Source organism: Biomphalaria glabrata, chromosome 1 (assembly GCF_947242115.1).
Source record: "Biomphalaria glabrata chromosome 1, xgBioGlab47.1, whole genome shotgun sequence".
Lineage (NCBI taxonomy): Eukaryota > Metazoa > Mollusca > Gastropoda > Planorbidae > Biomphalaria > Biomphalaria glabrata.
In genome coordinates, this window is record NC_074711.1 from 24,727,481 (window position 1) to 24,788,762 (window position 61,282).

The 61,282-nt window shown below is 33.5% G+C and overlaps 5 protein-coding genes across 16 annotated transcripts; 3 read left to right on the top strand and 2 right to left on the bottom strand.

Moving 5' to 3' along the window:
* The first annotated feature begins 11,247 nt into the window (after positions 1–11,247).
* On the top strand, positions 11,248–23,550 carry LOC106060046 (NAD-dependent protein deacylase sirtuin-6-like). 5 transcript variants are annotated; one of them, XM_013217787.2, is made up of 7 exons: positions 11,248–11,361; positions 14,084–14,297; positions 16,925–17,032; positions 17,320–17,447; positions 17,550–17,635; positions 20,904–20,984; positions 21,502–23,550. In XM_013217787.2, the coding sequence occupies exons 2-7, from the start codon at positions 14,093–14,095 to the stop codon at positions 22,208–22,210; spliced, it is 1,317 nt and encodes a 438-aa protein (XP_013073241.1). In that variant the 5' UTR covers positions 11,248–11,361; positions 14,084–14,092; the 3' UTR covers positions 22,211–23,550. The 5 variants fall into 5 exon arrangements, with proteins under 5 accessions (XP_013073241.1, XP_013073239.1, XP_013073240.1 ...); XM_013217785.2 differs by having other exon boundaries at positions 11,268–11,397; XM_013217786.2 differs by having other exon boundaries at positions 11,268–11,385.
* A 3,452-nt stretch (positions 23,551–27,002) lies between these two features.
* On the top strand, positions 27,003–39,379 carry LOC106060045 (charged multivesicular body protein 7-like). 4 transcript variants are annotated; one of them, XM_056029648.1, is made up of 11 exons: positions 27,003–27,158; positions 30,395–30,720; positions 31,314–31,476; positions 32,212–32,403; positions 33,173–33,243; positions 33,905–33,967; positions 34,376–34,424; positions 35,838–35,957; positions 36,128–36,226; positions 36,496–36,646; positions 37,834–39,379. In XM_056029648.1, the coding sequence occupies exons 2-11, from the start codon at positions 30,464–30,466 to the stop codon at positions 37,926–37,928; spliced, it is 1,260 nt and encodes a 419-aa protein (XP_055885623.1). In that variant the 5' UTR covers positions 27,003–27,158; positions 30,395–30,463; the 3' UTR covers positions 37,929–39,379. The 4 variants fall into 4 exon arrangements, with proteins under 4 accessions (XP_055885623.1, XP_055885635.1, XP_055885629.1 ...); XM_056029660.1 differs by having other exon boundaries at positions 27,023–27,074; XM_056029654.1 differs by lacking the exon at positions 27,003–27,158 and adding an exon at positions 28,435–28,506.
* Positions 39,380–39,892: 513 nt separating this feature from the next.
* LOC106060040 (protein FAM184A-like) lies at positions 39,893–48,380 on the bottom strand. 5 transcript variants are annotated; one of them, XM_056029633.1, is made up of 5 exons: positions 48,217–48,357; positions 44,612–44,627; positions 44,004–44,581; positions 41,481–42,110; positions 39,893–40,041 (listed from the first exon to the last, which is right to left on the bottom strand). In XM_056029633.1, exons 3-5 carry the CDS (start codon positions 44,532–44,534, stop codon positions 39,910–39,912), a joined length of 1,293 nt encoding a protein of 430 aa, XP_055885608.1. In that variant the 5' UTR covers positions 44,535–44,581; positions 44,612–44,627; positions 48,217–48,357; the 3' UTR covers positions 39,893–39,909. The 5 variants fall into 5 exon arrangements, with proteins under 5 accessions (XP_055885608.1, XP_055885595.1, XP_055885587.1 ...); XM_056029620.1 differs by lacking the exon at positions 48,217–48,357 and adding an exon at positions 45,517–46,066; XM_056029612.1 differs by having other exon boundaries at positions 44,004–44,627; positions 48,217–48,380.
* Positions 48,381–48,433: 53 nt separating this feature from the next.
* LOC106060044 (sperm-associated antigen 8-like) lies at positions 48,434–53,633 on the top strand. Its single transcript, XM_013217781.2, has 6 exons — positions 48,434–48,659; positions 50,485–50,665; positions 52,070–52,115; positions 52,813–52,933; positions 53,179–53,241; positions 53,349–53,633. The coding sequence occupies exons 1-6, from the start codon at positions 48,549–48,551 to the stop codon at positions 53,469–53,471; spliced, it is 645 nt and encodes a 214-aa protein (XP_013073235.2). The 5' UTR covers positions 48,434–48,548; the 3' UTR covers positions 53,472–53,633.
* Positions 53,634–55,466: 1,833 nt separating this feature from the next.
* Positions 55,467–60,131, bottom strand: LOC106060043 (RNA-binding protein 8A-like). Its single transcript, XM_056029679.1, has 6 exons — positions 60,006–60,131; positions 59,038–59,097; positions 57,943–58,026; positions 56,988–57,124; positions 56,600–56,730; positions 55,467–55,645 (listed from the first exon to the last, which is right to left on the bottom strand). Exons 1-6 carry the CDS (start codon positions 60,070–60,072, stop codon positions 55,612–55,614), a joined length of 513 nt encoding a protein of 170 aa, XP_055885654.1. The 5' UTR covers positions 60,073–60,131; the 3' UTR covers positions 55,467–55,611.
* Between the last annotated feature and the right edge of the window lie 1,151 nt (positions 60,132–61,282).

A 61,282-nucleotide genomic window follows, 5' to 3' on the forward strand; every position in this document is an offset into this window, starting at 1 on the left:
CTGTCTGTATTATGGAACCATAAATAAAAAAACCACAGGCATTATGATCATAAAATCATTGCCAAGTGACAAGAACCGCATAATTCTAACATATTCTAGAAAAATATATGACAAAGACTGATGGTGTAAATATGTTAACAAATATACAGAATATGTTATTTAGCTTAATTCTATGTTAACCTTTAGGATTACTGCATTTCATGTAGGCCTATGTTAAGTGCTCTAATGATTTTAGTATTTCCTGAGTATATTAATAATATGTATTAAGGTTATGAACTTGAACTACCGATTCATCAGTTTCAGGGGCGTAGCTAGGGATTTTGCGGCCCGGGGATTTACCTTTTTAGGAGCCCCTTGTATTTTGACATTCGACATCGTGACACGAGATAATGTACTTAATAAATATATAAGCCTACATTCAAATTTGTACAGTATATCAGTAAAATTAACAAGAAATATTCATTAAGAATCTTTTAATTAATAATACCGTTGTTTATTGGCAAAATAATACATAAGTGACAAATCTCAATTCATATCGCTTCACGTCGTGCTTTCTGTGCAGCAAAGGCATCTATAACATCATCTACATCGATACTGTCTAGTATTTGTGACACCACTGACATTAAAGCCATGTTAAGCCTTTATTGCGCCATTGTGCTCAGGGGCGTAGCTAAGGATTTGGGGGCCCGGGGGGATTGACCTCTTTGGGGGCCCCTTGCATTTTGACATTCGACATATGACATGAGATAATGTACGAAAAAAATATATAAGCCCAAAATCAAATTGGTTCGGTATATCAGTAAACTTAACAAAAAAATAATCCTCATTACTCTTTTAATGAATAATACCGTTGTTTATTAGTTAAATAATGCACAAGTGACAAATCTCAATTCATATCGCTTCACGTCGTGCATTCTGTGCAGCAAAGACATCTATAACATCATCTACATCGATACTTTCTAGTATTTGTGACTTCACTGGCATTAAAGCCATGATTAGCCTTTTTTGCGTCATTGTGCTCCTGAGAACAAGCGATTTGCCATTTATTTCATCATACAAACAGGAAAAAGTAACACAGTTTGTCATAAGCGTGTCATCATCCAACAGATGTCTTGGTTCAAGAAGAAACCCAAAGGTATCCATTTTCTTTCCAGCCTTTGTAATCTGCCCTTCATCTCCATATGAAATCTGTCCGGCATTTCTGTCGCAACACGTTTGAATTGCAAATCTATTGACAGTCCTGCATTAGAACTCAACTCTTTTCTTTCTTCTGGTTGTTTTGATTACAGGGAATCCATAGTATTCACCATCTTCTTTTGCTTTTTCGATGGATTGGGTTTTTGTCAGTTTCTCATCATTTTGCAGAAAGCATGAAAGGGTACTAATTTCTTCAGCAGCTTCCCGTATGTGCAGTCCAGACTTTTGTAGTTTCTTCTGAACTATATTAATTGGGCGCAGGAGCTTTGACCAGAATTCCAGATAGGCAAAAATTCTTAATTTTTCACTGCATGAAGGAGATTCTGTGCTAATATTATATGATATTACGTCATTGTTGGTTGTTTATGTTTTGTGCGAAAGCAAAAGGATACAAAGCATACAAAAGTGGGAAAGATCCAGTGGCGGACTGGCTATCTGGGCATTTGGGCAAATGCCGGTGGGCCGATACCTAAATGGGCCGGTGGGCCACCGAAAGAGCCGCATGGATGCCACTATGAATTAAATTGTCAAAGGTTTTATAATATTATCTTATAAAAGCGGCATCGTGTTTAAAAGAAATCTCTCTACAGTGAGCACTAATCTGATCTAACACATTTTCCGAAATAATGTAATAGTCTACATCCATAGACAGTGTTACTAGTAGGCTTCATCCTTTTAAGGCCTACACACTTAGCTATTGAAAAGCAACATAAGGCCTATATTTCTGATAAAAATATAGAGCTCATTTTATGCATGTGTACAGTTATCGTTAAAGACAAACGATGAAAAAACATACAGAAGAAATCAAACGTTTTTTGACAAGAGTTTCGATGAAGACATCTCTGGGTATTATGATACCGATGAAGACAATGAACAGCAACCTGTTGGAACAAACGAAACAGACAGTTATAGACCAACGTCTAGAGAACTTGTGCTTGTCAAGACAACCAGAAGTGTTCGAATTGTTAAAGGGAAATTTCCTCTGACGGAAAGACATACATTTAGTTTTTTTTTTACTCATTTTCCCACCTTTGCGATTCACTCTTTTATCACTATATAAAAACGTTTTTTTTTTTTGTTGTTGTTGTTTTTTTATTTATAAAACCATGTTTCCATTGGATTGAGGAAAGATGAATAGAGGGGTAATAACTCGAGTGTGAAGTTTAATTCTGAAACTATAGAAGCCTAACCCCTATATATATATAGTTCGTCCATCGTAGTTCGATTATGACCACTTTGTCATCCAGGGGGCTGATGGCTTTGCACTGGGGTTTTATGTCTCCTCGTGTGGCTGGTGAAACCTATGTGAGCCCGGAATGTTCGGCCGCACGCTAGGCAGGTTATTCCAGCTGGAGCTAGTGTCATTGGCCTTGCTTTTCTTCTCTGGCGTTTTTCTTCTGCCAGCTTGGTTCTCTTTTCCTCAGCAACCTTAGCCAGTTTTCACAGCGCGACCCCATGATGCTCTGTCATGTGCCTCTGTCTCCCAGGTGGCTGGATCTATGCTGAACATCTTTAGAGAAGCTTTGAGGGTGTCCCTGAAGCGCTTTCTTTGACCACCTTGTGAGCGATTTCCTTCGCTTAGTTGGCCATACAAGAGTCGTTTAGGGATGCGGTGGTCTTCCATTCTGCTGACGTGTCCTGCCCATCGCAGCTGGAACTGCATCAGGATTGTGTGGATGCTTTGCAGACCCGCTCTTTGAAGGACTTCAGTATCTGGTATTTTGTCTTGCCATTTGACATTCAGTATTTTTCACAGACATGCCGTGGTAGTGATTCAGTTTCTTTGCATGTTAACTGTACACTATCCATGTTTCTGAGTCATAGAGCAATGTAGGAAGGACGACGGCTCGATAGACCCCTAGTTTTGTATTTGTGGTGATACCACTTTAAAGGAATGGGTTGCCTGAGTCAGCCAGGAAAACCAATGACTTAGCATATTTTAAGTCACAGATCAACATGCATGACTAGATTGACACGTGAAATGCGTAGGACCTAATTATTATTTTTTTTTGAAGAAACGTCTTTAATCTATAAGTAATACCAAAAAGTTTGAAACTCATTAAGGCTGCTATTGTAGTGTTTATAGTTTTCAGACTACATACATATATAAATAGAATACATTATGTAAGCCTACGAAAGCATACATCCAGTTTTCGATGCGTTATCAAACTTTATATATTTTGAATAGAATTAGGCTTACACCTATGATAAAACACACGGGCGTAGCCGAGAGGGGAGGAGTTCAAACCATCACCGGCCTCAGATCTCATTGTCTGAAAGAGAAACTTTACTTACTTCCCAAGTGCAGCCAACTTAAGCAAACTACAGTCACCAAATTTCTTGAGCGTAGCCAAACGGGGTTTTGTGGTTTCCCTCCCCCCCCCCTCCACCTACCTCCAATACAAAAACTAAAGCATTTTACCTTTTTCTACCAGTCGCTGGACTCCACAGAATAGAAGATTTCGTTTTTTGATGTTTTTAGCGGAAGAGTAGCAGGCTAATTGCACTGTAGATACCTAAAAATATGCATTTTTAAAGCTTAATATAACAAAAATAATGCTTGGATTCCGGACCCCACTGGGGGAGCTTACAGCGCCCCCCGCCAGACTCCCTAGCTGTCCCTTGGGGCTGTATACTTTCTTTTACTAATTATAGGAAGAGAGTATTCTAGGGTAGAAAAAACGTTTGAAAGAAAGAAAGATAAGAATGTAATGAAGATTAATTACATATAGACACACACTAATATATATATATATATATATATATATATATATATCGTGGGCGTAGCCAGGGGGGGTTCTTGGGGTTCAACCCCCCCCCGAAATGAAATACCCCCCCCCCCCCCGCAGGGGGGTGGGACGGAATTGCTTTCATTTTGTTTATTTTAGGTGAGATTTTAATACTAAATCATCACTTACCACAGCACAGCCGAGGCAGTTTTGAGTTGAAAACCCTCTACCAGGGGGTTTTGAGTTTAAATCCCCCTACCAGGGGGTTTTGAGATTTTAAAAAAACCCTATCAGGGGGGTTTGAGATACAAATCCCTCTACCAGGGGGCTTTGAGTTTAAATCCCCCTACCAGGGGGTTTTGAGATTTAAAAAAAACCCTATCAGGGGGGTTTGAGATACAAATCCCTCTACCAGGGGGCTTTGAAATAAAACCCCCTACAGGGGTTTTGAATTTTAAACCCCCTACCAGAGGTTTTTGCAGTTAAATCCCCCTCTTCTATAAACAAAACAAAAAAAAAATGCAAACAACAATCCCCAAATTCCAACAACACAGTTGAAGACGATTTTGATTTTAAAACCCCATCCAAAATTTACGATAAACTCCATCTTCAATATAAAAAAGCAAATTACACACTCAAAATTCTATGAGCGTAGCCAAAGGGGTTTTGGGGTTTCCCCCCCCCCCCTTCCAGTTGGGGTTTGAAGCTAAAAAGTATCTCTTCAATATAAAACAAAAAGCAAATTACACACTATAAAATCTATGAACGTAGCCAAAGGGGTTTTGAGTTTAAATCTCCCTCCTCCAGATGGCTTTTTCTTTTAAGTTTAAAACCCCTCCAGATGGTTTTGAGTTTAAAATTCCCCTACAGAGCGTTTAGAGTTGAAAACCTCTCTCTTCAATATAATTTTAAAGCAAACTACAGTCACGAAATTCTATGATCGAAGCTAAATGGGGTTTTGAATTAAAAAAAAAACCCAGAGATTTTTTAGTTTAAAACCCCTCAACAGATGATTTGACGAAAAAACTTTCCTTTTCGATATCCTATACTCTTAAGCGAGCAATTCTTGTATGTATGTATGTATGTATATATATTTATATATATATAAATTTTATTTCAAAAACGGCTCTAACGATTTTCTTTAAAATTTCAAGGTATGTGCATATTAGTGAGAAAAAAATTCTCAACTCATTGGCCACATCGGGAAAACTCGAGGTCGACCGTTATATCGGTTTGAAAATGCCTCATTATCGAAAAATTAATTTTGGCTAGAATGTTTTATGAATGAAAATTGTCCATGACGTAAACGGGAAAAACGCTGCTTACGTCACTAGGCTTATCGCAGTACACTAAAATATTTCTTTGCAAACAAGAACGAGTTTTAAAGAACCATTAGACCTAATTAAACATTTGCGCACCATCTTACTGTAGATTGATTTATTATAGAACTATGAAAGAAAAGTAATGAAATTAAATGTGCCGATGTATGATTAGTTATTTTGTGTTTTAAGTGCTTAATAAGTTGTTTACTCTTTAATTGTGTAGAGTGGTGTAGATACCTTTTACATTGTTGTTTATTTTGCTGGTGACCTCCAGCTGTCTCGTTCTGTGCTATCTTCTGTCAGCTAAGGCAAGTTGGCGCCTAAACTGGTCTTTTAAGCGTTACGGTGTTACGTCGACCACTTTTTAGCTCACCAAAAAAGACTGCCTTTGGCATACATTCGTCTGAGATTCGTCTCCCATACAGGATACTGCTCTGTCCTGCGTAACTGTCGGACTTAAAGAATTCCATCTATACAAAGGACGCGGATACACATTTGAGACCAAACTAAAATCTGCTGCCGAGGACAGACGCAGACGCTAAAAGAAAATCTTAATCGATCACCGCGGACAATGGTTATGCTTGCCCTGTCTGTGGCAAAATATGTAGGTCACAGCTGGGGCTGCGTACCCACGGGAAACACTGCAATCCTCATTGATTTTCGGACTCGAAGACAAGCCTTATTATTATTTTGCTGGTGAGTTATTACCATGTGCTCATGCTGCGGTGTCTACTGTCCTGTACCAAAACAAAGGAAATGGTCATAACACAGCTTCTCTGCGCCTTACTTGCTCACACTAAACATGATATCCATCTAGCGGTCAACGAGTTTGCGTAAGCTGCAGCCTCTTTTGATTTAATTATAAACCTGGGTAAAAAGCTTGGAGTTAGGGCGTGTTGACGGAAGGCCCAGGAGAGATCTGAATGGAGAGATCTGTAAAAGCAGGCCATATCCCTCCACGGGCTGTAGCACCACTGGGATGGATGGATGGATGACAAAAGCCGGTATGAACTTCTTATAGTCCGACAGTCAGGCTGGGCAGGGTACGTATCCCGTATGGGGGACGAACATATTTTTCGGCGTAACAGAGGTGCCCCACGGAAACGTTTCTTTAGAAAACTAATGCAATGATTTAAGTCTATTAAGAAAAAATTTGCCATTTTACTTTGTCACAAAGTGCCTGTTTTACCCTATAACGTAGAGATTTGCGTCACTTGATGTTTCGTACTAAAGCCATAATGAATATATACTAATTCCATAATTAAATGTCTGAACGTTACCATCTGAGAAGTAACACTACAAAGACTTTCTTCCAAGCCAATAATAGTAGGCCTACAATAGTTTTACGCAAAAGATGGATTGTAAAACTATAAGACGGATGTGAGATGTGGTTGGTCTAGACTATAGGAGGACTTAAGAGACTTTATATTTAATCGCCATGTGGAATTACATTTAGAACTAACAGAACAACTCTTCAGATTAGTAGTCTTTATCTGATCGTTCATTTTCGTAATTACAACAATAGCCCAATAGTTTTACGCGAAAGAAGCAATGTAAAACGTTAAGACGTAAGCTGTGGTTTTCTATAGGCCTACTGTTGGGGAGACTTTCTATTCAAATCGCCATGTACAATTACATTGAGAACTGACAGAACGAAAAAGCAACTCTTTGGATTGAGTCTTTACCCGATCGTTCATTTTCGTAATTACAACAATATTCCCAAAATTACTTCGGGTATATATCCTTCCTTCACAAATTATTCATCCGAGCGAGGCTCGGTCACCTGATATTAAAATCTAAAGCGAAATACAGGCATGTAATTCCAAGAGCGTAGTCAAGAAAGGTTACAAATTTCTACCAGTGGCTTGGGCTCCATTAATTAAGTGTGAATAGTATTCTGCCGAAATTGAAAATCATTAAATGTGTCTCAACAAAGATGGCTAAGACAGATTTTAGGAGTCAGTCATAGAGATCGGGTCTCAATCAAAGAAATCATATGCCGAAGCGGGAGTCGAATCCTTAGTAAGGTTGTGACAGAGCGTCGCATGAGGTTTTGCGGGACATGTTTTCCGACCAAATGAATTACGCAAAATAAGAGTTGCGGAAACAGCTTGCCGGAAAATGCGCCGAACGGTGCGAGAGGGTCTAAGTCAGTAAGAATAGCACATTAGGTTTTTGAAATAAAACTTTTTAATAGCAAGATAATGCACTGTAGATACCTCAGAATATGCATTTTGTTGGCTTTCAATACCAGAAATAGTGCTCGGCGGCGGGGCTTCGCCCCGCGCTGGGGGAGCGCTGCGAACTCCCCCAGACCCCCTTGCTAGCAAGGGCGGGGAGTCTACAATAAACGTCTTCCGAAAAGGTCAGAATGTAATAAAGATTAATTATGTACACACACACACACACATAGATATATATATATATAAATTTTTCCGCGGTTGGGGGGGGGGAATCCCCCCCAAAACCCTCCCCGAAAAAAAAATCCTGGCTACGCCCATGATATATATATATATATATATATATGTATATATGTATATATATATAAATTGCGGAGAGGTTTAAAATCCCCCACACACACCGAAAATATATGACATGACATTTGTGGGCCGGTTTATATGGTAATGCCCGGGCCGATTTTGATACCCAGACTGTCCGCCCCTGGTGTTGTCTTTTATGTTTCCCTACATTTTGGCCCTTGCACATTGTAAGACTAAGACAGTAGATTAAAAATTGACAGGCAATTTTTTTTAGCGGGAGGGGGAGGAGTTGTTATGACATGATTAGGAATTAGTTATTTGTTTCGGGAATAGGGTAAAGTTTTACTTAGCGACGATGACGTAAAGTTGGTTAAAAACCAAGAACGCTCTAAGTGACGCTACAAAGAAGACGCTTCGTGTAGAGCAGTACAATAGATATACGGATTTACGGACATAGCTGACAACGGACGATCCCTTCTTGATTATTAAATATATTTGTAGAACAACATCAGCGTCTACTACATATTTTGATTGTTTCGGCCTTTCGCCGGTGTTATTGAAGTAGTTCGAGTTCAGTGTTACTTCCGTAGATCTACACTAGTTATATTTCAAAGAATCAACACCGCGCGGAAGCCTTAACACATGCAATGGGGGCACAGAAGAGGGGATTGGAAATATAGTGACAATAACTTGAATTTAAATTAACTCAAACATACAGTGCAGACACAAATGGATCTCGTACAGTAGCATAGCAAGTTTAGGGTGCGTGCGCAATTAATACTAAGCAACATGGGCGTAGCCAGGATTTTTTCGGGGGGGAATCCCCCTTCGCTCCCCCCCCCCCCCCCGGCGAAAAAAAATAGTATGTATGTGTGTGTGTGTAGGCTACATGATCTTTATTGCATTCTGACCCTTCATTCTTTCGGGAGACGTTTATTGTGCCCTAGAATGTTTCTTCCTGGAGTTAGTGGAAAAATTTTAGACACCCCGCCATTGCCAACAAGGGTTTTGGGGAGCGCTTGGAGCCGTGACCTCCGTGAATGTCGAAGGCGCCGTTGGAGCTCCCCCAGCGCGCCGCCAAGCACTATTTCTGGTATTGAAAGCCAACAAAACCAAAACCTAAAATCCATTTTACTGCCTTACTGGCGCCAAGTTGTACTAGGATGTCATCGCAACCCTTAGTATGCGTAATTCATTTTGTCGAAAAACATGTTCCGCATACCTCATGCGACGCTCTGTCACAACCTTACTAAGGTGTCGACTCCCAATTCGGCATAGGATTTCCTTGATTTAGACCCGATCTCTATAACTGACTCCTAAAATCTGTCTTAGCCATCTTTGTTGAGCCACATTTAGTCTTTTTCAATTTCGGCAGATGACTATTCAATGCACTTTATTAATGGAGCCCCGCCACTGGTAGAAATGTGTAACCTCTCTTGAATACGCTCTTGGAATTAGGTGACTGTAGTTTGCTTTAGATTTTATATCTAAAAGGGAAATTTTATCGTCAAAATCATCTGTTGTGGATTTTAAACTAAACAATCTCTGGAGTTTGTGTTGTTTTTTTCAATTCAAAACCCAATTTAGCTACGGTCATAGAATTTGGTAACTAGTTTGCTTTTAAATAATATTGAAGATGGAGGTTTTACCACCTCAAAACTCTCTGTAGGGGGATTTTAAACTCAAAACCATATGGAGGGGTTTTAAAATTTTAAGAAAAGCATCTGTAGGAGAGGGGATTAAAACCCCCAATTGACTTGGCTACGCTCAAATAATTTTAGTGTGTAATTTGCTTTTTTTTTTTTTAAAGAGATATTTTTTTAGCATGAAACTCCGCTGAAAGGGGGTTTAAACTAAAAAACCCTTTTGGCAACTCTCATAGCATTTTGAGTGCGTAATTTGCTTTTTTTTTTTTTTTTAATATTGAAGAGTTATTTTTTTAGCTTCAAATTCCACTTGAGGAGAGTTTTATTTCAAAACCCCTTTGATTAGGCCTACACTCATAGAATTTTGAGTGTATAATTTGCTTTGTTTTTAATATTAAAGAGGTATTTTTTACCTTCAAACCCCGCTGAAAGGGGTTTCAACTTAAAACTGAGTCGAAACCCATTTACCTACGCTCATAACATTTTGAGTGCGTAATTTCCTTTTTTTTATATTGAAGAGGTATTTTTTAGCTTCAAACCCTAATGAAGCGGGGGGGGGGGGGACTCAAAACCCTTTGGCTACGCTCATAGAATTTTGAGTGTGTAATTTGCATCTTTTATATCGAATAGGGGTTTATAAAATCAAAATCTTTCTTAACTGTGCTCTTGGAATTTGGGGATTGTCGTTTGCTTTTTTTGTTTTTGTTTTGTTTTTAGAAGAGAGGGATTTAACTGCAAAAACCCCTGGTAGGGGGGTTTTAAACTCAAAACCCCCTGATAGGGGTTTTGAACTCAAAACCCCCTGAACTCAAAACCCCCTGATAGGGGTTTTAAACTCAAACCCCCTGCTATTGGGTTTGAGGCTCAAAATCCCCTGGTAGGGGGTTTTAAACTCGAAACCCCCTTGGCTGCGCTGGGGCAAGTGATGGTTTAGTATTAAAATCTCACCTAAAATAAACAAAATCAAAGCAAAAAATCAGTAACTAAAGTCCGTGAACCCCAACCTCCCCCCCGCCCCCTGGCTAAGCCCATGCTAAGCAACATTGTGAAATTGGATAAAGAATACTAACACTCGGTTTTTTGTGAATAAAAAATTGAAAAAATCATTGAAAGCCAATTTGTTATAATAAGACTTAGAGAATAAAAATATCTATATAGTTATACCAACTACATTTTTTAAGGTAGGGCCTACCTAGCCATAGATATTTTCAAAAATACAAAATATATAATAATTATAATTTTTTAACCCTATATATAACGATTATATTGTAACGACACTCATTATCCAGGCTCTCTAAAAAAAAATGCACCACACAACACAACCAATTCAAAGAACCTGACAATTCAGGTCCAAAGTAACGTAGGCCTAACAGTTTAATGTTCAATAAATGACAGCCAATACTGTACAATTGGCAACTCGAAACATTGAATGTAGCTACAAATGTTTAACCGTTTACAACCATACCGCCTTATCAACTCTTGTGCCGCTCTATCACACTCCACTGACCTCTCCGATTCGTCCCAGACTTGCACTGGGTTGTGGGTTCCACTGTTCAGGACTAGTTTCACACACCCCTTTTTGTTGTTATCACTCTAACGTCGTAACGCTCTCTCACTCAAGAATTCTTTTTTTTTAACCACCCTGACACACAAAAATAATATAGTTAAACTTACATTTCATTTTGTTTTTATAAGATTATTTGTCTTTATTTATTATTTGTTTTTATAAACTTTAACACACAGAACCCGTCACGCCTGTATCATGTATTTCAATATTCAATATTATATCACGTATGTCACACATCTTCTCACACAGGCTCAGGCACTGAACTATAAAATAATAATTTAAAAAATGTGATCAATTCTAAATCAAGGCCAAGTAAAATAGAGTTACTTACCCTGACTACCCTGGCCTGGGTCTACATTTTCTACATCTAGAGATTCTAGATTTAGAATCTAGATCTAGATCTAGTACACTAAGTGCTAAGTAGAGAAGATATTATTGTAAACAGTAAACTTCAACGTATTAGATTTTCTCGATCTAGATTTTTTTTTATAAATCTAGATTATTCTTGATGAATAGATCTAGGATTCTAGCTAAGCTAGCATTTGCATCATTATGATTATTATAATTAAATTAATATTAATAATAATGATTTATTATAATTTATAATGACAATAATTTTGAATAATGTCATTATAATTATTATACTAATTTAACTAATTAATAGATTATATACAATCTAGATCTGCTCACATCATCTAGGAATCTAGAATATTCAATATATAGATCTACACAATTTGTTTTTGAGTTTGACTCAGTTTGAGTTTTTTTCGTTTTTTTTTGTTAATAAACTATAATAAAGTTATAAACTTACTATAAAGACAAAGTTGAAAGTAGTTATTAACTAAGTAAGTCGGTCTAATCTAAGAAGACAGTCTAAGCCTAAGTTAATAATAATAGTATTAATAGACACTACTTTACTAGACTCTGACTGACGTGAATGATCCGAATCTATATAGATCTAGCTACCCTAGTGTCAGTAGTGTCTTGTAGATCTATATTATATAGAATTACTCAATTAGATATTATTATCACATCAATACATTTACAGTACAACATACAGTTTAATAATACAGGGTGATGATAGTATACCTGAACTAGAGTAGTCACCTAGTCTATCACTTACAACTAGTAGACAACTACACTTACTACACTATTACTAGATCTATTACTACAGCTACATTAGTCTAGTACAGTAACTTACTTGACTAGATAAATAGATACATACATATATTAAACATAAATGAATAGCAGCACCATGGACCAAGTTTTTAAGAGAGAAAGTAGTAAATTAAATGCTAGAAAACAGGGGACTGCGCCGACCAAGGCTCGAACCAGTGACCCTGGAATCGACAACACCGCCTAGCGATAATGCACTAAGCGAACTCAACCTCTGCTGTGATGTGGGGGGAGGGACTAGCTAGGGCATGTGACCATTGACCACTGGGGTGGTAATTTTCATACGGGAGAAATGACTCTGGACCAGAAGAATGTTATTTTGGACATTCTGATGGTCTAGAGCAGTGATGCCCAAAATTGACGTGGTTCTATCCGGCCCGCCAAAACGTCGGCATAAAATGTATAAAATCCACTGTCCACAAAGAAACGTTTAAAAATATCTTACCCTACGTTAAGGTACAATTTTTTTTTCAAAGAAAGAGTGGCTCTTTTTAAAGAACATAAAATTAAACAGATTTATGAAATCACACAAATAAATCATGCAGCATTCTTGGTTTCTGACGAGATTGTAAAATGACACCTAGAGTGACCTAGACTGAAGAATTTAGAATATTTACATAAAAGAGAACAAAATGAGTCGGCTGTAAGGCTATTTTCTGTAACCGCTGACGAGTCTCACGACATGTCTGATATCTCTCAAAATTTTTGTATTTATTCACGATAAAAACAGTAGTCTTGATATCAGATTAGTTGTAGCTATTAGGATCATGCATGAAATCACCTGTCAAAGAAGTTTCAACCATCACAGAGACTCTTTCTCCCTTCTAGAAATTAGTGTGTGACTACTGATGGTGCACATGTAGGCCTATGGTTGACAGCAAAAGTTATTAGAAAAGTTGTCAAGTCAAATGGAACCGAGCCTCTGTGGTTTCGTTCACCTACAAATCAATGTGGCTAGATGTTCAGTCTGGACCATCTGATGATAATGTTCAGACTAAACTGATTCGTCGTTTCTAAAATCCCTCTGCGGACAATGTATGAAGTGCACAGACAGAGCTTACAAAACTAGAACATCCCTGCTGGACAAATTTCAAAGGATGCAGATAATTGATTTGTAATCCGTGTTGCTTGATGAAAATTTTCTAAGTCTCCAAAAATAAGCTTCACGGATGATCACAATAATTACAAGCAATTATTAGTGAGGACAAACCCTTTCAGTGATGAATTGTTTGAAACCCATGTTACGTTATCGTCACATGGGCGAACATCTCGATGCATTGCTTCGACTTGGTGTCTCATCTACGCAGCTGAATATTTAAAAGTTGTTTAGGATAATCTTCTAATAAATTAATGTAAATACTAGACTCATGGGTTTCTAATAAACATGGTTTATTGTCTATTTCCCTAATAATTTCCCTTTTTTTTTTTTTACCTTTTTGTTGATGTGGCCCGCAACACGAGTGTTGGAGACTAAAATGGCCCGCCGGCCGCATAAGGTTGAGCATCACTGGTCTAGAGGTTAAGTTCGCTTAGTGCGTTATCGCTAGGGTCACTGGTTCAAGCCTTGGTTGGCACAGTCCCTTGTTTTCGTAGCATTTAATTCACTTCTTTCTCTCTTAAAAACTTGGTCACTGGTGCTGTTATTCATTTATGTTTAATATATATGTATCACATTTGTTTCAGCACCTAGCTTCAACTCTATATTTAGATAATATATATCTCTAGATCTAGAATCTATTATCTAGTATACACTGTATTACTGTATAATTATGTATAAGTATACAGTATTACTATTATTATTATACTATAGTGTAACTATAACTATAGGCACTATTACACTAAACCTGTGACTAAGCTTTTATAACAATTTTACTAACACTATTGTTACACTATATTTATAGTAGCTTGATATATTATTATAGATCAAGAATCGATCTGTTAATCAGCATCCTAATTTTTTTTTTAGGTTTAGAGTATGTCTGTTAATTATGCATCAGGACTGTCTCCTTATGAACACAAAGGAAAATGTGGTTTGCCAGAAAAATTGGAAGGACCAGAAGAATTAACTGGAAAAATAAAGCAGCTGATTGATTTAGTGCAAAAAAGTAAACATATTGTTATTCACACTGGTGCTGGTATAAGCACATCTGCAGGCATACCTGATTTTAGAGGTCCAAAAGGTATCTAATAATATAACCTTTCTCTCTCTCTCTATATATATATATATTTATATGCAACTTTATTACATTCATAACATTTAAAACATAAATTATAAATGAGTGGCCTGAGTCAGCCAGGAAGACCAATGACTTGATAGAATTTAAGTCATTGATTAACATGCATGACTAGATTGACCTAAGAACACACATTGGACATAATCATCTTTTTTAAGTAAAGTCTGTATTTTATAAGATAAGATTATAAGATTCTTCTGCTTTTCAGTTCTAATTCAAAATATTTGATAGGCTCTGTGGTATTTTTTTGGCCTGGGTTTTTTTTTCTTATTACATCCTTCAAATGCTCACATGATACTTTGGCTGTACCCTTAGCTTTTTTTTCCACTTTAAAATTCGTCACATTTCAACAAGCCCTTTTGGCCAATGTATTGTAATATATGTTACATTTATTGGAATGACCTTCTTTAAATTGCCCTCCCAAACACACTCACTTCTGGCCTGTGAATTCTATATCACTCCCTCCCATCCCAGCCGATCCTCAATACTCTTGAATTTTAGTATTTGTTACATCTAATTGGCATGTCCAATTTTATAATGCTACGTATTCCTCCAAAACATAAATTTTTGCCAATGAATTCAATTACCAATATCACTTATTCCCTGCTCCACTCTACACCCTAGAAAATAGTCCCATTCTTTGACTTTTCAGCTTTTTAACAAAATATTTGAAAGGCTCTTTGATGCTTTCAAACATTAATTTTTTAATCAAGTATTAAAAATCATCTTAAAATAAAGATTATAAATTCTGTTACAACTTTTATGTAGATCGAATTATTAAAATTGAATTGTGTGAAAAATTTCATTTAAAAAAAAAATTAATAATATAAATAAGTTATCACATGATTAGGGACTTGTTCCCATGACCCTCAGATTTAAAGTCTGATTCTCTATCAACTGAGCTTATTGAGTGTTATTAATATCAGAGAAAATTACGCACAAACAAAAATTGCATAAAAACGGATTTATTATCTTGTACTTTTCTATATGTCAGCTTTAAAAAAATTTCTTGGGTCAAAATTGCGAATAAAAATGTTTTTCTTTATTTTAACCACTGTGACTTTCATCATGAAAATATCTTAATTGTCATAGACCAAAGGTAAGTAGTAACAGGCAAAATTTTTTATTATTTCGTCCACCGAAAGTTGGAGAATTAGTAATGAGTGAATCATGGCTTTTGCTTATATATATTAAGATTCTATTCTAATTTGCAATATGGTTCTAATGCTTATTTTACAGCATATTCTGTATTCTTTTCCACTTCACATTTCCTCAACATAAAGCAAATCCATCATTCAATGTATCATCTTATAAAGCTTTTCCTCTTGGGATGAAATAGCCCTATCTTTTTTTGAGATAAGGCCTAGGATGGCTGCCTGGTCGTGCGGTTTGCGCGCTGGACTGTCGTTCAGATTTGTCGAGGGTTCAAACCCTGCCCGCTCCCATCCCCCGTCGTCCTGCGGGAGTTTTGGACTAGGAAGTAAACTATCTTCAACTCTGAAGGAACATCCGAAACATGTAAAAACAAAAAAACAAAACAAATTTGTCAGACACATAGCAGTTCCACTCTCCACACAGTTAAGTTGAAAGAAATGTCAAAAGTTCTAAAGTTTGAGAAAAGCAGAATCTGTCATAATGCAGTAATTTGTGTTTCAAACTGTCTCATGGGTCATTGGTTCCTGACTTTTTCTATTGATTTTAACTATAGAAGCTTTTCCCATAATTGGAGTCAGATACAATGCAAGACACAAGGCAGCATAGGTTTGGACTCCATGTATAGGGAGTTAATGGTTAATATTACCAAATAATCTCACACTTTGGAAGTTTCTTTAAAGTGTTCTTGACACAGAAAATTAGCAAATTTTTCTAATTTTATTTTAGAAAAAATACTTACTTTCATGATCAAGATTATTTATTTAAAAAAAAAAAAAAGGCGTATATAGCATTATTCTGCTCATATATAAAGTTCGTCAAATGATCCATTTTAATACGAGTGAAACATGTTATATAATTTATAAGAATCATTAAATGCCTTATTTTTGGGGCAATTACGTATTAACCCAACCCAGACTGATGTTACCCTTCCAGATTTTCTACAATTCGCTCATTGCAAACTCTATCATTGATCCTCCATCTCTAGTTTTGTTTGACCCTAGGTATTTAAATGAGTCAGCTTCTCTTCTAATGTTTGGCCATTCATCAGTATGCAACATCTCATACTATCGCCACCACAAACTAGTATTTTGCTCTTATCAACACAGATTTCCTTTCCAACTGCTTTAGCTGCAGCATCCGGTTTTGAAGTAAGATCTTCTACCTGATCCTCATTTTCTCCAATGAGCTCAATATCTTCTGCAAAAGTTATATAAGTTTAATTACTAAAAAGGCTAAAACAATAAATAGTAAATAAAATTAAAACGACACTGCTTGTATTAAAATGCACTAAATAGTTAAAAATGAAAAAAAAAAGCATCAAGTGTGAATTTCACTTTAAACACTTATATTTCGTTTAGTTAATTTAAGTCTATTTGAATGTTAAAAATAAACAACTATAAATAGGCATCTCATTTCAGGAGTATGGACATTAGAGGAGAAAGGAGAAGCCCCTCAAATGAGTGTCACATTTGATTCAGCTATACCAACAGCTACTCACATGGCAATTGTGGCTCTTGAAAAAGCTGGTTAACATATTTTTAACAGTAATATTTGTAACATAGAAAAAAAAAAGTAAACATGTTTTGTAAAGAAATCTATAGATTTTAGACCATTCCTTAAAAAAATTAGCTTTTAAAAAGTTTTATTTTAAGCTGAAAACCTTAAAAATTAAATTTAATGTTTTGATTGTGTATTCCAGTAGTACACAAGCTTCAAAAAAGAAAAAAATTATATATGTACATCTAGAAAAGCAAAAAGTGTTACTGTATTTTTATACATTACTCTTTTGTCTTTTTTTTTTGTATATTCTTAGGTATAGTGAAGTATGTGATCAGTCAAAACATTGATGGCTTACATATTAGATCAGGCTTTCCACGAAATCGTTTATCAGAACTACATGGTAATATGTTTATTGAAGAATGCAACAAATGTGGTCACCAGGTATAATATGTTTGTAAACATTGTTATTGATACATCTATTTTCATCTTTATAGGTGATAATTTTTTTAAATATTTTAAGATATGAAATTTTCTGCTTTACAGTACATCAGGGAGCATTCAGTACCAACCATGGCACGAAATTTAACTGGAGGATCTTGTTCACAAAAAAAATCTCGAGGAACATGCAGGTTGACTAATATTTAGATTATACAGGGTGAAAACCAAACTTTTCAGGTTTAGAATGTTATAACATGGACATTTATTGGAATATTTCAATTTATTAGTGGATTCAGACAATGTAATAAATATTGTGTGTGTGTTTTATCCCATGCACTGATTTATTACCTTGTATGATCCCATGTGAGGATACCTTGCTTCAGGGCTGTTTTAGTGCATATTGTATTGTGGATGGTTGGTGTTGAAAAGGACTTGTGTGCTTTGCCTATCACACTTTGATTATCTATTGTGTAGTTTTTTGCAAGCATTTATTTCAAAATCTTTGATGCAAGTATAACATATTAAGCCACATCAGGGAATGGCTAAAAGTTGTTGATACATTTTTTTTTAACCCAATCACTTGCGATCAAATGTGCCCAAATAAAGCTCTCATTTTCCTGCGTAACAGTAGTGTGACAGGTTAGCGAAAGTGACGTGTGTTTGGCGTGTTTAATCTCTAGGGGATGATTATTTTTGAAAGCTATCACACACCAACCCGTCAGCATATAAATCGGGAGCAGGTACGCAACGAGACAAGCAATGAAAGAGAGATACAAAGTTAAAAATGAAGAATATTTATTTACATAAATATTTACATATAAGAATAAAAAGGGGAAGGGCTTGCATCTATCTCTAATCAATGCTATATTTAATCATCACTCTTGCACTTAATAAGAGAGTATGTCACTTTGTCTTCTGAACTTAGCTGGTTGTTCTGCTTGGGTCACAGCTGGCTGTGTCCTAGCTTGAGGTTCTGCAGCTGGAGGTGCGGCTCTAGCGGGTAGAGGGACGACAGTGATACAGCTCTTGCGGAGTCTCAATCCAAAGTTCTGATATCTGTAGTGGGCACACTAGGGCGGGTGGCCGGCTACCATGGGCACAAGTGTACTGCGGGCAGAGCGGATCTGCCGTGGGCAGCATAGTTAGCAGGATAAGTCCAGTGAGTTGTGGAGGGTTTGGCGTAGCTATGACGTCTCGCACAGATTCTGGGTCTATAGGGACGTCGTACCTAATAGGTTGACAGGTGGGCTGTCGAATAGGCAGGCAAGTAGAGCCCATAGCGCCAAGTAGTAGAGTTGAGTAGATCCACGTAGGCAGTAGATGATACTCAATAGCAAATAGGCAAGTGATCCGATAAATAGGCAGTAGTGCAGTGCTGATTAGCACTAAGTACAAAGGCAACAGGCAGTTGACTAGGCAGATAAAGCCAAATAAATAGGCAGACCTGAGGGAGGCTGCGTATAAATAAAGACAAGTTAGGACATGTCTCTCATGCATCTTGTCGATGCCCTCGACTGAGGTGCATTCGTCAGATTGGTAAAATTGCTTTTGAGCACAATGGGAGATGATGACAAATGGCATTTGGAAAATAGATGGCAATATAAAAATGTACATAACAGGTGAAATAATAATCTCAAATAAACAACATAAATTGGAAGAGAAAAGGGGGGGGGAATGGGCGGTGGTCAGCGACCATGACGGTTTGTTTACATACGACCGTCAGCCGAGAACAATGGAGTGTTCGAATGGGGAGAGCGTCCGTTCAAGGGGCGCAACTCTTGCCAAAGTAGAATGACTACAGGGGAGATAATTCATATCTCTTTTCTAAGCGCAGTATTAGTGTGCTAGTAAAATTATCAAGGCGGTCAGCCGAGATAAAGGAAATAAAATAAGATGTACAAATACATACATGGTTGCATCAACGATAAATTGAGCAACGTAGCATTAATAGATTAATGCAATACATAAATATATAAATATGCCATGTTTATGTTTTCTACTTACGACAGTGAGAAATACACAATGCACTAATTAAATATAAATGAAATAATAAATACACATGATAAAATCCAGTGATAAATATGCACAAAGTAATTAAGATGGAACTGTGATTAAGTTCGGCTTACCACCAGGTATTCCTCTAAGAGTAAGAATAAATGAAGTAATCCAGACTCGAATGCTCAGCTTAGAATGAGAAATGAGAGAGTGTCTGTTCCGCCTTATTTTACCTTATATAGGCCTGGAAAAAGGTGGATGGAAACAGAAAATGGGATTGACCAAAGAATATCTCTCACGTGGATGAATTTGACTCGAGATGGGAGTCGTACCTTGGAGTGTCAAGAGGCGTGTTGACCCGAGTAATCTCTTTGATCAAAGAGAGAGGGGGGTAAGGAAGATTGACTTGCATTCCACCCAAGGTGGTGTCAACTGCGGCCTTCAGACATCAGGCGGATAAAACCAAAGAGACTGTGTGTTTATCTTTCCCTGATCAAAGGGAGATAAGTGAAAAGAATGCGGCCTCCAAGGTGGTGAACTAAGTCTAGCCTGGAGAGGAAAGGTGGGGTGGGTGAAGAAATTGGGGATAGAACGGGGAAATCATTAAAATAAAATAAATAAATGATAATTAATGCTGTGATAAGTTTGAGCGACTCTGACAGCAAGCTTTTGACTTGTCACAAGTAGTGTTATTAAAAAGTAGAAATATAGATATTTTTAAAAAAATTATGTTTTTAGGACTTATGCTTCAATTTCTATGGACTTTCAAAGTTGGATGATTTTTAATTTTTCCTTTGCTGCACTGGGACCTTTCGATTTTTTAGGCTCTTTATTGCTAATGATGTACTAAGTACAGCTGATAATGAAGATGAAACTGATAAAGATACTAATCATGACTATTGAGCACTAGATCTAGTCCAATTTTGAGAGAGATAGTGAAATAAACATTGGATCTAGGCACTTGAACACATATTTGTCTTTACAACATTTTTATTGTTTAAATTGTGTAAAACCTATTGAAATTATATATGGTTATAAAGGTCATCCATTTCTCTTTTTTGTTTTTTAAAAAGCATTTATTGTTATTATTAGATGTTGTTTAATGTTCTTTTTTATATTTTGTAATACCACTCTATTTGTTACCTACCTTAGCTTAGTAAGATGAGCAAAACTGCAGTGGGTATGATAGTGATAGGACTAGAATAGTTAAATAATTGTGATAAAACTTAATGTATACAATTATTCATCACATTATTGACATCTAAAGTAATCACAACTAAATAAAAAATCAAATTTGAACATGTATTTTCATGTAGATTAAAGAAGAATTCTCAACAAAGTTTTTTTACATTTGTAAAATTGTATTTATTTTACATTTAAAAAATTCATTTTAATTTAGGAAGGTTTTTATTATTTAAAAAAAATATTTTTCCTATATTTCATGCTTTTTTTTTTTGTTTACAGGGGAAAGTTAATTGATACAATACTTGATTGGGAAGATTCTCTCCCAGAAAGAGATCTGGAGTCAGCCTTTGAACAGTGCAGGTAAATAAAAAAAGGAAGGAATTCTAAATACAATTCATTAGATTGATTTTGTTTCATCTAGCTTCTGTTTTGCATTACTTCCTGGTTACTTAACTTACTTAACTTAACTTACTTTTTGGCCTTGACATGATTGGGAAAAAACATTTTTTTTCTTAAACAGATCCTAAGATCTGAATTTGTTAAGTATTTAAAGTAAAATTATTCTAAAATAGTTATGTTAACTAAATATATCAGAATGATAGATCAAATTAATATTTCTAATATTTCCTACCATGAAAGATAATTACTTTCAACTTACTTAATTGATTTTAAATTGAAAGGGAAATCATGTTTTATGTGACTTATTTCAAAAATTAGTTTCAGAGAAAAGATTCTACCACTATCCCATAGTTAAATTTTCCCTATATTGTTTTTATTTTACAATTTGATGGAATCTCTGTGAATATCTTGCTTCTAATATTTGTATTTAGCATTAGTACATTAGCTTAATGAGTTACTATTTCTATATATATTACAGGAAATCTGACCTCAGCATTTGTCTTGGGACATCACTGCAGATAGTACCAAGTGGAAATATTCCATTACTTACCAAAAAAAACGGTGGCAAGCTAGTCATCATTAACCTACAGCCAACAAAACATGATAAAAAAGCTGACATGAAAATCTCTGCATATGTTGATGACGTGATGAAACAGCTTTGTGAAGCTTTGAAAGTTGAAATACCTCAATACACTGGCCCATCAGTCTGTCTAAAATCAATACATACTTTCGAGTCAGAAAAAGAATTAGGAGTCAGTGCTGACCAATTCTGTAGTAAAACAGATTTTAAATTAAAATATGAGTTGGCATGTAACTTAGAAGATGAGTCTGAATTGGAAGTGAAGAGAATAAAATTAGATGTAGGGGAGATAACAAATGGCTCTACTGTAAATGCAGAAAATAAAATTAAAGAGGAAACAAAGGAAGATGGAGAAAACAAAAATTCAAACACAAAAAATGAAAACAATACAAAGGAAGAAACAAATTTAGATATCCTGCATTGTGTGTCAAAGGAGTTAATTAGTTCTAAAAATAAAGAAGTGATTGGTGAAAGTTTTGAAAATAAAATGCATAATTCAATAGATTCTTCAATAAAAATTTCCAAAACTGGCAACTCCAAGCCTGAAAGTCTACATTTGTTTGGTGAGCATATTTTACAAGTGAGTGATGCAGTTTTAATGACATAGCCACTAATAAGTGACTGACTAAACAAGATTTTACACTAGGATCAATATTTGTTGAGGATATACAATTTTATGTTGTTAGTATTGATAATAATTATTTTAATAAAATACTTTTTTTGTCAGTTATTTTATTGTAGGAGTAATTTTATTAACTGTTGAATTTGCTTAACTTTTTTTTTTGTCACTGAGAAAAACAATGTTAAACTCATTTTATAAAAAAATAAAAACAAATATTACTTTAGCTATGCTGTGAAAAGAATAGAGAGGTCTACTAAATAATTCTATTAGAAGTTATTAAATTACTATTTATTATAATCTACTATAATAACAATTATACAGTGTTTTTTAAAGAGATGGTAACATTGTGTGAACACTCTAGAGTTCACCTATTATAATATTTATCCTTGTTTTTTTCTTGTTAACACCAATAACCTACTTAGTAGAGTTATAATGTCTGATGTAACATCTCATTTTCTTTTTTTTTCCCAAATTTTCTTTTCTTTACTTTTGTATTATTTTGTATTATGTAAAGTCTGTGAAAGCTTCCCATACAGATTTAATTCTTATATTTCCTTTAATATTTATCACTAAAAAAAAAAACACTTCGTTTAAAATGTACCAAACAAAATTTAAAAAATCTTTTTTAAAAAACAAAGCTTATCTTAGGGATGAATACTACCTGTACAAATATATAGATATATATCAATAATGTAGAAGTTATTTCTCTAATTCAATATCAAACAAAATAATTAATTAGTTGGTTTATTTTTTTTATTGATTCATCATTTGTTAGGTACAATTAATATTTTTTTTTAAGTTTCAACCTAATCTGACAATGGGTGTTGGAGAAATAATGTGTTCAGTTATCTAAGGGGATGAAAACTAACATTTAGCCATATCTGTGAGTACTGAAGGATTCATTTCCCTTGTTGGTATTAAAACTAAATAATTTATTACCAGTAATTAATGGACAGAATTGGTTAATGTCTTGATTCATGTCTTGTCTAGACCAATGAATAAATTTGCAAAGCTTTAACTTGATCTGAGAATGGGTGTGGGAGATAAATAACTTATAGGCCATACAAAATTTTACCAGATAGATAGATGGCTGAGTGAGTTGATGTAATTTTTGTAAATTGTATCTTACTGTTGAAAGTGAGCATCATTTTTTATATGTATGTATTAATCAGCCTTTCAATTTGATTTCCTAATGTCTATCCACTACCTCTTGCAAAATGTAAAGTCTAGTGGTATTTTAAATATATGATCTTAGCCTAAATATTTTAATAGACCTCCTCTAACTTTTAATTTATTACCAGTATGAATTAAAAATAAAAACTCAATATATCTTGTCTTTTAAGTAAATTAAAAATGTATTTGAAATATTTGATTCATGTGTGTAAAAAAAAGTTCTTTTTAAGCACAACTCATAGATCTGAAGAGATGCATTAAACAGTGTACTGGCAGTTGACTTATAAGCTACAAATCAATACTATTGGAATTATAAAACAAAAAATTTAAAAATATGTCTTGTCTAGATGAAATGAAATTGGCAGATATAATTATATTTATAAAAGGCATTATTATTTAAAACATCAGCTATAGTGTTGCCATTGAGCAGAATAATTTTATTCCTTCTGTGGTAGCTTAAAAAAAAAGACTGTTCAGAAGGAGATAATGTTTATCAATGATTAGATTGATCATTTCGGGTCACCAAAGCCTTGATCGATGAATATCTTACAAGCTTAATTCACCTTAATAAATTCGCTTATAGATTTAGAGATGCTTTTTTAGCTGAGTTAGTCACCTTTGTTCTTCACCAGGCGGTGAAGTTCGCAAATGGTGTTCATCATCACTGCTACGTATAAAAAAATCATTTTGTTCAACTATAATAATCGTACCGATAGCTAATTACTAACATTCATTATGCGTTGATTCCATTTAGCGTAAGTCTTTTTTTTAACACTGTTTTATCAGTATATATTTAGGCTCAATGTAGTATTATTTAAACAAGAAACTGACTTACTACCAAATAAAACACATTTTAACATGTCACTCATTTCATAGAGATTAAGGTCAAGCGCTTCTAGCTTGGCTACCAGTTTGTCAAAAGTTAAACCATGGAAGAAAACGTTTGCATGAGTTGTATATTATTTACTTCAGTTCATCTAAATAAAAGGAAGTAAAGAAAGATAAAATCACAGACAAACGTCAGTGATCCCTGATGTGCTGCGCCTCTAGTGTTTACATTGCCAAAACAATTTATTTTATCTTATATAATACAGACGTTACTTAATAAAAGATGATGCTACGCGTCATGCATCTAGTCATGCTTGTTAACCATTGACTTCAATTCTGCCATTCAATGACTCTCAGCTAAATGCCATCGATGGGTAGAGGTGCAACAAAATAGAACATTCTGAAAAGGGTTTAAAAAGCATTACACAGAAAGCATTTTCTGAAGAAAAAGTGTTGACCACATAGGAATAGATTAATGTAAATATAGGTCTACACCTATATTTTAAAATTAGTAGGCTATACGTAACAAATAGCAAATACCTCTTTTATGAAGCTAATGATTTTTTTTTTCAACTATCACTATTCGCTCTCAAAAACTAATGTATGATAAAAAAAAAAAGGGGGGGGGGAATTCAGTACAGAGAGAAAAAGTAATTTTAAGCTGGTTAGGTCTATATTTAAAATATAAAAAAAAACAAGTTTTTATTGTGTGCATGGCTAATTAGTTAGTATTTCATCCCCAAAGATGTAGGCCTATATGAACTCGCCAATTTTCTAGGAAAATCTTTAGAATTCGAGACGTTTTTGAAATCTGTGTCACCAGGTGTCAGTCCACCCTTGGAGAGTTTGTAAACTAATAAGAGAGATAACACGTTCATTTACAAATACAAATAGGCCTATAGGTTTTCCGTTGGTTCTTTTAGTTCCTATTCCTGTAGCTTACCGTGACCTCCGTCGAAGGCGCCGAGCTTACTCCTCCGTGTAAAACAGACACTTAGATAATGCCGTATTTAGACTTGAAAAGGCCCTATTGCCCCCCTCACTACCGTTTAATATGCTTATTAGACCTACGTGCTATTTGATGACGACTTAAACTAATGATTGGAACACATTCTTCACTTGGATAATCATGACTGGGTATTGAACCCCTGTGCGTGTTAACAAACTCAGATCTCAATCACATGTTCTTCTTCCTCCTTGTTCGTAGGCCTATAGGCCTATGTTGGAAGGTTCGGACAATTAAGTAGTCTTATATCTTATCTTCTTATCGTATACATCTAGTCATGCATGTTAACCAATGACTTAGATTCTGCCAAGTCACTGGTTTTTCTGGCTGGCTCAGGCAACCCATTCCATGCTCTAATAGGACTAATGAAGAAGGAGTATTTGTGCAAATTTGTCCTAGCATATGGAACGAGGAATATGCCTTTATCTTTGTGTCTTTCTGAGTATTTTATTAGATTTTGTAATTGAAGATTAAATTATGGTTCAGTGTTTTATATATAATTGCTTTAATTTACTTATGAGTCTTTCATCCTGGAGGCTTTCAAAATTTAGTGATTTTACTAAAGGTGTTATTTTAATCAAATGTGAATATGCTATTCGTTTGTTACGAATCTCTCTTCTCTATTTCGTGATGATCTGCGATGAACTAAGCAGTGGTTTCCAGATTTGGCAGCGCTCCATGTAGCTTTTTTCTCTATAAAAAGGAGGGAGGGGGAGGAGTTTGGGCCATTGATCTTGTTCGGTTTTCTCGATAGAGCATGCAGCTTTGAAGGACATGAGCAAATATCACTAGTCCTATTTTCTAGCTTCCTGAACATCTGTTGTCTCAGTCTAACTGTGTTCGGCTCTGAGACGATATAACCTATTCTATCTTATCTTATATAATACAGACTGTCTGTCCTGAAGGCTTTCTAAATGTTGTGATTTTACTAAAGGTGTTACTCTAGTCAAATGTGAATATTCGTTTGTTATGAATCTAACTGCTCTATTTTGTGTCTGTTCCAGTTTCTTAATGTTTTCTTGAGTTGAGGGGTCCCAAACGGAGGATGCATATTCTATTATTGGCCTAACCAAGGTTAAATAACATTTTAGTTTTATGTTCTTACTTGATTTATAGAAATTTCTTTTAATAAATCCTAATGCTTTGTTAGATTTTTTTGTAGTTTCATCAATATGTGGATTCCATGACAGTTTTTCATTTATTATAACACCTATAGGTATTTTGCGTTTTTAGTCTGTGTTACTGGTTTGCCATGAATAAGATAAGTGGAATTAATTAGTTTTAGTTTTTTTGTTACTCTTAACAACTGACATTTTTCTGGGTGGAAAGACATGCTCCAATTTGATTCCCATGTCTGTAATTCATCTAATTCTCTTTGTAAAATATCTGTGTCTTGTGTTGTTTTTATTGTTCTATATATTATGCAATCGTCTGCAAATAATCTGACTTTTGTTCCTGAAGTAATGCAATTTGGTAAATCATTTATGTAAATTAAATAGAGTGTTGTTTCTTATATAATATGTATTTATGTAGGTTTTTTTTTTACACAAAGCACTGAAAGTTTTGACTATATGAAGGGGTCCCAGGTAAAAATAAATGTTTGAGAACCTCTGACCTAAAGTCTATAATAGCTGCAGTTCATAGCCAAATTTCTAGATCTCTACACATCATTAAATCCATATATATAGGTCTGTGGTACGGTTTTAACTCTTCTAATTTCAGAAATGCAAAACGACCTAGTTTATTTGTCTATGTTTATTTTTGGTAGATCTGTAGTGTAGAGAGAGAGAGAGACCTCTAGCTAGATCTAGATCTATATCTAGAATCTAGATCTAGACTTGGGCTAGTCACTAGATTTAGTTTAGAGATCTAGTAGATTAACTTAACAATGACATGATTAGACCATTAGATTTAGTGACTTAAGTCGTACGGTTAAGAGAGTCTGTTAAAGTTTAGGTTTATATCTTATATCTTATATAATACAGACGTTACTTCAAAAAAGAAGATGATTACGTCCTACGCGTCATGCATTTAGTCATGCATATTAACCAATGACTTAAATTCTGCCAAGTCACTGGTTTTCCTGGCTAGCTCAGGCAACCCATTCCATGCTCTAATAGCACTAGGGAAGAACGAGTATTTGTACAAATTTGTCCTAGCATATGGGACGAGGAATGTGCCTTTATCTTTGTGTCTTTCAGAGTATTTTATTAAATTCTGTTTTTGTATTTGAAGATTATGGTTCAGTGTTTTATGTATGATTGCTACTTTACTTTTGAGCCTTCTGTCCTGAAGGCTTTCTAAATTTAGTGATTTTACTAATGGTGTTACTCTAGTCAAATGTGAATATTCGTTTGTTATGAATCTCACTGCTCTATTTTGTGTCTGTTCCAGTTTCTTAATGTTTTCTTGAGTTGAGGGGTCCCAAACGGAGGATGCATATTCTATTATTGGCCTAACCAAGGTTAAGTAACATTTTAGTTTTATGTTCTTATTTGATTTATAGAAATTTCTTTTAATAAATCCTAATGCTTTGTTTGATTTTTTTGTAGTTTCATCAATATGTGGATTCCATGATAGTTTTTCATTTATTATAACACCTAGGTATTTTGCGTTTTTAGTCTGTGATACTGGTTTGCCATGAATAAGATAAGTGGAATTAATTTGTTTTAGTTTTTTTGTTACTCTTAACAACTGACATTTTTCTGGGTGGAAAGACATGCTCCAATTTGATTCCCATTTCTGTAATTCATCTAATTCTCTTTGTAAAATATCTGTGTCTTGTGTTGTTTTTATTGTTCTATATATTATGCAATCGTCTGCAAATAATCTGACTTTTGTTCCTGAACTAATGCAATTTGGTAAATCATTTATGTAAATTAAAAATAGTAGTGGACCCAAGACTGTACCTTGAGGTACACCTGAGTTTACTGTTATCGGTGTTGATTTAGAGCCATTTATTATTACAGTTTGTTCTCTCCCTATCAGAAAGTCTTTAATCCACTGATGCAGTGGACCATTAATGCCGAAATATTTTAATTTTTTAAGCAAACTATGGTGGTGAACTTTGTCAAAAGCCTTAGAAAAATCTAGTAAGATAGCATCTATTTGTTCACTATTATCTAAACCTTTTGAAAAATCATCAATTAGTCCTATTAGTTGTGTTTCACATGATCTATATTTCCTAAAGCCATGTTGGTATGGTTTAATTAGAATTATAGTAGTTTATTTATTTCGGACATTACATGAATTCGGACATTCGCTGTTTTTTGTGGTCATTAAATAATTATTTTAATATTTATTATAAAACTAGCGCGCTATATAATGTGCTTGTCCATTTTCCAATGATTCTAACCCAATTTCCTTCCATTTAGCTGTCTTTTTATGTAAGAAAAACGAATTTCAAATTTGTTAGTCAGGTTGTTGTTTTTTCCTATGTTACCCGGATGACTTTACCTCTTCCTAGAGTTAAGACTATATTTTTTGATTGGCTAAGTCTATACTAATGAGCCTGGCAATATTTATTCTGTTTTTGGAGCTAATTTATTTGATTCATAAGCCAAGTTTTCTAATTCCATACCAAAAAAAAATTAATACTGTGTCCGAATTAAATTACGATTTTCTTACCATAATTTATTTCGGACAGCCAGTTTTGGACATCAATAAAAATGATCTTATATTATATTTGTTCGTTTGTTGTTGTTTTTTTTCAATAGAGAATAAATGGGCAAATGTTTGGAGTGAGCTTGGTACATTGAATGAAGTTAAATGCTTAGATCTAGACCTACTAGATAGATCTAGATTTATATAGAGAGAATATAGAGGATTCAGTTAGGCAAGAATGGCTATCGTAACCTGTAGGGGCCTACTATACTACAAAAGATCATCTGTATTAGAAATTTATTAAATTAATAAACAAAAAAAAACACAAACATTCAACACACATCTAATCATGCAAACCCCAAACATTCAACACACATAAAATAAACAAACATAAAATAAGTCTAAAAGTCAGTGTAGAAATCACTATCCCAGTGACCTAATTTTGGTAGAATAAGTGTGTTCATATTTTAATTTTTTGTGTTCGTATTTATGCATAGTTTGAAAACATCGTAATGATTTCATGTGAGGGGCTATGCCTGGGAATCTTAAAATTTAGTTAATGTTAATATAGAATTAAAATCTGAGTTTATTGATGCCTAAATATAGAGACTGTCCGAAATAAATTATGGTGTCCGGAATCAAATAATGTGGGTCAAATGTGTCCGATTTAAATGAAAACACACGACCTCTTTGACCTTAAATATAATAACAAATATAGGTTTGGGAAACAAATATAAGTAGTCATCCTTATTCTCCTTAAACTAAAGAAGATTTTGATACGTCATTTTCTTTTCTATGTCAAACCATTGTAAAATAATGCGCTGTCAAAGTCAAACTTTCAAATTTGGGCCTATAGGTGTCCGAATAGCATAAACTACTCTAGATCTAATCTATCATTATCATCTGGTTAAAATTAAATAGTGACTAGATCTAGTCCAAGACGACCAAGAAGAGATATTCACTTTCACTACTTTCAGTATTCTTACTTCATATTACCCTTTCTTCTTTTACTAGTTTTACTTCTTACCCATTAAATTATAATGATCAGATTATTGTAACTTATTGACTTATTCAACGTATTGTTATTGTTATATCGTTTACTCACTCACACTGCACAATGATCTGATTTATCAAATAAATATCATTTTAGTTATGTAGTAGAATTTATATTCATATTCTGATTATTCATGATATTGTATACAAATATATTGAAATATAGTCTATCTGATCTATTATTATATTATTAATTATATTCATATTGTGACTAACTTATTAAATGTAAGACTGACTAAGAGACATAGTAAGTTGACTGTAAATTGTAAGAAATGTTATTGTATAATTAGATCAGTAGTAAGTTGAGTAAGATCTAGGTCTGCTTTATTTTATGGCAGAGTGGTAACGGGGCTAGTTTCTGAACTAAGTAAAGGGGATTGGTCACTGTGTCAGCCACATGACACCCTATTTAACCATCAACAGAATAAATAGATGAGCTTTACCTCTATCTGATCCCATAGATCCAACATCTAAAAGGGGAAGCTTTTCTTTTTTTATTATTACAGAAGGAGACTGTAGAATAGATCTGCAGAGATCAATACTAATCTAATCAAATCTAGACATCAGTTGCATCCATGGCTCAAAAGGAAAATAAATTTCCTCCTGAACTAGAAGACGATCAGCAGGCAGCTGTGTTATACTCTCCTTTCCGAGAAAAATCATTGAACCCAACTTCATGGAATAGAAAGCTTAAATTTTGGGAAAATTTACTCTCTGGAATGGCTCTAGAACAAGGATTAGTAACTTTTGACTTAGATGCATTACCTAAAATGTTTGAAAGGAAGGGACTAACACCTAAGTGTCTTGATACAGTGATTGCAGAACTGATAAAGTAAGTAGATCTAGTGGATAACCAGTAACAATACAATTGTTGACTATTTTGATTCTTTACTGCTTAGCCAATTTTCTTTTCAATGTCTAGGCTTTTTAATGCATTATAATGTTTGTTGACAAATTATCTCTAGTAGTATATAATATATATAGTATATCTAAACATCATAGAAAGGTTCTAGTTAACTTATTGGTAAGTATAGTAGAAAGGTCATGTCTTTTAAAATAGAAACACACTTATATATCTCAAAGTTGCTTCTGGTTGGAGCAAAAAAAAAAGTAAAAGGAGGTATGGACAACCTATTATTATTTGGCTAGAGGAGATCAACAAGAATGACTTGCAGCTCCTTGACATCAACTGGGATATTGCTGTGAGGATTGTATCACACAAGAACTTTAGAGAATGCTTATCTGCTTAATGTAATTTATATCACCAAATAATTTAATCAATTAGTATTAGGTAGTTATTTGAAACTCTATTACTCTTTCTCATCAATTCATATGTTTTTGTTTTTTTTAATAATGTGTATTGATTATTAAAATTGTTTTGACGGTAATGAAATTCTTCATACATTTTTTAATTTTGTTTTGTAGATCTGGAAGAGTTAGAAGCATTGAAAATTATTCAACCTCAAGTTCCTGGTTATCCTGGGGATTTGAAACACTGATTAAGCAACCAGTAGTTTGGGGAGTTAGTCATCTTGTGGGACCATCTAAACCTAAATCCTCCATATATGTGTGGCCAGAAGTTGTCAAAGTAAGCTTAGAAAATAAAAACAAGCATTACAAAAAAGTAATTACATTGTATCTTTATTGGCCTGTGTGTGTGTGTGTTAAACATTGAAGTGTAATTATGGCTCCTTCTGTCTCAAAAGACAATGGATGTGCCCAGATGTATTACTGGTGTCTGTTTCTCCTTGAATTGGGACATAATTTACAACGACTTAACTAGCTGATTCTGGCGTGGCAAACTTTGCTTTAGTTCACACATGTGAATGCATCTGTATTAGAGCTGGATTTCTTCCTCTTTCTTTTGTCTAAGGCCCCCTCAGTCCCTTTTGCTCTCGAGATTCATACCAGCATGCAATCTTGTGCGGCTTCCTCTCCAACTGATAATACAACATGGTGGTTATGCTTTTATACTTTGTAAAATAAAGACTGAAAGTTATGGGCTTAATTATAGATTAAGATATTAAGTTCCTGGTGTTGTTGTTTTTTTTTAATAACAATAATGACTTGTCATCCTGTACCAGTAACACTGAAATTGATCAGAAAACATATACATTCTATTTCACTTCCCATTTTAGAACCATAAATATCATAAAAGAAATGTTACTTTATTATAGTAAAGTGAGTTGCATCCTATAAATCCTGCTGCTCTTAGACATAGTCATAAAACTGATCAACTTTTTACTTTTACCTTAATCTTTTCAAATTGAAATATAATTAAAAAAAAAAAGGAAAGCATAAAAATATATTTTATTTTCTTCAGAACCTGGCAGAGCAGTTAGCACAACAACATGAAAAAAATGTTTATGCTGGATTGACAACTAACTTGATATCAATGAGTGACTTGAGAACCAGTTGTTTTAGCATGATTCCAAATGATCAGGATTTTGAAATTATCCTAGTTCAACTGGAACGAGAAAAAAAGATAGTTGTTGAAACAAAGAATAAAGAAAAGGTATTTAGGATTGACCACTTTGACAACAGTATTACAAAATCTTAGACATTTAAAATGCCTATATGCATTAACTATTCTAAAAATGTATGGCATATCATAATTTAAATTATGCAGATGTACTATGAATTATTATATAACTGTGGCATAACATAATCTAAATAATGTTGATTTTCTGTAAATGTTTTATAGTTTAAAATTGCAATTTTATTTTGAAGATTTAAATAAAAAATATCAACACAGTAATAATCTATATATTGTTATGGTTTTCTCTATCAGAGATAGATAAACGCCACTCAACAAAATACATCTAACACAAGAACTTGACAACAAGAGTTCCAAATAACAATGTGGTGGTTTAATAACTAAATACATCAACAGCCAATACTACACAATTGGCTGCACTAACTACAAATGCTTTCTTGTACTTAACAGAACTGCCTTCTAGCCACTACTAGTCTCTCTGTCAACTCCTGGACTAGTACAGCTATATTCTCGAGGTCTCACATTGTACTGCACCGTCCTTACTACCTTGATGTCCTGGACTGAACCCCCAACACTCTGTCTCTCGTCCGTGAAGTTAGTACTGTCCCTTGTCCATTGACAGCCGTTGACCTGTGTGATTAGCCTGAGTCACATGTGCTAGTAGGTCGCACACACATTAACACTATCAATCTGCCACTGGAGTTACAGCAATATACTTACTTATCCTACGTCAAGTTAAAGATACTGATAGATCTAGAAATAATGTTGTTTATTAATTTCTTTTAAGGTTGTAAAATTTTGTAAAAAAGAGGAAAATTCTGTAGAACCAATTACTGAGCTTGAACTTCAAGTGTATCAGTAAGTAATGAATTTCTATCAATTTTGTAATGATTTGTGGAATAGAAAGTTTATATCTATTTCTATATTCTTATTTACAACTTTTGGATAATCATTAGAAAATTGTAAATGAGTTAAACATAACTATATATTTTTTTCAATTTTTAAGTGAATATTTTCAATAAAAAGTATTATATATATATATAGAGAGAGAAAGACAGACATATATATATATTTATATATATATATATATACTTATGTTCTTGCATACATACATAGCTATATACTTTGTAATATGAATATCTTCCACAAAATGTTTAGAAATGTCTATTGCTGAAGCAGGATATTTTGCTGCAGCAGTTTGGCTTAGGACAATGTGTCTCTCTCTAATTTACCAGTGATTTCTACAGCAAAATCAAAGTCTTCAGTTAAGAAACAAGCTTCATGGCACTTAAATATTAATGACAAAGCAAATTTAGAATTATTATTCTCTAGAAGACTTTCATCTGCCATTCTGATTTTTATTTCACTGAACAGATACAGTTTCTCATGGACACTTTGTCAATAGAAATGTTGAGAGAGATGTTGCTTGTTGTGACCAAAAGCCTGTGTCAAAATGTTAGATACCATTATAGTATAATCTCAAATATTCTTTAAAAAATTAATATTATTTTTTCCAAAGGATACAAAAGACGGCTAAAGGGCTTGAAAAGGAAATCAGTAAATGTTCTACTGAAATTGAAAGGTAGATTTTACTTTAAAAAATAAAAAGTTTAATAAAAACTATGATGTAAATATTGGTGATTTAAAAAAACAAAAACAACAAAATATCTAAAACATAGTTGGGTAGTGTACTTAACTCATTAGTTTGTGGTAAACTTACAAATAACTTTTGATAAAATATTTATTATTATTTTGTATTTTTTTAAATCTGAACATTCATTTTTTATATTTAACAGTTGAATCACAATGTCTATCTTTTTTTTAAGTTCTATTAAAAACAAAAGTGTTTTCTTTATTCATACTAAAATATGTGAAAGTTTCAGTTTTACATAGACAATTTTATTATTTTATAGTTGATTTTTTTATGTGACAAATAATAATGTCAGTATTTATAACTATTTTGATAAATGTTCTTTAATTTTTCATTCAGTTTGATTGATGAAGCAAAAAGATACATTAGAGAAGGTTCTAAATTTAAGGTAAGACTAATGTTATTAATGTAATACATTGCACTTAAAATCACTCTCTTTTTTTTCTTTTTTTAAATCCCCATGTTTTAAAAGTTAGCAGTACATAATTCTGGCACCTATTTCAAACTTTTTTTTTTTTTTGTTTTTGATATCTAAGCATACAACTCAGAGCCTACTGGCCATTTTGAAGGAACATGGAACTCTACAATAATAATTTGTTCTTTGTCATAGTTATCTTTGTCATCCCTTCATACCTTCAGTGAAGTCCAGTAGGGAATCGGCGCCTACATGGGCGCCATTATCCTGTTGATTGTTAGAAAGGCTTTTATCCAACAACCAGGCCTGGACAAGGGATTCCCCATCCTGAGTCCTGTCTGAGGGCTCCCAGCGGTAGACAGCCATATCGATTGACTGGGCCAGACCGGGCCATGCCACATACACAGTGCACCGTCCCCTTCCTGGACCCCACTCGCTACAAGTGGCAGAGAACAGTGCTGACTGAGGGGAGTTTGTCTCATATTCCTATAGTGTAACCACCACTGTTCCGTGCAGGGACCGCCACTCCAGCTAGCGGGATACTGATGACGGCCCCCTTTGTGGAACGGCTTGGCGGACTTTTTGGACTGGTGTGCGGGCTATTTGTTCCATCCCTACCCCGAGTGAGATAAAAAAAACAAGCTCACTCAGGGGGTCCCGTAAGGGCCTGGTTCACTACTCGTACTTAGCCTATCTAGTTCCACAACTAGACGTTTCCACCGGAGGCGCCACGCTGAGGAGACGGGTAGCTGGAATCCTCCGCCCCCTTCCTACCAGACCCATCTGATTCATCCTTTGTTCTCATACACTAAATGGCTTAGCATATGTGTGCACTATATATATCAAGCTTTGTTTGTAGTTCTTAAGTACATGGAACAACAGTTTTGTAATAGAAACAAGTGTAACTGATGTAACTGTGGTTTAATGGGTACAAATTTGTCTTTAAGGCATCTTTGGTTGTCGATCTGAATTTTTGCAAGATGATCTTTGTTTCCTAAAATCTACAGTCATTTCTTTAGTTTGACTTCATTTGTACTTGTTTTCTGGTAATATTGATATAATATCATATTAGCTATCCTTATTTAAAGAAGCTCTCCTGTCTATCTTGACTGTAAATAGTGTTAACATATTAGAGAATACATGTATTCGGTATAATTTGGAAAAATTATTATGATAATAATGTATTTGTATTTTCTTATATTAAAAAACAAGAAGCATTAAACAATTGCTAATTTTTTAATGGGCCTAAAGTTGAAATCGATAGTAAAAATGAGAAATGAGATAAAAATGGAACAGTTTAAATACTAGTTGAGATTATATAAACATTTACTTTATATCAATTGAATCTTACCAGATCAGATATTAACATAAACATTTAATTTTTAGGCCAAAAAAAGTTTGAAGAAGAAAAATGGCATGTTAAAATTAATGGAGAAAAAATCATCTACCCTTGAAAATCTCTATGGTATTCTGGAGAAAATACAAGATGCTAGTACCAATGAAATGGTTAGTGAATTAAGTCGTTCATTAGTTACTATTTATTTCAAATGTGAAATAGTGTTTTCTTATTACATTGGTAATACAGTGATCGTGTACTTAATATTTGATTCTCTTTGTTTGGTAACTTTTGTCGTATTATAAAGTAACATAGATAAATATCTTTTCTTATTTTCAAGGTTGTAAAAGCTTGTGAATCAGGACTTGCTGCACTCAAATCCTTAAATGCAGAAACAAATCTAGAGAAGGCAGAAGCTGTGTTGGATAATTTACAGGAGGTAGTCCTTTGGTTTTTGTTGATCAATTATAAAATAAAAAGGTTTAAATATTTTTTCCTTTATAGATTTTCATTATTGATTGATTTTTGTTGGCCTAGTATTTGCCAGGTTCCAACATGGTTTGTAAAAATAATGCAATGTGGGTATCACACTTTCCTGTTCTTAATTAAGAGTTGCATTACGAAATGTAAATTTTTAGGATGCTAGTTAATGCATTTATCAATTAATTCTATAACATAATCTTTCTTGCAATTATTGTCATTTTAAAGGCAGTTGAAAATCAAGATGATATTGCACATACACTTGGTTCTCTAAACTTGGGTGAGGACAGCATGGAAGATTTAGAATCAGAATTGCTTGAATTGATAAAGGATGACAACCAAGTGGTACAGCATGACAGTGGCAAGATCTCATCTCTTGGTATGTTGCTTGTTTCAGTTCAGAGCTTTTAGATCTTTAGCAGCTGGTTTTTGTTTGATTTATAATAAAACACAATTTTTCTATTGCCCCAAAAACTGAGAAACACAAGTAGCAAAACTGAGCTTTCCCTACTGTCTACATTACACAATATTAGTAAAAGAATTTTAAAAAAAAAAAGGTGTCTTTGAAATTAATTACATAATTTAAATAATTACATATACATGAGTATTAGTAATTCAATGTTTATTTGTAGTTTATAACTAAATCGGAATTTTATTTGGCATAATGTGGTGCAGCAGTAATTGAATATTGTTGTTGATAATATTTTACTTTTGTAATCCACTGCTGGGGCGATTTAATTAAACTAAATTAATTATTTAAGAAATCAGTATTGATATTGTTAGGTGTAGGGGTTTCTAATGATACCATAGACTAGTGTGTATTACAGAGATGATGGGACAAATGGAAATTTAAGACTCTGGGACAGGAGTTCAGGACGTTTTAAGGATAAACTGAACAGAGACTGATGTAGCAGGGATCCAGGAAGTTGTAAGGATCAGATAACAGATAGTGTCTATCCACAATCAAGGCTGAAACAAAAAACACAGTGCTTAACATTTTCATTAAACAAAGGTCATTGTATTCTCTTTAGGCATAGACCTCAGTCAGAGAATCACATAATAAAGTAAAGTTCCCCTATCAGACCTTGTGATCTATGGGGCAGATGATATAAATGTCATCTTTTTCTGTGGTCCATGGTTAACGAGGGTTTCATGTGGCTAGCACAACTGCCTTTACTTTTCCCCAACTAATATCAGGTAACCATTAGAGCTGAGTGTACTAAGAGGTGCCATAGAGATCCCAAAATAGAAAAATCCCAGTCTTCACCAGGATTTGAACCCAGGACTTGCCAGTTCAGAAGCTGAGTGCTTTATCACTCCATCACCACCCATATAATGTTCAATTACAAATAATGCAGATCAATGAGACCAGATCAATCCATGCACAGAGGTAATAATCATAATACATCTTTTAAGATAAACATGAACAATGCATAGTGGCCAGCGACCATTGTTCATTGTTCAGGCAAGGCCATCGCGCATGAAAAATATATTAGCTTTTTGTTTAAGTTTAATTTTTTTTCTCAAGATTTTTCTGATATATTTTGTATTTTATTATAACTTTAGATGACCTTCCTGATGTACCAAGTCATGTGCCGTCAAGAAAAAAGGAATCTACTCAGTCCAAACATTTACCACACAAATATTTATCATCCTCATGACTAAATGTGATTCTCAGAATAGAAATGAATAAGTGGAATGCATTTTAAATTGTAAAAGTTTGATAGGTAATTTTTTAGGCTTTGAAATTTTTACCTAAAATTGTAATTTATATTAATTCAAGTTTGTGAATAATATCCTGAATAATTATTTCATTCTCAAGTAGGAGATAAAAGTTTATATTCAAATTCTGCAGTAAAGTTTCATGATATCTATGTTACAGCTGAAATGTATGTGTTGACTATTATGACTTACATTGTAAGAAATTTATATTAGGACATACAGACCTGCCTACCATTATGCAAAATGCGTATTCGCTACGCAAAATCTCCCAAAAATGACTGTCAGTACGCAAATACACATTTAACCCGTCGCATTACGCATTTCATATCCTTTTTTTTTTTCCTCTCTTGACTAGCTTACGAGCGGTCACAGAGGTCACGCTAAGCCGTCCTGTTGGGGGGGGGGGACAGAAAAGGTGGGGGAAAACATTGTGTCCAGATCTATACGTTGATGGGTTCTTAAAAGCAATTAGATTTAGTCTAGAAATGAAGAACGCGAGAGTGAGAGAGTGGCGGGTTGGTACCGTCAGTTAGCTGATACACCAACGTGACTTTTTTTTTGTAAGTTCATTAGTAGAAATTAATTATGTTGAATCCCTGATTCCCGTATTCATTTGTATAGAAAAAAATATCGAAGTGCTATCTATTCAAAACACATTGAGTGACATTGTAGATATCTAGGATTCTAGATCTAGAATCGAGATAACTTGTTATACAGGAATAGATCTAGCTAGAGTCTAGCTAGTCATTACGTTATGTCATACTACGTCTACATAACTCTACAATCTAGATCCAATTTAGTTGTAGTATGATTTTGATTGACTAGATCTAGATCGATAACATCTACTACCATCTAGTCTAGATCTAGACTCTTAGTCTTAGTCGACTTAGTATAGAATAATTCAAGGATGATGGTAGGCCTACGAAAGTTTGGAGTAGACCTACGTTTGTAGCGAATCCACGGCATCGGTAACATTCTTGAGCCCAGATCTAGAGTAGATTATATTCATTATATTTATATAGACATAGGTTTTGATCTAGTCTAGATATCATTTCTATTGTCGTATTGATCTAGATTTAGATTGTAGATCTAATGATCTAATCATGACATCTAGATCTAATAACAAAATAGTGGATCGCGTAAGTGTCACGCATTCTGGTGCCAAAATACGCATTTTGACCATCAGCGTTACGCATTTGGACTTTTTTTTGGTAGGCAGGTCTGGACATAGATTTCAGATCTTTTTTTTTTTTTTATTATGATTAGGGGTTGAAATACCTAAATAAAAAATGATATAGTGTATATTCTATTTTGCAATTTATTAAAACTTAATAAAAGGTATTTTAAACATACAAAAGCCAACTCATAATAATAAAGCTTTCAATTTCAAGTCTAATTTCAAAGCTATTTTATTATACTAAGTTTGTATTTGACTACAACAAATTTTTAAGTGTTGAAGGTGAAACTCCTTACTTTTCTATTATAATTCAACCCAATGGTAATGTTGCATTTAATATATTTCCTATATCAGTGCATTGACAAAAGCGTCTTTTTTATACTCTGAATTCTATTTTCATCTGCAAATCCTCCCAGAATCCTCTAAATAATGCTGTATTTCATTGTTGCTTATAAATAACTTTCTGTTTACACAGATTGATTGCTTTGTCTTTCTCTAAAATAGATGCTGATGTCTTGACTGCAATAATTGCTTTGTCTCTCCTGAGCTCTACTTTGAATTAAATACTAAGTTTTTAATAGTTATATTTCATTTTTGATTCTATGCATTGTAACCTTGTATGAACTTTTATATATATATATATATATATATATATATATATATATATATAGATGCACTTTGAGAATAAAAATGAATATCAAAAACTCAACAAAGACACCCTCAAAGTAAAGAGTAAAAATAATTTATTTAACAAATAATGAGGATTTTGTGAATATTTTAGGCTTGGCAAGATGCCTTGTCAGTTGATTTGATTCTCTTGCTGTGTGAAGTGATGGAAGTTTGTGATTGTTTCTGCTTGTTTGATTATTTGTAGTCTGAAAAAAAAAATCAAAGAATTAGTTTATTATTTAGAAGTTATCCTTTATATATTTTAACATCTACAATATTGTGATACTTAATTTTTTTTAAAAAGCATTATACAATTGTTTCAAATGAGGTTCCAGTTGGGTTTAGCTAATTTAAAATGTTTAATTAAAATTTTTAATCTGACTTTTTTTTTTCTCAAACAAAAAAAAACCTGATTGATCATTGAAATTGACACAGTTTTGCTAAAAATATACAAATAAATTAGTTTGTAATATTTTTTTTAACATTACCTTAGATTTTTAATGTATAGACAAACTGTTGACGTTTATCTAGTGGTATATAATTTACAGTTATAAAACCTATGTAAATAATTTGTTGACTTTCTCCTAGTGGTATAGAATTTAACAATGTATGGACAAACTGTTAAATTACATCTAGTGATTGATATGAGTGAATTGTGTCCTCTCTCCACCCACCAAGTTATTAAACCTAACCCTTACATTTTAGAGGATGCTAGCAAGCATCATGAATGGATTACACATATGCTTTGAGACCCTTGCACAGAGTGGTATTAAAAGTAGTTAGTTATTGACTAATGTGTTTCCATTTGGTGAACACTTTAGCAACCTGATTTGCTTGTGTTGGTGCATCATAGGTGGTGTGATGTAAATCTATATCAATTTTTCTTTATTTTTTTCTGAATAGCAGTAAAAATTCTTCTTATTCATAAACATGTTAGTAACCTATAAACAGATGATTGGCAGATTTTGTATGCCAATATGTAATGAGTTGACAACTTTCCACAGCTACCCTTTCTCTCTGTTTTGGCTGATCCCCCTGTATACTAAAATGAATGCTTTCTAGTTTCATGAGAATGATACCACCTTAGACAATTTTTTCCCCAATGATGCAATGTTGAATTTGCAAAATAATTGAAAGCAAACAACTCCTTTTGAAGAAAAAAAAAAAAGACCCAATGTGTTGAATGAAAGTTATGCCCACAAAGCTATGTAAGCCCATCAAACTTATTATAGTGTTCATCTTAGTCTTAGCTGTGTCATTGTTTTTATGTTTTAGTGAGATGTCTATCATACACACTTCATTGTAATCCCATCCCAACCACCTGACATTTTTGTCTCTTAATGCCTGTAAACCAATGCTAACCTAATATGGTTATTTTATATAGGTTACTGGATTTAGACTTGATAATGCCCTAACCTATTTGAGATATGGGACCCCTTGTAATTGACAGAAGGCAGTTTATTCCTTTGCTTTTTCTTCAAAACAATATTTGGGGGGCCCAAGTGGGGACACTAAGCTATAGCTTTTGTTGCCTATAGGGAAATCCAGCACTGATTGGCTATTTTATGTATGTATGATTTGCCCCTATGTATCTTAGAAGCTACAGCCTCATCAAACTCTACCAACGTTTGGAACTATGACTTACTTCCTGCTCATTATTCACACTGTCCCTGACCTCGATTAAAGTTTGGCTCATTTGAGTTGAATGATGTTCATAATCATTGAGTATTTGTTCATAATTGAATGCGTTGATCTCATCGTCCAGCCTCTCGCAGGCAATACTGTTTGTTGTAGATAGCTTCCTGCCTAGCAATGATGGCCTCTCTTTGCTCAGACTAAAAGTCGATGAATTGACTCGTGGAGCTCCAAATGGTGAAGTGTTTCTTGTATACCCAGGGGGGACAACCACGCTCATCAAACCCTTCTGTTGTGTTTCTGGACTTCTCTGAGTCACCAACCCTGGCTGCTTTTCGCAGAACATTTTCGTAAAGTTGTTGTCCCTGTTGCTCAGCTCCAGTCGATAGCGCTGGACTTCCATCTTCAGCCTCTCTAGTTCTTCATTGACATCTGGAGATTTTGTGTCCTTGTTGGGTTTGTTCAAAGCTTTGGAGAGCCTCCTGTACTGTGCCTTTAACTCTTTCACATCTGACTCTAATTGTTTATTCCTGTTTATTAATAGCGCACTGTTTTGATTGCTTTTGTTTAGTAGAGATTGAAGCTGAATTATTTCACTTGCCAACTTCTCATTGTTTCTTTGCAACTCATCTATCATACTCTAGATGAGAAAAGACAATTCAATAAAAACTTGTAAAAATCAAAAATACACCTAGGCCTAAGAGATAAGTTGAAAAATAGTAACATATTTAGTTAACGAAACTTTTCCCCCCTTAAAGCGTACTGGCGGTACCTTTCAGAAGCAGGCGTAACCGTTGCCAAAGAACCAAATGTTAGTAAAGTAATGGTACGTATTGAATAATAGATTAACTTTATTCTAATTTGTGTGCTTCTTGCTTTAAGAACAAAAGGAAACGTCTAATAAAGTCTTATAAATTACAGACTTTTCTTCAAAAGAAGATAATTACGCTATGCGCCTTTCAATGTTTTACTCTTGTAGTGCATGTTAGTTCGAAACTAGCTCTATAACTGCTATGTCATTCATTTACCTGGCTGATTCAGGCAACTCCGGCAACCGTTTTCATGCTCCAATAATAGGCCTACTAGGAAAGGAGCACTCTATCGTATTTGTCCTACCATTTGGAAGAAGAAATGTGCCTTTCCTTTCTTTCAGTCTTTTTTTTTTTTTAGCGGCCCCCGAAAGAGGAAAAGACCCTATTAGTTTTGTGTGAAATGTCTGTCCGTCCGTCCCGTTTAGATCTCGTAAACTAGAACAGATAGTGAAAATCCGACATCATAATATTTTAGTCCATTCAAAGCTCTGATGCAACGGCTACTTTTTCTTTTCTAAAAGCGTTTTTTTTTTCATAAAAATACACCACTTTTACAACTATTCACTATTAATAATAACAAACACTGGAGGCTCTTTAGTAGGGGGAGATTACAATTTGTAAAACTCTAAACGGTTTTTGATTTTTGTCGAAAAAAAAAAATATTTTTTTACATTTGTATTGCTAAGTTAGGTATCCTAAGTTTAGTGTTTTACTACTCATAATCTAATCGAAGAACTGAGTTTATCTACATTTATGCTAAGTAAAAAAAAAATATCGAAATAAAAGTCAAGGAGCAGACTCAGCTATCACGACGTTTCTTACACGCATGAAATGGTATGGTGCCTCTTATTAGGTTCTTCAATTCATTGACGTTACTAACTATTGCGAGCCGCACCAGTTGACACCTAGTGGGAAACAAATTACATTTTGGCTAAAGCTAGATACCCGAACATGTTTAGGCCTATGCTCGTTTAATGTATGGATCTAGAATTGTTTGTGTTTTCAAGTGTCCAAAAAGTTGCGTGAGTAGACCTACAAGAAAGGGACGAAGGAGGCATTTTTGTTTTGTTTTAAAGGACAAAACAATGTTGTTAACGCTTTGTAGTTTACCCATATCAAATAAAGTCTTTGTAGACTTTATTGCCTAGAAGTTGAAGTTAATGCCGTGTTTTATCTTCTAAGTAGAACCTTTCTACGTTAGCATCAAGATCTTCAAAGGTAGCCTACTTTTGAAGAAGTTTCAATGCGTCTTCACCATTCATTTCTAGAATCTTACGTCTTTCTATTGGCGTCTAGAGCGTGAACAGAACAAGCCTACTGCAAGATGTCATGCGAAATACAAGTCCAATACAAACCTAGATCTACATGTTTTAATGCCAATACAAACCTAAATCTACATGTTTTAATGCCTCGCATATGTAGGCCTATATATCGGTCCGTCCAATCCCACTTTTTGACATTGGCCCTAGCGACGCCACTGCTTAAACGTACACCTTTTTCGTGAGTTAAAATGTATGGCCTAATACTATAGCTATTGTAGTTAAAATTAATTAGCCTAGATCTATCCCAAATTTTAGAGCACTAGTATGGCAAATTCTCTGGAAGTGAAATTTATTTTTACAAGAACGTTTAAAAAAATTGCAAGTTTCACCTAAACATTTAATAGAATGTATCACGCAGAACATAGTTTAACAAAAACAAAGTCTACCGTAACAGCTCACCTGCTCAGTTCGATGGATGTTATTCAGTCTGTTTTCAGCGACTGTAAGCTTAGTAATGATCTGCTTGACTTCCTCGTCCCTATGTGCGAGTTCCTCACTTTTAGCAGCGATTTCTTGAGCCAATCTTTGTTTTAGAGTTTCTACTTCTCTATTTGAGCTGTTTAACGTTTCTTGAAGATTTTGACTTTTAATGTTTTCATTTTGTAAACACGTTTCTTTGTCTAATAGTATTTGGCGCCATTTGGTCTCATTTTCTTCAATCACCAAGTCTCTTTGGCTAATATTTTGCTCAGCATGTGCAATGTACAGTTTTTCTTGACTTAGTTCCGCTAATTTGTTTTCCAGCTTGGCAATGCGACTTTTGGCGTCTTTGATGACTAGTTCAATTTCATATTCATAGGATTCTTTCATCGCCACCATTTCAATCTCTTTCTCGTGATTCCTTGTGAATAACATGTGCACGACCTGCGTGAGTTCTGCTACTTTCTTTGACATGCGATAGTGGAAACTATTTTTATCCTGGGTGGACATTGTCACGTGCAATGAAATTCTTGAGCCAGACTCAACATTCAGTAGGCTACTTACATTATACTTCCACGTACATACATAATGTCAGTAATCAGCCTGTTTGCAATTTAAAAAGATGAATTAATTAATTTTTGTTATCATGATTTGAAAGAACATATATTTCATTAGCCAAAAAAAAATCTGAGTGGAGGCTGTTCAAAGATAAGATACAAGTCTCTATGGCCTTCTTCAGTCGCAAATCGATTATAGAAATGAGATGAATGCTAGGCCTACTTGTAAGCTTACATATATTCATTCGGAAAGAATCACACGATTTTACCATACTAATAAACTAAACTTCGGATGCTCTTTCGCACACTTTTCAAAAATATATCAATACACCGGGTCATGACCGGGTCTTGTCAATAAAGCCCACTATATGCCTACTTCCATTTTGACTGACGTAAAAAATATAAAAAGGAGTTATATAGGGTGTGATTAGGTGACTATTAGGTTATAGGGCATTCACTTTGAACTGTTGCACTCATTTTTATGATAGCTGTTTATAGATTCGTTTTAAAAAGAAAGAGGTACAATAGAAGTCTTGTAAACTGTTTGTCATACTTAAACACAAAAGGGAATACAGGAAGACTCTGTTTGGGGTTGATCTCAAACACAGACCACATTAAAACATTTTAAATAGCGAACATTTTGTTAGTAGTTCTCAACCTAGGCACTTATTATTCTTGTTAATGAGTCTCTTATTATATATATGATACATTTATTGTCATTAGATTTTTAAGTAAATAAGTATAGCTAATTATTATAGGTCTACGTTGAGTATTAAAAAAACAAACATCTATTATTAGGCCCGTTGACGATGGATGGAATAAATAGTACGAAAGACGAATATATTATCAACTCTATAATTAAAAACTAATCTAGTTAAAATTACATAGATCTAGATAAATGCATATTGTTAATCCGCTCCACCAAATTGGCCTACCTGTCTCTGTTTTGGCAGTAATCCCATGTGAACTAATGGGCGAGTTGACTGTCAGCTAGCTATTGACTTAACCTTACATTAGTGTGTAGCGCTGGTGACAATATGTAATATGAGTTAAAGTTGGGAGTGGGACAGGAAAGGCTTTATATCGTTGACACTTCAAAGTTATACAATAGGTTTGTATAGAAGTCAACTCCCGCTAAGCCGATTGAATGATTTAAAAAAAAAAAAACACTTCAGTAAGGGAGAGAACAGTCTGAAATGTTCCTGCATTAGCATATATAGGGTGGGTCTTATAATGACAGCTGTTTACTATTCTTGTATGTATTGTAATGAGGCTTTAAGATTTTGATTTATACATATAACTTATAATAATAATCGGTAACACCTTTATATAATACTGTGAAGGAGAAATATACAGGCTTTGATCCATTCGTTAGAGCTACATACCGGTATTGATTATATATTTTTTTAATCACAGAGGCCTACAGCTTATATCACAAAATGTAATTGATTCAATCTACGCGACCCACTTTTTAAGTGTTTTTTTTTTGTTATTAATCACTAAAATGACTTATGCTATGGCTATAGCCTAAGCGATAAATAAATAAAGGATCCTTATCTATATTGTCTTTTCAGTCACATATATAGGCCTCGGTACGTGACGTTTTGGCGCCGCCGTTTTTGGCGACGGGACGTTTTGGCGCGAGCCGTTTTGGCGACGGGACGTTTTGGCGCGAGATATCATTTGACGATAATTTAATAATCAAGTAGCTTTTATAACAATGTTTATTTCACTCTACCATAATATTGTATGTATAGTATGAATTCTGACACCGTTCAGCGAATTGTTTTTTTTTTTTAATTATAAAGGTTTTACTTATTTCATGAATATAGGCCTATAGTAAGTCAGATTCCTGAATGGTAATGACCTGCTATATGTGAGTTCTGCTAATCGCACTGGATGACATTTTTGGATTTCTTTCAAAAAGATTTTTTTTATTTGACATTAGTGTAATATACGAACTAGCTAAGTGTCCCACTTTAATATCATCGTTTCATTTTGTTTTTTATTTTTGTTTTTAATTTTAAAGTAATATCTTAAAAAAACTTTTTTGAAAATAAAAAAGTGCCTCTTAATAAACACACATACACAAGCCAAAATGTTTATTAAAGAAAATGATGTGAAAAACAAACACAAATTTACATTTAGTACGTGAAAATATGTCTTAACACAAACACTCATGCAAAACAATGAAAACATAGATATTAATATTCTTTTAAAAGAAATAATACAATAAACGTACATAAAGTATTTCGCGCCAAAACGTCCAGTCGCCAAAACGACCTTCACGCCAAAACGGCGGCGCCAAAACGTCCTGCTTCGTATATGCCTATAGCTTTTAGAATTCATGACCTTATTAGTTGCGCCAACCATATGACCATTTTGATCATATAAAAATAAAGACTTACTGGGATAAGGTAATGAAATAATGTACATATTTATGTTCAATATTAGGTTATGATTATAAGTAGGCATATAATTACAAAAATAAAATAAAACTAACAAAAAACAAAGTTGTCTTAAATTTAAATCTCTTTATAACTAAGTTAATTAATGAAAGGACTTTACGTTTTCACACTGCAACAATACGTTGTCTCAAATGAATAGGGAACAGCACGTGCAATTGCTCCAAAATATAAGAACTGTTGCAAACTATAATCATCAAATTAAAGAACGATTTCTCTGATAATGTAACTTAAAAATTTAAGTTACTAAAAACAATGTAAAATTTACAGAAGAAATCTTTAGTGGCTAACAATGTCGATTCATGGCAGTACACAATTTCTACCCATCTTTTACAGATATGTTCCAAAGATAAAATAAAAGTTCAGGAATAGCTCTAGAGTTTGGGAAATATAGAGTTAAGAAATCTCTCGGGTCTCTGTCTAGCAATTCGGATACTTTAAAAAAGGTAGCCTACATAGTTTATCTATCAAATGAAACAAGAATAAAAATAGGAACATAAGAGTCAAAAGCTGCAGCCTTAATTATTTACGGAGATGACATTAGTCTTTCGGGTGACATCATATGGTGAGTGCTTTTTCAAAACTAGAAGACGTTTCCCAAATAAGATTACTTGATGAAAGTAAAATCCAGTATGTCACAAGGGCAGGAGTTATGAACTTCTTATCAAAAAGCTGAAGACACTTTAAAAATTGATGATGGATTTAAAAAAAAAAAAGACATATATATTTGTATAAAGAACAGACGTAACTTCGATGACGACGACATGGAGCTACGTTCAGGGCGCCATCACTGGCATCAAGTTCTGTGAAGACCATCTCTTTTATTTCAGTATGGCACAATAAAGCGCCAAAAGTTGAACATTCATTTTACATTCACGTCTGAGCTGAACTTGACGTAGATGCCTTCGTTGAGTCGTTACCTCGTTTGATCAGGTTTAGGTTTTATGGTACATCGGCACAATTTAGGCCATGTCGGCTCGTTTGACCAGCATTACGCCTAAGAGAAAGCGAACAGAGTAGGAGCAAGTACCTACCCCTTATTTTACGTCATTTTCTATGGGGAAGTGATCAGATACTTCACCATTTTGTCCCACATATATTGAAAATCAATAGAAACATTGGAGAGCATCCGAACTTGGACAAAATCCTCCATAAGCCATCGCGACTCACCCTTTCCAAGTCTTAGTAAAATCCATAAAGGACGCGTATAGGTCCAGGTTTTGCAACCGGCATTTTCCTTGTGTTAGTAGCATGACAAATAGGCCTATAGATCCACTACCTGATGTAGTGGTTATCAGCTCTGAAGACACATTAGCTTTCAGAGAGGACTTTGTCAAAAATATATACAAAGGAAGATAACTCTTATTTAAAAATCTCTATTTGTAAACTAAAGTCTATAGCAACCATCACTTCCTGCCACCGAAAAACGACTTGTGTTTATTTTGAATAAAAATACAAATTTAGAAATCAACTTTTCCTATACTTTTTCTTGTCTGAAAAATATGGATGCTCTTGGAGTAAGAGCTGGTGCTAATCTAGAAAATGGTGGTCGCAACGAGATAAGGATAAACAACTCAGCCGGACGATGCATGCTAGAAAACTGGGTTGAAGAAGTAAGACAAAGTTTTACAATTATCTAGAATCTAAGTCACTAAGTCTAAAGTTATAGATCTAGTAAAATAGACTTATAGAGATCTAGATCTATTAGTATTATCATCTACTACTACTGAGTACTAGTCTAGTTCTAGATCTATCTATATTAAAATGAGTATAGATTAGTAATTAGAAATAGATCTAGACCTACAATCTATCTAGATCTAGTAAATTACATTGATTCAATCAATATTGAACTTTAATTGAACACCGAACATGCAACTGTAACTTTTAAAACACTAGATCTAGATCTAGTTAAATTTAAATCTAGTTAGTAGTTACAATCGAGTATCTACTATACTATATGACTATATATGATCACAGATTAGATCTAGAATAATCGGTAAAACTTTACAAGTTTACATCGAAGGTCTACATATATAATATCTAGTCTACTACAGATGATCTACTAAGTTAATCTACTATAACTTTTAGACTTATTAGTACTCTACTATGTCTATGATCTACTCCAGTTACAATTAATTATTTTGATTATCTTTAATTAGTTTAATGTCTTTAATAATATTTTACCATGTAAAAGTGCCAAAAGCCATTTTCATTTAGATCTAGTTATCTTTTAATTGAATGTAGATCAAGATCTACCGTTTTATCCTTGGCTTTGGTCTTAGAGTGTGATGTTTCTCCATGTCAGATATCCTATGCAAAAGTTTCTAGCGAAACAGGTTAACTGGCACATCAAAACAATTAACATTACTAGGTTATTATGGTGAACCTATAGTGTAACAATCTCAAAAAGTTATCTTAAGATTTTATAATCATGAAAGCCTATCTGAAAAAAAAAAACACAACTGGAATAACAACAATAATAATGATAAAGACAAACAAAAAAAAATAATCTTTTTTTTATACCAACAAAGCTTATCTAAGGGAAAGAACTCTGCACTTACAATTTTATCTCTCAGTAATGTAGACATTATTTCTCTTCTTTTATATCAAACCAAATAATTAATTACCAATTATTAATTCTTTAAATTGATTCTACATATTTTTTTAGGTAAAATAAATAATTGTTTAAAGTTTTAACTTGATCTGACAAAGAATGTGGGGGAAATAAAGTGTACAAAACTTTTATAAGACAGACAGACAAGAGTGAGTTGCTATAAGCTTTGTAAAATAAAACAATCAGGGTGTAAGGATTTACTAATGAAATTTGTAGAAACCTAAAAATAAAATTGAAAAAAAGTGCTTTTTATATGTTTTAACCTTAAAACATATATTATAATAGTCATATTGATTATAGGATTTCTGAGCTTAAGAATACAAAAAAAAAAAAAAAAAAAAAAACTAGACTTGAATGAGGAAAAAAACAGTTTACTATCACAAGTAAATATCCAGTTATCAAGACCTCATTGGTAAAATCCTTTAGCTTTCAAATGATCCAGGGCAGAAGACTGAAATATTACTTACAAATATAACATAATATAATAAAATACTAAAAAAAAACCTCAAAATTAAATACAAGCATTTCCTTTTCCATATGCTAGGACAAACTTTTTAAAGACATAAACATTCATACAACCCTACTCACCTAGAAAAAAACAATCAGCATAGTATAATTCTCTTAATTAACTTGAATAAATAGACAGAACTTTCAATATGTGCAGAATGCATTAATAATTTTTTAAAGATTATCTGTTGGTTATAACCATGAACAGGAGGCTTTCTTTAACTTTCCATGCACATTTGATTCAAATAATTAAATTAGGTTCCAAATATATTAGCAAATTTAATCATGCTTATAAGGAGGTTATTTATTATTTTCAGCGTGCTAACATTGATCGTGATCCACCTCTTGACAGGGAATACAACTTGAAAGAAAGAGCAATATTTTTAAGATCTGGACACAAAGGCATTCTCACAGTTGATGACAAGGCTAGAGCAGAAAATCTAACAACAGTTAGAGCCACTTACACTCTACCACAAGTTGATAAAACAAGGCATGTTGGTAAGGGATTTCTTCAAATTTATTTATTTTTTAGAAAGAGTAGAATAAGAAATCTTGTTAGGCACTGATTAGAATTGTTTTCTTCCATGCAATCCTAAGCAATGTACCTAAACATTCTGAAAGTCTGTAATGTAACTGTGCATTATAACCGACAACAAGGCAAGTGTTGTTAGGGAGAACACATTATTATATGGAATGTCTATTTATTATGTAACACACAGTGTTTCACAGTAGGGTTAGTGTGCAAAAATGTACACACATAGTAATATGCTACATGCTCTTCTTGGCATCTGTCCCTTCCTTCCTACTTTTTGTCCGGACTTAAAGACCCCAGGAACAGCAAGTAAAAAAATATTATTTGATTTGTGTTAGGGCAAAGAAATTGTGAACACGTAATATTTACAACAGATTTTTATTAAATTATTAAATTTTTACTATCTTTATGTGAATAGACTTTGTTTGTAATGACTTAACTGTATAAATTTAGAGAGTAGCCCTTGAGCGATTACAGGCACGACATGGCCTAAATTGTGCCGATGTTCCAAAAACCAAAAATACAAATAAATACAACTTTAATTAGTATTCATGTCAAAGCCTTGTCTTCAATAGTACAGTGTAGCCTTACTCTACATAAATGTGATAAGTATATTCCTTTTTTTTTTCACTACATAGTGAATAAAGAAAATTACATTTTATTAACGGGACTTGAAAGTAGTTAGTGCTAGCATTAAAATTATTACTTATTTAGAAATATTGATAAATAAAATTTTAAGTTATCTTAAGTTTTTAATTATATTGTGCAATTATATTAGTAAAATTAAACTTTATTCTCTGAAAATTAGATTAGTATAGTCAAAAGGACCTCATTCCAAGTCTCTAATCTGCATTGCATATATTGAGCTTTTTAAAATATAATAGGCTGTCCTAGTCGAAGATTAATGAAGAGTGCAGTATTTCCAGTGGTACACTGCCACTATGTTTTGCCACATTTTTAATATATGCTATACAAGATAGATCTAGTCCAGTTCTGCATTATTTATTTTATTCATACATTCATTTGTTTTAGGGAGTTATTTCTAGCCTACAGGCAACTAACTTATTGCTAAGAAAATTGTTAAATGCCTTTTTCTTCGTTTAATTGATATTTGTCCTAGAGAGGTTTTAATTAATTATTTGATATTTTATAATGTAGTTCACTTTGGATATCATATTATTTTAATTAATTTTAAAATTACATGTATTAATTACTTTTGAAAATTCAGCTTCTGAAGATGCCCCATGATTTAGTTGATCAATAAAAATAATAAAGTGCAATTTGATTTTAAAAAAAACTTCTTACTAAAAAAAAGTTTTAAGTGTTATGTACAGAAATTAATAGAATTGTTATTTCTCTTTTTGCTTTAGGTCTGCGAAAAGAACTTATGGAACAAGCATTTACAAAACTTGCTTGGTAATTGTACTTAATTTAATATTAAATGTTACATATTATTAGTTGTTAAGCAATCTTCAATACAAACTACTACTGAAATTCATAACAACACACTTTTATGTCCAAAGGAAAGTTTATGTTAAAAAAAAAAAGAATATTTTTCATCTGTTGAAGCTGAGCATTATAAATATCTTAACTATGGAACAGTCTGCCTACACAACACTGTCAAATCATCTGTAAACCAGCTCTAAATCAAGAACAAAATGTGGAAATAGGCCAAATAACATTCTCTTTCCAAATGTATATAGTCCACACAAACACACTTGTAGATATATGGTATTTACACACAAAAAAATGAAATATCTAATTACATATCTTTTACCTGTCTCCCTTTATTTTGGGTTGTTTAGCAATCTGAAATGATTAGCTTTATAAATATGCCAATTATATATCATATATTAAACTAGTTTAACTGTAACAAGTCCTAAAGAGTTTGTTTAAACAGCAAGGAATTCTTTTTGAATGATTTGTTCTATTCAGACATGGGTTTTAATAAAAAGGACTAAACCTGCAAAAAAACTAAAAATCATTGTTGAGTGTAGGCCATCTTCATCCTTTAAGTGAACGTTTCAAGATTGTAGATTTTAAAAACACTAAAGAAATGTAAACATTAAATGTAATAAACATCTTCATTTATGTCATGTATGAACTTTTCTAGTGAGGAGATATTGCAAGAAAAAAATAAGCAGGAAGACACTGACAGAGGGGAACCAATGTGTTCCATTTTTATGCAAGACTACACAAGAGATTTCCCCAAAACTGTTTTAGAAGATACAAAGGTAAAGCAAAATAATTTTTTTTTTATTTTGTTCTTTAACCCTTTTTTTTTTAAATATTTTTTTTTACTGTTGGGTTGTAAATAGTATATTTTAAAATGTATAAGAATTGTATAATGCAAGTAGGCCAATTAGGATTGTTATGAAATATATAAATGGTTATTATTTATTATCATCTATCAATGATTGGATATGTTCCTTGCATGCTTATTGATATTAAATTTGTTCTTTGTTACATGTGTTTTCAGGACCATGATTATGTCAATGAACAACCAATAACTTTCTGGTCAGAGCATAAAGACAAGATGCATGTATGTATTTTTTTTTCAAGTAGCTAAAATTGTCATGTCCTTTTTTTTTTGCACACTTGTATGCATATATCTCAGTCAATCAATATATTTCATTATTCCCATTCCAGGGTATCACACAAACTAAAACAAGAGATTCTGCTTTTAGAAAAAATGATGCCTTCAGTAAACCAATCAGTGAATATTGGAATCAAGCAAAACCTGGTGAAATAGACAAATATCCTATGATGTGATAAGGCAATATCTGTTTGTTTAACAAATTTACTAAAGACTTTTGTAGTTGTTTACATGCATAAAATTATTTCAGTTTAACAACAGGAAAGATAAAGTTACAATGTGATAATCTATACGAATAACAATTATTAAAGAATAAATTGTTGAATGAAAAATGCCTATCCAATGTTCACTTAAATAATTTTTTTTCATGTAAATAAATTTATCATTGTTTTGTGGACCTGATTGTACAAGTCATATAATGCAGGGGTGGGCAACCTTTTTCTATTGAGGGCCGCATTTAAAATGTTTGGGGACTGGCGAGCCGCATAAATTATTTTTTTTTACTCCCAATTGAGGAATTACAACAACAGTTAGCTATTTCTTGAACTAACTTTACGAATATTTTTTAAAATTTTGTTATTGTCTTTTTACATCACAACATTTCACCACAAATGTACAATTGTATTTAATGTGTATTTAATTTACATCCGTACATAATGTTATGTAGCTGTAGAACTAACTTAGTAGTTGTTTTGTTCTTGCGACTGCTATCAAATTACAGTCAGTGAGCATCGACCTGTTCTAACACTTCATAATTTTCAAACAAACAAAATAAAGAGTGTTCACAGATGAATCAGGTTCCGAATAATGTGACAGCTTCGCAGCAAAGTTTTCTTAAGTATGGAAATACAGCTTCTGGCAGTCATGAAACTTCTGTGGAAGAACTCACTGGAATTACTCTTTCAGGTCATAATTTGCTTGGACTTATGTCATCTGGAGCTAAATCAGCTTCTGCATTAAATGGCTAGCTGATGTTATTGAAAACTAGTTCCAAGATCTTGACGTCTTAAAATTTGCTTTCAAATTCCACAATCAAGGAATCCAAATAAGTCATAATATCATCCATTTCACTAGAAATAGTTTCACCATTCAGCTAAGGAAAATGATAAGACCCGATTTCACTCGCTGCTTCAAGAATTGGAATAACTTTGTTTGAAAAGATTTAAGATGCAGATACATTTCATTTGCAAAGAAAACATTGCAATGTATGCAATGATAAACATGAAGTCTGTCTTCAACTCTTCATTATAAATATTAGTAACAAAGTCACAGTCAATGTCCTTCAATGAACCTAACTATTTCTTCCTTGAGATTCCATATTCTTCTAGACCAGCGGCTACTACTATGTTACCGAACATCGGAATGTTTTGTTTCAAATCTTCAAGTACTTCTCGGAACTGCCAGTCATGGCCGGCAGATAATTGGAGGCCCTTGGCAAAGTGAATTTGGTGGCCTCAAATAAAATAAAATAAAAAAGCGACAACAGTAAAATTATTCAATTTATTAAAATCCTATTGTACTTCAACAATAACATTGAGGACAAGTATTGCTATTTCTTCTCTAAAATAATAAGAAGGAAGTCAGTGCAAGGCCCTCACCAATTGGTGACCCAAAGCACTTTGTCTATGCCTAAGGCTGGCCTTGTGCCAATAATAAGGTCATTGAGAAATCAATTCCAACAATATATTTGATATTCAATGCTTTATTTTTATTAAAAAGCCTGTTTTTCTTAGTCAAAGCACGAGCTCCATTAGTTGTTATACTAGCCATCTTGTAAAAGCCGACCAGACACTTTCAACACAGTTTTTGATAGAATTGAATAAATACTGGCTTGTGTTTGTCTTAGACTGAATGTTTCGAAATATTGCCATTAAGAATAATCTTCGTTTACTTTAAACTTTTTAGAATGACGTTTAAAGACAATGTTTCTTTAGCCTCTTCATAATAAGTTATAAGAATCAGAAGTTTCAACTATTTCTAGATCTATAACCCCTGATATAATGTGATGCATTTGTAACATCTTGAGCTATTATTTTAGCTGTATAAAGGATGAAAAAGTAACATCAAAATAATGTGATAATTTGTGTATTACTTTATCTAGTTGAACAATCCTTTTTCACATAAAAAATAGGTTAACTCTAATACAGGAACAAAGGAACTTAAGATTGAAATTTCAGTTTTGACTTGTTTATTAACACCAATTAAAAATAAAATGTCGAAATGGTTACAGGTTGATGATTGCATGATGAAATGATTAAGTTGTGAGACTTAAAAAAAAAACAATCTGTACAGGTAAAAGAAGATTACTGCCTTGATCTACCTCCGCCTCCTTCTGTCATCACGCTTTGATCTGAAAAAAAAAATAAAAAAATTAATGTCTTTATTTCTGAGAAAAAAGGTTGGCAGTGACAGTGGGTTTATTTATATACATGACAAAAAATAAAAGGATATTTTTTTATTAAAATCTCAAAATGAAAAGACACTTGTTTCACATCAAAATGCTTTACCACCACAACTCTATAACTCTACTTCAAAATTACATGCCCAACAGTTTTAATATTTATAATATAAATCAGAGGCAGCCTTAACAATGCGTGGGGGTACTATGACCTATCTGTTTTCCTGTAGTTTTTATGCATTTTTTTAGTTCATAAGCGTGTAGTGAAGAGTCCAGGCTGAAAACGTATTTTAGGCTCTATTTTATTTACACTAACATAAAACTGTTTAAATCCCTGCCCTGCCCAAGTTAACAGAATTTCAAAATGGTATCTTAATAGGACATTCAATAAGTTTTTTATCTCTATGTACTGTATAGCCTAAAAGGGGTGACAATGTGGAGTAAACTAATTATGTGACAAACCAAATGGAAGGAGATGAGATGGAAACTGCATGACTGTTTGATTTGGGGATAAGACATAGTGACATAAGATATAGTAGCAGGAAAATTGTGTGATTAAAAAAAACAACAATAATGGACTCACTCAGTAAAAGTGAAAAGATAAGGGGAAAAAAATGAATGATGTGGATAAATGCACAGGGAGGTGGGACAAAATAAGTTAGAAACTGCTGAGCAAACCTTGCTATTATATACAAATGTTAACATTTTCTTATGAAATAAACAACTAGCACTTTTAAAAATTATAGAACTCATGTTTCTTCAAGGAAAAAAAGGTTTTTATCTGGTTTCTTGGATTTTAAATGAACTTTTCCCTATAAATAGCACTATTTGCAGCTTATTGTTTCTCTTAAACATAATCAGACACACAGGCCATAGTGCTTATTCTAAAAAAAGCTAAAGGTGTACCTGTCTTTTCTAGGACCTCTGACAAAAGCCCAATCAACATTTATTTTTTGTCCAAGAATTTCTTTGCCATTGAGAGCCTCCATTGCAGCCTGAGCTTCTTTGAATGTTTCATATTCAATAAGGGCGTACCCCTTGGGGAAAAAAAAAAAGTCAACATACAGACAGTGATAAGCAATAATGAGTTTTCAGTAGCAGGCCCACAAACTAAGATTATATGTTAACAGTGAGCAGGATAAGTAGAGTGGAAAAAAAAAAGTAAAGTTTCCCTTTCAGACCTTGAAGTCCTAAGGTACAGTAATAATAATTAATAGACAAATTGCTTGAAAACCTTATTTTAAAAAAAGCATTTTTAAATAACATAAAGAAAGCCAAAAAAAAAGGTAATTACTTTGAGAAAACCAGTTCTTCTATCAAGATTCAGATGCAGGTTCTTAATTTCACCATACTCTCCAAATTTTTCATAAATATCATCCTCTTGTGATTCTTCATGAACACCAGTTACAAAGAGAATCCAACCTTCAACGGCTGTAACAAACATGGGAGAAGGAAAAAATTAACAGAGCCTCTGCTATAAAAAAAAAAATACTTTGTAAACAGTACATATTCCACCTTGTTTACTGACCACTTTACTTGCCCTTTGGGAAGGCAAATCTTGAAAACTTTTTCCAAATGACTTTGGAATTTAACTTTTGGAATAGCAATTAAGTGTTTCACACTTTTACTTGTTAAAAACAGTTTATTTCCACCATTTTTGTGCACTCTGAAGTGTGAAATATTTTTTTATGTAAAAAGTAAACCCATTATTTATCCACTACATTGCAAAGGGAAACCACTTATTATCATACTTATTTATATTAAGCCTTAGTGTCTATAGTCCAAATTAATTTCTATTACAATAATGTGGCTCAAACTGTAGCTATAGCCCATTAACTTTATTTCATAATACCCTATCACAGTGATACAGTTGTGCATTAGTTACATCTTGCTTGTTTTACTGCAAATTTACTGCACTACATGTAATTTTTCTGTGGTTGAATGGTGTAGAAATGCACCAATACTTAAAAAGGTGTGATGGTGCAATTTGAGGAATCATGACAGTAAGATAACAGAAATTACAATGATTATAATTTTGGAATATTCTAGTTGTCTTTTATAATTAAGCAATATTCTAGATTTCTTTTTTAAAATGTTGGCAGTCAAACAGGGAGCAGTTTACGATAAATCACATTGTAGTTATCACACACTATAAGATCCAAACAAATTTTTAACAGGCAAACAATTATTTGTAGAGCATATACAACTCTACAATAGTTCAAGACAATTTAAAAAAAAAAAATACCTACATCTCTGAGGTCCAGGGCCTTCTGAATCATCATGGTCAACTTCCATAGCCTCATAATGATCAACACCACTACGTGTTGGACCCTCTGTAAGTTAAGACAAATTATCTATTAGCATGCAAAACTATATATATATTCCATTTTTATACTGTAATAACTTAAGGGAGGCAACTCAACGAGGCACATCAATGTTTACTTATAAGACATCACAAATACATGTAGAAAAACATGTCTTCATCACAACATCTTTATCTAGCCTTTCTACTTGGGCGGAAATCGTTTGTCTCCTAATGTCAACATCCTTTTCTAGTCTGGTTACTAGAAGTGCACACCTCTGCACTAGCCTGGATGGAGGTGCGCATGGCAGAGTCATAACAATACATTACATTAAAAAAATATCTCTATATATAATTCTCTTCTTCCCTCAACAGTTTAAACGAGTAGTAAGGAGTAAAGGAAAGATCACTCTGCGGATAGTCCACAAGAAAATAAGGGGGGGGGGGAGAACACGTAGTCACAAAATAGCAGGGCAAGACTCTTTTTTTTTAATTTCTACCTCACGTTAAAAAAAAAAAGGGGGGGGGAGGGGAGTTATCAACTCTGTAGTAACTATTGAAGCGACAGAGCACGCTCAAGAGTTTGGACACAACGGAAAGATCACTCTTTTATTTTTGCAACTCGGACGGAGGGAGTTATCCTAGGTAATTTAAGAGTGAAAAAAAAAAAAGACAATTTTCGTCTGTATATTTCAGGAGATTGGTACGAGTTTTCAAAAGATTTTAATAATTTCCAGATATTTCCAGGACTTTTTTTTTATATTTTGCAATTTCAGGAGATTTCCAGGACCTCCTGTTAAATCAACAGGAGGCCGCAGGAAATCTGTTATAAGTTATAAAATGGTTTAATTTAATAATTTATACACCTAAAATTAGCGCGGGTCGTATAAAAGTGCTGGGCCCACTGCGGTCGCATAGGTTGCAGTGGCCTAAGGTTGGCCCTGCAAAATAGCGGCGTATGCTACGCCGCCAGTCGACTAGTATTTTATAATGTTAATTTTTCAAGAAATGTTGTTAATTAATGAGAATAAAGGTGCAATACCTCCACCAAATCCTCTTCCTTTGCGCTTTTTAGCCTTTTCTTTTAACTTCTGTAAGCCTTCTGAAAAAAATATATATTAGATTTAGAAACTTAATCACCATGAAAAATTATAAAAAATTAATTGTTTTCAAATTCTGGTAAGCAACTTTTCATATAATTCTGGTTTATAGTTTTCAAATTAAAATAATCCAGTGCTAGACTTTTTCCAATGCTTAAAACTCGTTTCCTTTAAAATTATTTTCCACGCTCCAACGGAACTATTCATTTTAGTCATTTGTATTTCACTACATTATTAAGCTTCAAAAATGTTTTCATTTGTGATAAGAAAATGTTATATTTGGTATAGAATCAAAGGGAAATGCATGCTTTTTTTATATAAGACAAAGTAAAGTTTATAAAATGAAACATTAATTAAATTTAATGAGGTCAAATAAAAAATATGGTATCGACAATTAGATCTAGGAGAGAAAGAGGTAAACATAATCATAATCTAAATTTAAATCTCAGACAGCTATAGATCTAGATTTTTTTCTATCTAGATTAATCTAGAATCTAGATAAAGACTACAGATAGTTACAGTACAGTACCAGTCAAGTAAAGTAGAATAGTAGAATCATAAGAATCTAGATCTAGAATTCTAGAGTCTAGATAATGAAAAATTGAAACTTAAAAATTGCACCGGCATGGCTTAAAACTTAGGGGTCTACTTAGCTCTATAGTGCCATGCACTGTGACCTGTCACTGTGTCACGACTCAACTCTCACAAAGTGACACAGTCAGTGCACACCATTCACTTTCACTGATTCACTATCACGGTGTCGGTGCAGTTTAGTTTCAACTATTTCCCTATTCTACACTTCAATGGAATGCTTAGAAAATTAGGCTAGACCTAGAAAACACATAGATATAGATTCTAAATATTGCAAATTTATTAAGTTTGGGATTATGGTCATTGTTTTTTAACATACGATCGCCTTCTTCGTCAATCTCAAATTCTTCTTCATCTTCCTTCGTTACTTGCAACACATCGGCCATTTTCTCAACGTATTTATCAAAAGCATACGATTCCGTATTTTAAATCCTGCAGCAAAGCTGGAAACATAATATTATATTATGGATACCTCTCTTATTGGCTAAAAAAAAAAAATAATTTTTAAAAAATATAAATCTAGAAATAGAATCTAGATCTACGTGTCTATATGACTGAGATGATAGTTTACAATATCTAATGTAAACTAAACCATAACTTACAAATAGAAAAACAAAACCTAATAAAAAATATTTTCTTATATTATTTTCTTCCCTAGTGCCATTAGAGAATGGAATGGGTTAATTGCCTGAACCAGCCAGAAAAATCAACAACTTAATCAGGGGCGGACTCGGTATCAAAATCGGCCCGGGCATTACCATATAAACCGGCCCACAAATGGGATGTCATATATTTTCGGTGGGGGGGGGGGATTTTTACCCCACTCCGCAATTTATATATATATATTTATATATTAGTGTGTGTAGGCCTATATGTAATTAATCTTCATTACATTCTGATCTTTCATTCTTTCAAACGTTTTTTTCTACCCTAGAATACGCTCTTCCTATAATTAGTGGAAAGACAGTACACACCGCCAAAGGGCAGCTAGGGAGTCCGGGGGAGCGCTGTGAGCTCCCCACAGTGGGGTCCGGGGCGAAGCGCCGGAAACAAAGAATTATTTTCGTTATTTTAAGCTTTAAAAATGCATATTCTGAGGTATCTACAGTGCAATTAGCCTGCTACTCTTCCGCTACAAAATTCAAAAACCAAATCTGCTAGTCAATGGAGTCCAGCGACTGGTAGAAAATGGTAAAATGCTATAAGTTTTTGTAATGGAGAAGGAAGGGAAACCACAAAACCCCCTTTGGCTAAGCTCATGAAATTTGGTGACTGTAGTTTGCTTAAGCTGGCTGCACTAGGGCATTAAGTAAAGTTTCCCTTTCAGACAAAGAGGTCTGAGGCAAGTGATATATGATTTAAAGACCCTCCCCTCCCGGCTACGTCCATGTGTTATATTATACGCATCGAAAACTGGATGTATGCATTCGTAGGATTACATAATGTATTCTATTTATACATGTATTTAGTCTGAAAACTATAAACACTACAATAGCAGCCTAATGAGTTTGAAGCTTTTTGGTATTACTTATAGATTACAGACGTTTCTTCAAAATATAAGATTGTTACGTCTTACGCATTTCATGTGTCAATCTA

Excerpts from the sequence above, each read along its gene's own strand:
- LOC106060043 (XM_056029679.1), bottom strand. The coding sequence starts at position 60,072 with ATGGCCGATGTGTTGCAAGTAACGAAGGAAGATGAAGAAGAATTTGAG. Across the intron at positions 58,027-59,037 it reads AGGAAGAGGATTTGGTGGAG|AGGGTCCAACACGTAGTGGT; the intron begins GTATTGCACCTT and ends CTTAACTTACAG. Across the intron at positions 55,646-56,599 it reads AGAGGTCCTAGAAAAGACAG|ATCAAAGCGTGATGACAGAA; the intron begins GTACACCTTTAG and ends TTTTTTTTTCAG.
- LOC106060040 (XM_056029612.1), bottom strand. The coding sequence starts at position 44,534 with ATGTCCACCCAGGATAAAAATAGTTTCCACTATCGCATGTCAAAGAAA. Across the intron at positions 42,111-44,003 it reads ACATCCATCGAACTGAGCAG|AGTATGATAGATGAGTTGCA; the intron begins GTGAGCTGTTAC and ends TTTCTCATCTAG. Across the intron at positions 40,042-41,480 it reads GTGTGAATAATGAGCAGGAA|ACTACAAATAATCAAACAAG; the intron begins GTAAGTCATAGT and ends TTTTTTTTTCAG.
- LOC106060045 (XM_056029648.1), top strand. The coding sequence starts at position 30,464 with ATGGCTCAAAAGGAAAATAAATTTCCTCCTGAACTAGAAGACGATCAG. Across the intron at positions 30,721-31,313 it reads GTGATTGCAGAACTGATAAA|ATCTGGAAGAGTTAGAAGCA; the intron begins GTAAGTAGATCT and ends TTTGTTTTGTAG. Across the intron at positions 31,477-32,211 it reads TGTGGCCAGAAGTTGTCAAA|AACCTGGCAGAGCAGTTAGC; the intron begins GTAAGCTTAGAA and ends TATTTTCTTCAG.
- LOC106060044 (XM_013217781.2), top strand. The coding sequence starts at position 48,549 with ATGGATGCTCTTGGAGTAAGAGCTGGTGCTAATCTAGAAAATGGTGGT. Across the intron at positions 52,116-52,812 it reads GCATTTACAAAACTTGCTTG|TGAGGAGATATTGCAAGAAA; the intron begins GTAATTGTACTT and ends GAACTTTTCTAG. Across the intron at positions 53,242-53,348 it reads AGCATAAAGACAAGATGCAT|GGTATCACACAAACTAAAAC; the intron begins GTATGTATTTTT and ends TTCCCATTCCAG.
- LOC106060046 (XM_013217787.2), top strand. The coding sequence starts at position 14,093 with ATGTCTGTTAATTATGCATCAGGACTGTCTCCTTATGAACACAAAGGA. Across the intron at positions 17,636-20,903 it reads AAATCTCGAGGAACATGCAG|GGGAAAGTTAATTGATACAA; the intron begins GTTGACTAATAT and ends TTTTGTTTACAG. Across the intron at positions 20,985-21,501 it reads TCAGCCTTTGAACAGTGCAG|GAAATCTGACCTCAGCATTT; the intron begins GTAAATAAAAAA and ends TATATATTACAG.